Here is a 72,089-nt window from a genome sequence, read left to right on the forward strand (position 1 = left end):
AAAAAACAACTTGCTCACTCCCTACATTTGACTGATTAGTAATAATTGAGCCAAATCATTCAGAGTTCCATGAGATTGCAATAATATCCCCTTGATCTTCTTTTATACGCCAAACCTTTATACATGATGATAATTACAGTATAATTATCATCTCCCCTGCCTGTGCAGGAGCTGCTGCTTCTCTGCTTGTCTCCAGAGTGCACTCCGAGCTTCCTTGCAGAAGTAAACAGGTTGTTTTGCAAATGCAGATCAGGCTATTCATTGTGCTTTGAACTTTACTGCTCTTCTAAATGTGTTTGTGTCATCATGCACAAATGTATAGCAATGTGTTTTTGTTATTGTATCCCAGTACAATGCATACAGCGACAGTCTGAGCCTTTTGTGTTAAAACTGTGTCAAATCCTATCAAAAGCTTGGAAAGAATGGCAGTGTTTACAGCCACCAGCTTGCTGCTAGAGGCCAGTCATGTTTCTGTTATAATGTTGTAAATATACAAAGACATGGAACATTTAACCTACTGCAGTGAAAATTAAACTCGGTCTGTTATAATAAATGATTAATTTGACAGTTTTCATTGATAACAACCCATTTCTAAATGGAACAAGTAGAAAGTGTCCTGAAGGAATTATACAGACCCACATGCACACACACCATAGCACCAGCTTCTCTCAAGCTCACTTCGTGTGCATTTCGCAGCCAAATCATTATCATCACTGTGTCAGGAACACCTGCAAAAAGGTTAATAGTGAAAACTGTGGAGCGAAGCAACAGCATTACCACTTAATCCACCCTTCCCCACTGATGCTGTTTGTGCCGGAGGCAGCGCTGAAAGGGGGAGAGGAAGAGGTGAAGAGGGTTAGAAATTGATGGAGTGAAAGAGAAAGGGGAGGGAGTAAAAGAGAGAATGGAGGTGAAGCTTTGAGTGACTCACCCTGTGTAAGTACGTATCCAACAGCTCCATAAAGTGGTGGGCCACCTCCACACTAATGAGCTCACTGCACAGTCATAAGCACTTACGTTCACGCTCGGCCTCCACTGAACATTTCCACTGCACAAAACAGAGAGAAAGCGAGAGAGTGAGGGAAATCTAATTGCATGTACAGATACGAGCACTTATGTGGTCCCACCCCTCAATGCATGGCAGAATCTACACACAAGGTGAGAAATGTTAATAAGAAACTTATCTAAGTAATTAAATGCTGATAAGTCTCTGCCGAGGAACATCACCAGTGCATTATTTATTTGAGGCTTACATGGATTCTACTGAAGCAGATAAACTCATTTATCTCTCAGTGGTCTTTGTACCTCTACAGGGTGGCCCATATTGCTGACATGGTGTGCCAGCCATGGGGTGACACCCGAGCTGGCCTTCGCTTACTCTTTACAGCGAACCTGCTTGTGAGCCATTCAGGCTCATCCATTATTGAACGGTCAAGGTTTCCGTTTCGTGGAAAGCGAGAACACAGAAAAACAAACAGCAGGTGCTACCACCCAGACAGGCAGTGGTCGGTGGAATGGCCGGCAGCTTGGAGGGTGCCCAGGCAGCCTGCATGGGGTGAGTAGACAGGTCTAAATGTGTGTTTTAATGGCAGGCATTTTGGACAAAGCAAGGGTTCTAGGTGTCTTGGCTGTTTTGTAAGGCAAGCCTCTTTAAATGCAATTCAAAGCTGGATTCACTGATGACGTCTCATTGGGAGGAAAAGTCTTAACTATTAGATACTACAGAACTGACTTGCATGGTGAACCACACTGCTGATACAAGATTACTTGACTAGAAAAAGCCTTTTTTTAAGAATGTAAATGGATATGATCAGGAGATTACATACTACTAAGTCTGATGTGTACTTCCTGCTTTCTCTCTAAAATGCACACACAAAGTGAGATACAGACAGACAGTTTGCCAACCTCCCAGGCTACTGAGGAGTATCCCACACAGCAGGATAAGCAGAATCAGGTCAGGACACAAAGAACCATGCTGTTAGAGAATAAAAATGTCTTACCATAAATGCAATCTTTGCTGTAGGACATCTTTATCTGCAACAGTTCCTACATTTTTACATTCACGTGAATCACACTTTGTATTCTTTTCTATTTTTGTCATGCCATTAACCAGAGCTGCAATGTGGGGGACTTCCTAACACATGTAGAAACTAACCTACAGGAACAGCTTCAGGCAGAGCATGACCAGTCTGAATATGGAGAACAGCTACAACCAGGTGAACAACCACAGGAACAGCCTAAGCTAGAAGAGATACAGTACCCAAATGTAGTAAGAGCCTATGAATGCATGTCTATAAACACAGAGTGTATATATCTACCTATTATCGTACTATCACAAAAGTGTGGGCTGTTTAATGTTTTCTTTTTATTATGTCCTATGAACTTCATTAATCTGAGAAGATCATAAACATACATATAGCAGTAATGAAACTTTCAAATGCTACTATCAGCACTGTTTTGATTCTCACACTGCCATGAATGTGAACGTACATTCCAGATTATTTGGAAGCAGGGTGTTGTATTCATGCTGAAATTATTCTTTAGGAATCTCCTTGGAGCTCTGTTGGTACTGCATGAAATCCCTTCCTATGGAGGAGCTGAGTTTACCCCAGGTACTGTGGCACTTTATGTCTGGTAGAGCTCATTACAATAGATAACTGACCTGTTTTTTCTGTCCATTTTGGAACTGCTTTATCATTCAAGATTGGGTTCCAGTGTCCTACCTTGACTTCAGTATCTTGTTTCAACCATTTTAGCCCGCTGTAAATTATGTACCTGAAGTTGCAATACAAAATACCAAGTGTCACTTCTGCATATGTCCCCTAGATGGTGCTGTCTTCCTAATATTCTGTTGCAGCTCCAGCTAGAAAATGAGGCTTCAACATTACCCTATAGTGGTGAGCGAATGAGCTACCAGAAGGACCCAAGGCCTCACTTTGGAGTGGCACGCTCCTCACACTCCATACCTTTCCCCCTATGGGACAGCGAAGGTCCCAAAGAGATGAAAAGGGAGGCATATGAGGAGGATACAGAATCGTTTACCAGTTGCCCACATTGCCATCTGGGGCTTCGACTTGATACACTACGCTGGCATGAGGTAAAAAAACACATGCGCTCCTCATGAAATTTCACAAAGCCTTGTAAAATCAGAGAGTGAGGGAAGGGTAACTGCACCGATGTGGCCTACATTAACAACATGAACAAACCATTTTGTAAACGTATTATCCATTCACTTAATTTCTCTCTTATCCCTTTCTTCACAGGAAAAATGTCTGTTATTTGAAGGCCAGAAAGAGGATGCGTAAAATTAAATGTCAAGCGGAGAGGGGTCAGGTTTATGATTTGCTTAATTGTTAGATCAGAAGCAAACCTGTCTGAGGCATGTAATTTGGGTACACATAAGCATTTATTAATATTATTATTTTTTTTACTTTAAAACTGTCTGCTCTTGTATTGCTTCTGCAAACTTGAGCTGGGTAGCTTTGTTAGACAGTACTAGTGCCTTGATTTGTAAAATGAATTACAACCAATAATTTACTATTGATTTATCTAAATGAATGCTGTATCTTGGTGGTCAGTCTGAACCTTTGAATAAAATCATTTTGTCTTTTTTGTACAGTATGTTGTTTCCTGTCTGTTTAATGAAAAGATTTTGACACGGTTAGGAAGATAGACCAAATCGTTAATACTCTGTAATTTACTACATTTTAATATACTATGCTTTACCTGAGCACTGTATTGTAAATCTTAATAGGATATGAAAACTTTCAATACAACATGCAATGTTGATGTGATCAAAGTCAGTCGATCACTTTATGTGTGAATCAGGGATGATACTTCTTTTATTATTTCATATTCTGTAACATTAACATATTTTAATGTAATAAATGCTCTGTCATTACTGTTTACAGTTTAAAGTGTATTTACAACATCGCAACTAATATATGATATAACATACAATATGTTTAACTTATAGTTCATTATTGTAACCACTAGTGCATTTTTGCCTGGTGTTTATACCAGTGAATCTGTGCTTTGAGATTTATTGGGCGTACATTTTTAAATAAACTATTTTTAAATCCACCCCCCCTCCCCAACAACATTCAAAGATAAGCTGCCCTGTCATAGGAAGAGCTCATTGTGCGCACCTCTAAATTCAAAACTTCTATCTTATGTCTACCTCAACTAACTGGAATATGAAAACTAGGGGACCTTGAAGCCAAGGTTAAAATGAAGATCTAATCATAAGGTGTGAGTTATACACAAAAGCTACCCGCTGAACCCAGGTGACCCTGTAAAATAGAGAATTCTGGCCCTGGTGTGGAGGGCATCTCTGAAGAGCACCTAATCAGTAGAACTGACTGACTGACTGAGACTGATGAGGTGGATTTGAAGAGGGATGAAGAGATTGAGAACAAGAAAAAAGAATGGAAAGAGAGGAAAGGCAAGAACCAGAGTAGACCAGATCAGAAGTACAGCCATAGGGGTTGAGCCTATCTTTCTGATGTGTGTTTGAGATAGGTGTTCATATGGTACCTGGCAAAGAGCCTGACTTGCCAAGTCTTGCTGATGTACCACCACTACTTTGCAAAGCAGGACTAGAATGCCAAACCTACTTTCGGCAACTTCTTGCCACAGTACATGTGTCAGCAGGAGATGGGCAGGCAGATGCATTCTCATACTATACTCAACAGTGGCAAACTGTGACTACAAGTGCTAGGCGATCAATGTGGGCATAGCTGTCACTTCTATGAGAAAAAAAAAACCCTCACAGATCATATTAAAGGAGCGGTGTGTAACCTCTAGCTGTGAGGTTCTAGATTGCAACCAACTGAATCTCCTGTCCCTTTCCAAAAGTGTACGGTGGCCATCATGTTTTTTTTGACTGTATTTCAATTTGCCAAATAATAGGTGTGATTAATTTCTTGTCAAAATGTGGGTTTTTAAACTTCTCACTACACAAAAAGTGTTAGCCGGCACAATTTATCCTACCAGGTATATGAATATCATTAGTACAGTGTTTTAATCTGCTTTTGATTTTAATTCAGTAAAGACTCAGATTAATAAAACTAATTACAATAAGGTGTTTTAACCTATCCAAATATCCTGACTATTCTTTAAATGTAGGTAACATTTTCTGACATTCGCCACCTGAAGAAGCTGAACGTCAGCACCAGAAAGTAACTAATGCACCATTTAAGGTGAAAGAGAAAAATTCAAAACAAAGAACAAAAAGCTGCCAAATAGGATGCTGATTTCAGCCTTGTACTATTTTTGATAAGATTGAGTCATGAAAATATCCTACCTCATGTTTTATATACGAATATCTTCCAGCCAGTGCTTTTGCACCATCAAATTCAATCTGCCACTTCAATGTAAAACACAAAATGTGAAAGGCACTCACCAGAACCAGCGCTTGGTTTGTCCGTTCTGGGATACTGTAGCAACATGCACAGGTATGCATACGATCCTACATAGATTGCAAAGTCTCACTCTAAACGAATGAAAAAGGCCATTATGCACTAATGAAAATTGCTTTGTATACTGTATTCTATTTCTGCTAATAGATCCTCCTAAATCTCATACACTGCTCCTTTTAAGGCTAATTTCTAGCATCCCTATTGGATTTGAAATCTAACTGGATAATTTTCCACAGGTGTCTTTTTTTCTAACCATATCTTAATGTTACAAGAATGCTACTACAATGTGCTTAAATGCAACAAGCAATGATTCTCTGAAATAAAACTACAGAGAACTGTATTTTTTAGGTTCTAGAAATTATTCAGCCCTGGAAGGCTCTGAAAGTTCCACTCTGATACTTTACCTCCAAATACACATCTTGAGAAGAAACTGATTCTGGAGCTGAACAACTGTCACGAGCATCTAGATGATGAGTAATATGAGCTGGGGCTGATGTGTGAATGCCTGGTTCACTTGAAAGCCTGGGCTTTTCTTGACATCTGCTTTATGGATCAGTTTAATAACTTAATTTTGCCCATACTCAACTCAACATAGCCCATAGTCCAGTACTCACAGTAGTAGGACATTTTTTAAGCCAATAAACAATTTAAAGCAAGAGACTAGGCTAAAGTAACCAGGATAGAGTACAGCTCACACAGTAGGATTAGTTTTAATGTAGTGTTGCAGCTAAGCCTTCCAAACAATGAAAGAACACCATATCGCCCTTGTATAAATTAAAATTTTTACTTTTTGCACAGATTCTTTAAAAATACACTACAAACATAATATAAATAAAACATGCATGTATAAACACATAAAATATGAATGTATATATTTTATCATGCTGATATTTGCTCTTAATTTGTGGTCAAAAAGGCCACTGTTTTAACTAATTATATTTATTTTAATGCATGTTCTTATTTATTTATACATATTTTATGTCTTTTTTTGGAAACATTGTCTGGTTCAAACAACATAAACCAGTATTAAATTGTAATTGTTTATTGTTTGCCTTATTTTATAAGAATTTTCTAGCAATGGTTACAACTTGACCTTCAGCCTATTACAACTAACCAGAGGTGGACGAAGCTCACAAATCATGTACTTGAGTTAAAGTAGAGATACCCAAGGTAAAATATTACTCCAGTAAAAGTCCTTACTCTAGACCTCCACTTGAGTAAAAGTACAAAAGGTTTTGCCTTCAAATGTACTTAAGTATCAAAAGTAAAAGTACTAAAAGAGTCATCATTTTTATAACAAGACTCGCTTCATGAACTCATTTTAGGTGAAAATCCTCCAGCGTCTCTCTTGGTAAACCAGTCTTTTAATAGAACGTCATTAATTAGTGACGCTGACGTCTATTAAAATGATCATAAGCACAAAACACTGAAGGTAAACAGTTTCCATCAGGTAGAACCGAGTGGCTCTGAAATCTTTTACACACAAGCAAAGTTTCAGTTTAAGATTAGAAATTAGTTACAAGTTGAATAAAAACTGGCTTTAAACTCAGGATCACAAAGAGGTTTTCCTTTACTGTATTGATCTGTAGGCCTCTGTTCATAAACATAAACTAACCGAAACTAATTTACTATAAAATGAAAGTGTTTGTATCCATCCATCCATCCATCCATCCATCCATCCATTTTCTAAGCCGCTTCTCCGTCATGGTCGCGGGGGGATGATGGAGCCTATCCCAGCAGTCTTTGGGCGGAAGGCAGGATACACCCTGGACAGGTCGCCAGTCCATCGCAGGGCAGACAGACAGACACAGACTGTCACTCACACACTCACACCTAGGGGCAATGTAGCATGTCCAATTTGCCTGACTGCATGTCTTTGGACTGTGGGAGGAAACCGGAGTGTTTGTATGAATTCAGAAAAAAGAAACATGCCAGTCACGACTGCATATGTGTACATGTTTCTATACTGTGGTCTATTTACACAAAGTTAGGTTAGTTCATCATTTAGGGAGGTATGTTCTCCCAAATTTTTACGCTGCTGCACTGACGTTGAACCGTGTGCTTGCACTGGGTTGGTATGACCAACAGGTCAAAACAAGCTCAGAACAAAGTGACCGCTGGGCCCTGATTGGTGCTATTGCTTTGAACTTCTTTTGTTTTGACATGTTACGTTTTTATACACACAAAAACCAAAAGGAACGACAGATTTCTCAAAATGTAGCGGAGTAAAAAGATATTTGACTTTGAAATGTAGTGGAGTAAAGTACAGATACACGAAAAAACTACTTAAGTACAGTAAGGAATTACATTTACTTACAGTTACTGTCCACCACTGCAACTAATCCTGCTTGTGGAGTAAATTCCGACATTTGCATTTGAACTACTTCAATCCAGCTGGGCTCATATTCACAAAGCTTCTCGTATTAAGAGTGTTGAATTAGGATCTGTTTCTGTCAGTAAAGTCATAAATACGAGAGTACTCTGATTTTAAATCAGCCCTCCTACTCTGAGAAACCTCAAAATATGGGCCTGTTTAGTTGTTTATGACAGCATAGTTTGTTTGTTTTATTCCAGGATGATTTGGCCTGATTGAGAACGTATTCCAAAATTTTCCTGGGCCAGGATAGGATCTACACTGTAAAAAAAAAAAAACACATAGAAAAAGCTAAGGCACAATATGTACAGAGACTTCACTGAGGCAGAGCTAGTTGCCGTGCCATCGTTTATCCAATTTTATGACTCAGTGACAACCAACAAGGCCGACATTTAAGCATGAGTCAGAAAGGATGTCAAAATAAATTGTAAATCCATCCATCCCTTGTCGATCAATCACTGCCTGTCATGTTACTTGTACCTGTGCCTCAGTGTGAGAGCTCTTGAAGCTCAAGAACCAAAAATAACAGAATTTTATCCACAGGAAGCAAGATCTATCTAATCAGAATTACTTATTGCAAAAATGGCACAGTACTTTGAAATAAAAGTAGGTGTCATTTAATTATTTCTATTTCTAGAAGTGTAGGTCACTGAAATAAACAGAGATTCTGTAAGAAGTGCAGATCATCTATCTGTTTGTGTTCACATGTGATCATATACATTTTATGAAATAAGCCTTTCATTTCCTGAGTATTATCTGAGGGATGTTTTGCCTTCACACCTTCACAGCCACCACAGAGACTTGTTAATATCATCAATGACATCATGAGCACAATTTACTGAAGCACTGTTTGGTCAAACCAGGGCTTACTCGAGGAGAGGTTTGAAAGTTGTTAAACATACACACTAACATGTGTGATAGATATATATCATTATTAATTAATATTCTATACATTTTGTTTATTCAAATATTACCAATTTTTCTCAGCAAATAAACACAAACTACCCAAATAAATAGATTTTGAAAATGTGTCTTGGGTGCCTAAGACTTTCGCACAGTACTGTAGATGTAAATTCGGAGACACTGGCTCACCTGTAATTCATTTTCTAGTCCTTCATCAGTGGTAACAGCACACTGTTGGCTGGACATTTTTGGTTGGTGGACAATTCTCAGCCCAGCAGCTGAGCTGTTTAAAAAAACTCCAGCAGCACCGCTGCCTCTGATCCACTCGTACCAGCACAACACACACTAACGCTTAACCACATCAGTATCACTGCAGTGCTGAGACTGAACCACCACCCAAATAATACCTGCTCTGTGGTCATGACCACTGAAGAACAGGGTAAATGGGGCTTAACAAAGTATGCAGAGAAACAGATGGACTACAGTCTGTAATTGTAAAACTACAAAGTGCATCTATATAGTTAAGAGGACTTCACAGTACTTACCGTACTTACTTACCGTGACATTATATGAGCTTTTCTTGCTATTACACCATTTTTTCAAACAGCCAAACGAAAACAACTACCATCAGGGTTAACTTACGTATTACATACTACGACAGCTAAGCTAACTATGGCTAGCGTTAGCTAAATTATCCTGGTTGGTTAAACTGTCAAAGAGTGGTCTAACATTAGCTAACGTTATGTCAACACAGATAAACTTTTGCTATCAAAATGCCATCATAAGAACAAAACATTATTGGTCTCTCATCTATGAGGACAAAACCTAAAGCGGCTTCAGTTGTAGCGGTTTATGTTTAACAGGAGAAATGACAGTTAGATTTAGCTCCCATGGATTCCGTTAAATTTGGAATTTTAAAGTGTCCTGACAGCAGGTGAACTGGATTGGGCACAGGTACCAACCTGGATTCACGTAAACATTAATCAAGGTCAAAACATTTGGTAGACTAAATACATTTAAAGTGAATCTTAGTCTGAAAGGCAACAACAAAATTTTAATATACCCAGTCATTTGGTTTGGTATATATAGAGTTATAAACATATATTAGAGTAAGGCTTAAAAGAACGACATAGTCAGTCGACAAAGACAGTATATACTTAAAAGTCATTGCTTCCCAAATTTGTTTGTATTATTTTCGTGAATATAGATGCTCTATATTCTGTACAATCCTATTTTAATTCTCATGATGTTGACCAATCCTATGCTTCGTAGCAAACATCGTGCCAGCGCAGGACCTGCAGCTATGCTCCATGCCATTGGCGGAGAGAGGCTCTTAATATTAAGTAGGTGGACTATATGAATAAATTAACCAAACCATACGTCTGAACCAATGGCTGAGCCGGTCTCGTGACACTTATTTTAATATTCATGAGCGCCACACCACCACGCCATAGAGTGGTCGGTCAGTGATTGTGTTGGCTCTGCCTCATTGGACAGGCAAAGATCGGTGAGAGAACGCGTGTTAATTTATTTGGTTGCGGTTAGAACTTGCTCGAAAATGTCGTCTTTGTACAAGCCGTTCTCTGTTTCGGATGGGCCGTGTAAAGATGCGATTTTGAGACAGGGATGCAAATCGCAGCAGCATCCTGCAGCGCTGACCTCGATTCCGCCGTCAGGTCTAGCAAGCAGCGCTGGTGGAGTCGTGGCGAACAGGTTCGCACCAATTCACCATATCTGTGCGGGAAAGAGGAGTTTAGCGGCTGCCGCTGTAGGTGGGAGAAAGGTCACTCACCCGGGAAAGGCTATTCTCGCAGGTAAATGCTCACGGTGCAGACAGGCTCTGCTAGCCGAACTACAGTTACTTCTGTGGTTGACCGCACAACAACATTGGCGCCTGTGAGACGCAGCACTGGGTCAAATGTCTGTTTTCACGTTGAGCAGCGGTGGCAAGGGTGTCATTGTAGTCAATTTAGTACTCTTTTCACACACTCCAGTACATTTTTTTGCGTATGGTAAGATTTAGGGACTGAAAGCCTAAAGCTAACGACATTAGCGAGCTGGCTAACTGTTGACGGTGACCTGCCCTGCATTGCCTTAGCTAGCAACCGTTAGCCTTCTGTCATCATCATCATCATCATCACCAGTGCTGTCATGGCGGGACATCCCATCTATGGCAGATGACAATGACGTTGTGAAAAACAAACAGCAACAACAAAAACATTGTTATACCTTCCCTAAAAGTGAACCAAACCTTTTCAAATCTCATAGATCATAAACCTGAGTCCTAGCTAAGAGTAAAAGGCAAGAATTACACAGATGGTCCAGTGCTGACTCAGATAAGAGTGAGTTTAAAAAGATATTCACATAATTGCCTGGTAATGAAATGTAGGTACTTCACAGTGACAAAAACAGGTGTGCATTTAAGTTGGCCTTTTTGCTTTGCTGTGTTTGTTAATTATAATCTTTGCTCTCTGTATAGGTGGTATTGCAGGAGGTATTGAGATCTGCATTACCTTCCCAACCGAGTATGTGAAGACCCAGCTGCAGCTGGATGAGCGGGCCAACCCCCCTCGATACCGAGGGATAGGTGAGGAGAATCCCAGCCTAGTTTGTTTCAGTACCTCAGTCAAAGCTCCAGTCATAACATGCCACATTTTTAAAAGCCCCATTCAAGATTTGCTTAAACCAGATCCAGATCACAGTAGGACTAAATTTGATTTTATTTAGTGAACAGTTGCTACACCTACAGCCCTGGGGTGATTGCTGACTGGGGCTTTAAAATCTGTCAGCCAGATGTTCAAAATAAGGATTGTAAACTGTGAATGTGTGCTTAGGGGACTGTGTGAGACTGACTGTTCAGGATCATGGACTGAGAGGGCTGTATAGGGGCCTAAGCTCACTGCTTTATGGCTCCATCCCCAAGTCTGCAGTTCGGTAAGAGTTTGAAATGCTTCCCAAAATTAGGAACGAGCAACTCAACACTTACTTGCGGAGCACCTTTTTTTCTCATCCCTCCTATGTGGTCATTATACACCAGGTTTGGCACATTCGAGGTCCTGAGCAACCCAATGCGAGATGATACTGGTCGCCTTGATAACACTCGTAGTTTGCTGTGTGGGCTGGGGGCAGGCATCACTGAAGCAGTTCTAGTGGTCTGTCCAATGGAAACGCTAAAGGTTAGACAAATTTGGTTATTGCATGAATAACTTGAGAGATAATGTTCACAAATCTCCGCAATATGACATTTTTGTACCAAGAGCAAATTACATGCTTGTTGAAATATGCTCAAACATTCTGGGGAAAATAAGATGAGAATAAACAAAAAAGAAACTTATTTTGACCTTGCTCCAGGTGAAGTTAATCCACGATCAGTGCTCTCTTCAACCACGTTACAGAGGCTTCTTCCACGGTGTGCGTGAAATCATCCGAGATCAAGGTACTTTCACAAAGTGTAATTTAGCGGAGTTAAAAAGCTGTTACTGAGTTGGGAGTTAACTTGCCACCAATATTGTCAGAGATATTCTCTGCTTCAATAATGCATAGTGTTAAAAATAAAGTGGCTTCATAATTATTAATAAATATTTAATTATATATCATTATAAATAAATATTATTATTAATAATAATAATAAAGAGTCCTGGATATATGCCTCTGTGGTAACGTAGTTAAATCTCACACTTTAACATTCAGAATTCAAAGAGAAACCTTTTTTTGTAAACAAAATCCTGCGTGACAGTTGGCACCCATCGAGATGAACAAAATTTAACCAATTATATTTCATTTTTTAAACTTCTACTTAGTGTTCATGAACTCAGCCGTCCATGGCTTCTTCTTTCACTAGGATAAAAATATCAGGTGACTCAAAGGCCAGATTCCCTTAGTCATTCATCAACAGGAGGAAGATTAGATAATACACAAATGAAACAAGACAAAAGTGTGATGACCTTCATGAATCAGGAGTGACTACAGAAATAGCTACACACCTGAAAATGCCCATATCCACTGTAAAGGCAGTAGGTAAGAAGTTTAGTGAGGAGGACGGCTCAGGCGGCAAACATTTTTCTACAAGGATCACAGTTGGTGACTTGCAGAAGAAGATAACATTTTAAGGTCACCAAATCTCCATTTAGATGTCAACAAAGTATTTAGGACACATGCAAACATAAAATAAACACATGGAGTTTTCTACCTGCTACCGCAGCTAGGTTCTATGACAAATACAGTAATTAAATACTCATTAAAACTGTGCTGGGATAGCTAGCTAATGTCATATCTCCTGTATTGGCAGGGGTTCGGGGGACATACCAGGGGCTTACTGCTACAGTGCTGAAACAGGGGACTAATCAAGCTATACGCTTTTATGTCATGAACCTTCTACGCAATTGGTACAAAGGTAAGAAGAAAGGGACTCACTGGACTAATAATGGATTGTAAAATTTATGCAGAACAAATAGCAACTCATAATGTTCTTGGCTTTCTCTCTAGGTGATGACCCCAGGCGTGACATGCATCCATTAGTCACAGCCATGTTTGGTGCAACTGCAGGTGCAGCAAGCGTGTTTGGGAACACGCCTTTGGATGTAGTGAAGACCAGAATGCAGGTACATCTCTCGACCGTTAACATTTTTTAAAGCTATTGCTTTGTCATTATGTAAATTGTTGGTGATTCTTTCCTGTTGTAGGGTTTGGAAGCCCATCGTTACAAGAACACTCTAGACTGTGCTTTCCAGATACTAAAGAACGAGGGCCCTCAAGCGTATGCCTCATCTTAGTACTCATACCTGTTTACATCTTTTTAACACCAATAAATGACCCATTTCAGCCATCTAACCTGGCTTTCTCCATGCTACAGGTTCTACAAAGGTACGGTCCCACGGCTAGGCCGGGTGTGTCTGGATGTAGCCATTGTCTTTGTCCTGTACGAGGAGGTTGTGAAGCTTCTGAACCAAGTGTGGAGGACTGACTGAAGAGGGTTAACAGCTAGCTCTATAGAGAAACAGTGGACTATACAGACACAGTTGGCTGTGTCACTCAAATGGAGAGAATCTTACCCTGACCCCTGGCTGAGAGCATTGGATTATACCGCCATCTGTATCTGCACGCTTTATACAGCAGAGTGAGAGCATGAGAGGGAGGAAAGAAAACAAAGCTCATATGTGGTGTTTTAATGCACAATGTATTGCTGAAGTTTCTGCCTAGCATACCGACGTATCATACAGTTGCACTTTTTCACTTAATTAAAACCATGCAAGTGTCTTCACCACCATGCTCTTACTCGTTTGAATGCACTTATGTGGCAAAACCAAAAGATTAGAACAAAGCTACACAGTTCCCTTGCTCCCACTATGTGTATTCACATGGCTTACATTTTTCTATTTGTTGCACTGAAATCTATTTAAGGTGTGGAAAATGGTTTATATGCGTATATGATGGTTTTGTACGATCTCAGTGTTTCCATGTCATTTATGTTCAAGTTTGTGTGTGAGCTTGTTTTTATTTTGCTGTTGATGGATAAATAATACTAGCAGTTCATTCATAGTGAGCCAAATGTTTGTCCTTTCCTCAAATGAAAGACAGAAAAATGCAAAACAATAAAATATAAAAGATATCAAAATACATACTGTCTTATTGGCATTAATGATAAGCAGCCTATGTTCTGCAGTCTTCTACTAAATCTCTAAGGATATCCTGTAAGGACAATCTGCCCAGCCCCAGTCCTGACACATAACATGTAAAAAAAAAGAGAAGGGCATAACTCGAGTTTCACCTCACCTTCTTCACCTTTTATCAGCATAGACAAATCATCAATGTTGGAATACAGTAGCCCCAAAAAGTATTCTGACACTTCAAACACATCACTGTTAATGGTTCCTTCAGTTAATTTTCCAAATGACAAAATTATATTTTAGTCCATGAAAAAGACACTTCTAGCCCAATATCAACATGAAGGTAGACTGTGTGGTGAAAGCTTGGAGAAGAATTCCAACCAGATTGCAGCATGGGTACTGTAAAATAGGCGAAAATGGCAAGGTCTGGGGCTGTTTTTTTCCTTACAGTGCTGTTGGTGAGCAACCTCTTAACACAATTAACTAAATAGTCTTTTAAGTATGGAACAAATGTCCAAAAACATTTTGAGGTCACTGTCACTGACCAAAAATCTAACACATAGGTTATTTTTAATTTTTTTTTCCGTAACTGGATTTGACCGTTTATAGACAAACTGAACAAGTCCGGCTATTTTTTGTCTACATAGATTTATGGGGAAAATCTGATTTTCTGGTTAACCAAGGGCAAAACAACTACAACTGTTTTTATGAGTCAGAAATAGCCAGAGTGCTTAATGACCACTACAGCCTAGTGTCAGCTTCTATTTTTACACCTTCCAAAGAGTGGAGTTACAACATGGAAGTCATTAAATTCACTTTACGAGCTTCTCAGTTTGCTAGTCTCTATGAATGGAGGGAATCTCTCAAGGGTAGAACAGACTGCACAAAACCTGTTTCGTTGTTTGGGATTAAATAATTACAAGCAGCGTGTGTGGGGCGGGGGGGAGGGATTACAGAGATTGGACCAAGTCTGCTGGGTGCTTATTTAAATGAGTTAGCACTGCACAATTTCATTAAGAAAAGCCAAAAAGACGTCATGAAAGATCTTGTGCTTCTCCCTCTCTCTCTGGGCTACTGTGGCACAAGTCATGTGCGTAAGCATTGCATATGTCCTCCCAGGTCACGCAGTGCATGTGAGGGCACTGGGTGATTAGGTTAAAGCTTCTCAGAGCAACACAGCTGTCCGTCATCCTGAGGGGTGGGCCACTGGATGAAGAAGGCTGGGGCAGTGAGGCACCTGATTGGCTGATAATTGTGTAGTGGAAAGACAAAGACCGTCAACTACCTCCTCCATCTGCAGGGAGAAAGAAGAATAGACATACCAGGTGTTCAAACCAGGTGGTTTAACATTCCTTTGAGTATGTGCATATGCATGTAAAAGGTTGAAAACACAACAGTAGGTAAAATAATCACTCACATCCGTAGACACTTGTCTTTCCCGCCACTTGCCACTCTCTGACCATCAGGACTCCAGTCTACTGCGAAAACCTGCCACCACACATCATACTTAGTATAGTCTTAAATGTAGCCAGCAAAGTTTAAATTTTGTTTAACAACTGCCCATTTTCTTCTTTTGTATTTTATAAACTAAGGTCAAATCTAAAATAAGCCTGACCACAGGCAAGGCAAATACTTAATCAACATCTCAATAGGAACTCTGGTTCAAAGTTGACTTCACTATGAGAAAAATTAAAGTTTTCAAAAATCAGTTTTCGTGTGCTGCTGTAGACAGATATATTCTAAAGCCAACAGATTTTGCCATATGGACATTTTTCCTTGTTATAACTTCAAACAACGCTTTATGAAGGCTAACACTTGTGTATTGAAATGACAAGCCTGGCAAACTCACCCCACATACAACCAGCAGATGTTGTCAAATGTGCTACTCTAGTTGCTTTTGCAGTAGAAGCCAACAGTCTGACATTGGTATTAGAAGAAATATATTTTTCGGAAGGCTTATGAAAAGGTGGATGGATCAACTTGCTAGATACAACTTCCAAACACGCTAATGTCCTGCAGTGTAATTGCATTACGCTGAAGCCTAATCCTGACAGCCGTGCAGTCATCACACTGCTTATCCCAACACTTCCATCACTAGACAATATCATGGTATCAACCAGAATACTGGATTCACATAATGGATGCAATGTTTATGATACAAACTGGACCATTTGTACCACTGCTTACTACAGGCATGTTTGCCAAATCAACATTATTTAACTAATGCCAAGTAAAAATGAAACAGCTGAAATATACAAAGGCGAAAAAAAACACAGCAAACTGTGCTGAAATAAAATCAGACACCTGAGATGCACAAAGATGAAGAAAAACAATATAGCAGACTTAACCTAAAAGCCTAAACCTAATCAAAGGCAAAAACGTATTGCCAAGGTGGGCGTTTCAACATTTGTAGTAAAACCGATGATGGCAGAAAACTGACAATGCTTTTTTCGGATTTGGACGGAAAGGACATATTCTATGGGATTGAATCTCACTTTCAAACGTCCACATTTATATCTCTGAACTGCAACTGGAGTTTGAAATTCAAAAACTGGCACACTGATAAATGAACTGAGCTGAGAAAAGAAGGTGGAGCTTGGCCAACAGCACAACAATCTGATTGGCAATAAAACAGTGGCAACAGTCACAAAAAACAAATCAAATTGCATTATCTTAAAAAACATCATCTCAATAAACAATCTGTTCTCACTTGGGCAGGCCTGTGATCAATCTGGCAGGCTCAGCCTATCCAGGCCAAACCGTCGCTATGCCCCTGCAGTCTGAGTAGCTTGTGCAGGTACAGAATAGTGTTGAAGCTTAGTAGGAGACTTCTGCCTTGCTCAAACATTTTTTAAAACCATATTTTCACCCCCCCTTCATTTTCAAAATACACCAGCAGCTCTTTCAGAAATCTCTCCATCCATACGAGAACGATTTGTAAACACAACCTCAAAATGCTCAGGACGTCTCTAACGCCATCCTGCTTTGGTTTGTTTTGTTGGCTTGTGGTAGAAGCATGTGATGAAAATCCTTTGACATGATTAATGCATACTGCATAACTGTTCTTTTGTGTAAACAAGTACTGACTAACCAATTATCCACTAAGCTGGAAGGCAAAAAAAAAAAAAAAAAAAAAGCAATTTGATTTCACCAGGATCTTGCAGCCTCTTTTTCAGTGTGAGGCTCAAACAACAGTGATATTTGGAGAAACAAACAAACAAAAAACATACAGAACAAAAAGGTATTGGGCTTGGACTATATTTGTTTAACACAGCGTGCAGCAAAAGCAGCAATTAGAGGAGAAAGCCAACGTAGACCTCTACGTAGACCAACGTAGAGTTCCTAATATGGCTAAGACACCAACTACAGAATGAGTATGATTTGAGAGGTTTTTATGTGATGTGCTTTCCTGAACCCCTACCTCATCAGCATGGCCAGGCAGATCCACATTTAGTTTGCTTGTTTTCACATCCCAAACCTTCAGGGTGCTGTCGCTGCTTCCACTAACTAACAGGCGGCTATCCGCAGACCAAGCCACTTGGTACACGGCCCCCACATGGCCACGAAGTGAAGTCAGGTACCTGCAAGCAGGATATGGCAGAACATGAATTTCCAATTTTCTGTTAAACAGAATAATGACAAATCTGAAATACACTAGAAAGAAATTTCCGTTTCACAAAAAGCCACGATCACATTATGGACTCACTGAACATGAACAGAACTTCAGTGCCCTCTGCTGCATTTCACTGGGAATGCATGCATATAAATGTCCCATCAATTTATAAGGCAAACTTTCTTTGATGCTATGCACATCTTAGTGTTTCACACCACAACTTAGGAAGAGCTTGTTAATTATGTGTGGTAGGACATGGAAAACAAGATGCAGAGAGGTGGAATACCAGGAATATATCTGCATTATCCATGATATGTTGCACAAAAGATACATGCTTACAAGAACTGGAAAAGCACCAACACACTTTAAACATTTCATGTGTAAATAAAGCAATGATGAGATAATATAGTCAGGGTTACTTATGTACAACTGTGATTGTAAATTCCAGAAGAACTGGCTATTAACAAAACATGACAAGGGCTGGCCAGGATGATTCAAATACTTGAGTATTTGCTCCACTATGCTCATAAGCAATCTTTTAAGCCACATAAATTAGGCTAAAATCTACAATAACTAATCAGTAAAGGACTTTCGTTAAGGTAACTATAGTTAATGTTAAGGTTATTGTTAATATATCAAAGCTGATTTCATTTACACTGTGTGCACAATTATTAGGCAAGTCTTATTTTTGAGGATTATTTTTATTAATGACCAACTACAGTGCTCTCAGTTAATCCAAAAATGTTAATAAACCTCAAACATGAATGTTTAAGAAAGTAAAAGTGAAGTTTTGGCTTTCTTAGGAGAATATCTGTATGTGCACATTTATTGGGCAACTACAATGGTGCAGAATTATTACGCAGCTAAATGAAAAACACATTTTCCCATCTCACTTTATTTTCATCTGTTCAAGTGAGAATTATAAACAACTCAAAGCTTTCCCATGAACATTTCTGAGAAAAAAAAAATTAGTGACCAATATAGCCACCCTTCTTTTCAATAACAGTGATGAGCTTTCCATTCATGGAGTTTGTCAGTTTCTTGATCTGTTGACGATCAACTTTTTGTGCAGCAGCAACCACAGCCTCCCAGACACTGTTCAGAGAGGTGTACTGTTTTCCTTCACTGTAAATCTCCCATTTAAGAATTGCCCACAAGTTCTCAGTTGGGTTCAGGTCAGGTGAGGAAGGGGGCCATATCATAAGTTTTTCATCTTTAATGCCTTTACTGGCGAGCCATGCAGAGGAGTACTTGGATGCATGTGATGGAGCATGTCCTGCATAAAAATCATTCTTTTGGAAAGATGCAGATTCTTCCTGTACCACTGCTTAAAGAAAGTGTCTTCTAAAAACTGCCCGTAGGCTTGGGAGTTGATTTTGAGCCCATCTTCAACCCGAAAAGGTCCAACCAGCTCATCTTTAATAATACCAGCCCATACCAGTACCCCACCTCCACCTTACTGGCGTCTGACTTGAAGTGGAGCTCTGTCCCGTTACTGATCCAGCCATGGGCCCATCAATCTGGTCCATCAAGAGTCACTCTCACTTAATCAGTCCATAAAACCTTTGAAAAATCTGTCTTCAGATTCTTCTTGGACCAGTCTAGACAGTTCAGCTTATGTGTCTTGTTCAGTGGTGGTCGGGTTTCAGCCTTCCTTACCTTGGCCATGTCTCTGAGCGCTGAACATCTTGTACTTGATACTCCAGCTAGGTTGCAGTTCTGGAATAGGACAGAACTGGAAGATAATGGGCTCCTGGTAGCTTCACGCTTGATTCTTCTCGAATCCTTGACAGTTATTTTGCATCTTTTTTTCTCAGCATGTTTCTTGCGACCCTGTTGACTATTTGCAACAAAACGTTTGATGGTTCTGTGATCACGCCCCAATATCTTAGCAATTTCAAGAGTTCTGCATCCCTCTGAGAGACTTTTGGTCATTTTTAACTTTTCAGATTCAGTTCAATCTCTTTTTTGGACCATTTTGCCTAAAGAAAAAAGCTGCCTAATAATTATGCACACCTTGATATAGGGTGTTGACCTCCTTAGGCCACACCCTCCCTCATTACACAGATACACATCACCTGCTATGCTTAAATCCATTAAGCATTCAAATTTATCCAGCTTGGAGTTAGAAAATATGCCTAAAAATGATAATATGGTCAAAATACTCACTTGCCTAATAATTGTGCACACGGTGTATATGCATACTTTTAACTGTAGAATCAAATGTATGTGAAATGATGGTTAATTAAAGAAAGTAAATTTGTTATTTTGTTTTTTTACTTTTTGCATAAAATCCCTGCATGCCTTACTTGCCAGTCTTGCCATCCCAGATTTTGATAGACTTGTCAAAAGAAGCACTGGCAACTAGTCGCGTGTCAGGGGAGAAGAGCACCTCGTTGACCAGTGCCTGGTGTCCAGTCAGGCGGGCAACAGGCTTTTTCTCCTCTGCTGGGTTCCACAGAAACAGTGTGAAGTCATCAGAACCTGACACCAACCGCTCAGCACCCTCACCCTGTGGATCAGACGGAATGCTCACACAAACCGAAGTTTTCACAAATAAGATAATAAAAAAAAATTATATATTTTACACATACACACATATAATATATACACACACACACACACACAGGCCACTTTATAAGGTACACCTTGCTAGTAAAAGGTTGGACCCCCTTTTGCCCTCAGAACTGCCTTAATTCTTCATGACATACTTTCAACACGGTGTTTGAAACATTCCTCAGAGATTTTGGTTGGTTATTTGAGTTACTGTTGCCTTTCTATCATCTCGAACCAGTCTGCCTATTCTCCTCTGACCTCTCACATCAACAAGGCATTCTCGTCCACACAACTGCTCACTGGATATTTTCTCCTTTTTGGACCGTTCTCTGTAAACCCTACAGATGGTTGTGTGTGAAAATCCCAGTAGATCAGCAGTTTCTGAAATACTCAGACCAGCCCGTCTGGCACCAACAACCACGCCACGTTCAAAGTCACTTAAAGCCCCTTTCTTCCCCGTTCTGATGCTCGGTCTGCACTTCAGCAAGTTGTCTTGACCTCCTCTACATGCCAAAATGCATTGAGTTGCGGCCATGTGATTGGCTGATTAGCTATTTGTGTTAACAAGCAATTGAACAATAATAAAATTGAACCTAATAAAGTGGCAGGCGTGTGTGTGTGTGTGTGTGTATATATATATAAAAATATAAAACACATTTTCCACTTACTCTGACTTTGTTATATCGTTTCAAAGCTCTCTCTTTGATCTCCTCCACTGTGGGATACAAATAAAACAACATGAATTCAAGGATACTTTTAGATTTACATGAATTCTTAATCTACTGGCATAATACAGAGAGTGTACAATCGTGGAAAAGTCTCAACACCCCTGATTAAATGACGTTTTTGAAAATAAGTTAATGTATGCTACAGGAAACAAACTTCCAGACATTTTAATGCACAACTACTGTCTGAATGAATAAATGGATGAATGAGTAAATTATGTTACACTCAGCAAATGCACAGAAAGCCGTTACTAAATTAACTTAGCAGAAAAATAATTGTGTTCTCTGTAAAGGATGTGTCAACTTATTTTCACTTAGACCATAAACAAAACATGTAATCAAACTAATGCATATGACTGCACATGAATGTAATGGGTCACTTACATGATCCGGTAAGGTCCTGAGGGTTGATGGTAGCGGTGGCTGGCTCAAAGGCTCCTGTGCGAAGGACGTAGTCAGTACTGAGAGCCAAAGTGTTGACCCAGTGAGCATGACCCTGCAAAGTCCGACACTGAACCCCCTAAATCAAGAATTGAGAAAATTATACTTTTGTCCAACATTTTTTTAAAGAACATTATTTTTGATTTTGTGGCATAAATAAAAAGAAATGTCATGTTGCATTGTAATTTTCTATGGCTGGTCTGAACAGGGAATACTTGATATTTCAGAGTACTTAGCTACTTGTTCTCACCCTTAAAAATAACAACATTAAAAGTGTTTTAATTCACTCTTTCGATTGCATTTTAATCAGTGTTTCAGTTTACATTGGGTGCAGTTTACAGAGGTATTTCATAAGAGGTAGACAAAATCAGAACCGCAACAATTCAAGTATTCAAATATTCAGGCCAACCCCTGTTCCCTATACTTTACAGACATATTTCATAGGAGGTAGATAAAATCAGAACTGCAACAATTTGTCAGCACATTTGAAAAGTTTTTGAATATGTCAATCATGGGAATGTGACATGGTTAAATTATGGAAGGGGGTCATATGACATCTTATTTTTTGCAACATAAAAGTAGATATTACTTTTTGCAGATTTTGAACTTTAAGTGATGTCAGTGCTATTACAGTGGCAAAGTGAAGAACCTGCATAAGGCATGGTTCCATTAGTTGATTCATAAATAACAGTCAACAGATTAATTACAGAAATAACTATCAGCTGCAGCTCTAAACAAAAACACCCACACAAACTTGAGCCCTTTTGCCTTACATCTTTTGCCCTCCAGACTTTAATGGTCCTGTCCTGGGAGGATGTATACAAGAGGCCATCCCCTCCCCACTTAACACAGGTGACTGACTGTGTGTGACCTGTCAGGATCTTATCGCAGCGGCCCAGCACTGTGTCCCATATCCGAATGGAGCAATCTTTAGAAGAACTGGCCAGATACCTGCACTCAGGGTTCCTTTGATAGAGAGAAAGTAGATATGATTCAGTGCAATCCTTGATAAAGCAGCATAGGAATAGGCACATGATTATTCAAGCTAACAGATGAAAGAAAAAACATGCAAGTAATGTTTGATTCCAGCTGCAAAGTGACATATTTGCATGCCTTAATTAAGTGCTGCATGAGGATGCCATCATATTCTTGTAAATCTACAACAGACACATTAAGTGTGACTTTATAGAAAGGCAAAACTTACAGGTGAAGTGGCTCCCAACAAAGCCAAGTGATCCATTTGGTATGTCCAGTCAGACTCTTCACTATTTGCTGTCCAGTGACAGGATCCCAAAGGAGAATCTATATAGAGGACATGCACAAGTTAGTAGGTATGGACAATATCAACTCACATCATATCATAGTATTGCCCACTATTCCACAGTTCAGATGGTAACAACATTAATATTATTAACTATATTACATTATGTTTTACAGGCCCCACAAAGTTAATAAAAATGACTATTACTAAAACTAAATACCATTAGATATGCAAAGGTGTGCAAAGGTAGTTTGCAAATTAACAAAAAGCATTTTTCCCCCTTATTGCATGGAACCAGTACTTTTTCTCTGCTATTGTTTGTTTTTACCTCCCCACTAATCCTCAATTCCATTTTGCACTCTGACTGTGAAGTGCAGTTATTTAACTGGGCTGTAAAATCATTTCATGATTTGTTATATGTAATAAAGGTAGGCAGTTCACTATTCCACTTTTTCAAAGTTTACTGCTCTTTCCTGCTGATTGGACAGGTTTTAATGAACTTTCTCGCCTTGTACAATAGTTAATGTCAAATTTGCTTTGTCCAAAAAGCGCAAACAACAGTAAAATTAAATTTTTTAAAATTAGGTTTTTCTAATGGCATACTGCAAGTGTCAGGTGTCAAACAACAGACTCACTTTATGAATGTAGTCCTCAGCATCACGGTTGCTGGTTCTGTTCTAAAATACATTTTTTGTCTAGCTCCTACATTTATTTAAGCTGTTCATGCTCATGGTTAGTGTCATGGGGACAGGGATGTTTGTGGTTTAGAGATTATCACAGTGCCTAAAACATGGCGAAATCCATATAATGAGCCAATGTCATACTGGTACAACTTTTCAGACTGTTATTTCCTTGCATACCAGTATGTATCTCTCACCCCTATTTTATAGTATAACAGACGGAATACTTGTGAATACTGACCTGACTGTTCTTGCACCCTGATGCTAACTTTTTTCCATCTGGAGACCAGGCTATAGACAGAACCCAGTTGGTGTGTCCTTAAGGAAATGAGACATAGTATTCTCTCAGTGCCAAAGCTTCAGTGAAGCATGCATTTTGTATTTGATTGTACTCAGGATCGGTACAGTTTGTAGTGTTGCTGACCTCTAGCAGTGTGATGAGGAGTCTCTGTAGTGAGGTCCCAAAATCTCACGGTCGTATCTCCAGAACCACTAGCCAGGTATCTAAGCCACAAGAAGTTACACAGTAAAACAAAATCATTTAAAAATGCATGAAACAACATAGCAAACACCTGTTTCAGGCCCCTTTAAGCACAGAGGGGCATAAATGAGAAATTACAGCATCCAGCATTTTGTTATACCACTTATATATAGTTTCATTTAATTTTACTGTGCATTATAGTTCCAAATAACATTTATTTCAAATGTGAAAAGTGACACTGTCAAATATTTGTTGAGACAGGCCCCTGTTCTGCATTGATGCAACAACTTCCATCTTGGCAGAATGGAATGTCAAACCGAAACTCAAATGTTACACAGCAACACAAGTACAATCACTAAAATTTCTTGTTAGACTGAACAAAGTTTTTACCAACCATGCAACAAATGGCTGCTCTACTCACTTCCCAGTGGGACTGAAGGCTACTGAGATGACTGCCTCAGTGTGTCCCTGCAGAGAGCTGGTGCAGCGGGCCACTGCCCTCACCCGGAATACGGCCTGCGGCTGGTACACCACCGGCAGCACTTGTTCTGTCTCTAAACCCAACGTCTTCACACAGGCTCCAAGAGAGGACACCACCTCTGCATCACGCACAAAGAACAACAATGGGACTTGCTCCTCCTAAATCAAAGCAGAGAGCGAGAGAGTGAGAGAGTGTAACAAAATCTGAAAACTTATGTAAAAAGGGAAACCTGCAATGGACTAAAGGTCAGAGACATAACAGTTAACCAGCTAAGCCGCAAATAACCAACTATCCAGCAGAGTGAGCAGGGTGGAAAGTGCTAGGGTCAAGAACCAAATGAATCAAAGGTTGGAATGGCCACTGACGCGAGAGCAAAACAACAGGACATTGGCATCTAAATGTGCTGCTGCAGCAACAGCACCACCAAATAACACTAGCTGAAAATAGAAAAACAGTGGTCATATCAAAACTCTTGATGATTAAGACAATACTGTCTCAATGTCACAAATTCTTAGAAACTAAATGGTATGTTGAACTGTACTTAAGATGGCCTGAGACATGAATCAACAAGGCAAAAAAAGCATTTTAATTTCATGTTGTTTTTAACATTAAAAAGCGAGTAAAGGAGTGTTTTAACGGAATCTCTTTTGTTACTGTGTATCTAATGAGGCATCCTGCGGTTTCACAGGTATTTGTGGTGACTTCACCTTTTGCAGTAGTGCATTGCAGACCAGCTGCAGTTTATCTGGGGTTATGTCCAACGGCACATCAAAGGGGGATCCAAGGGCCTCACCCCCCTCATCCTGAAACTGGATCAACAAGCGTTCCACGTCCCCGCTCATTTCCTCACGACGACTGTCAGAACAAATGAAATGACAGAAGCTTGATAAACAGACGAAAATCTCTCATGTACATAAACGTAACGACAAGAAATAAGCTAAAGTAAACAACAGATGGCCGTGCCTTTTCAACAAACGTTTCTAGCTAACCAGATAACGCACTCTTAAAAAGATGGGTCTTCAGGGTTCTTTAGTAAAGACAGTGGTTCTGTTCAGAACCCTGAGCTCCAGCTATACAGAACCACTTCACGCTTAAATTCTTTGATCCTCGTATGGTGAAGTGATTCTTTAGAGTGATGGAGAACGTGTTGCAGTTATATGTTCTACACAGAAAACGGCTTGACATCGGAACATCACTACAAGAGGCCTCGTGATTTCTGGCTGCGTTTATTATGTAAGTACATTTACATTTATGGCATTTGGCTGACGCTCTTATCCAGAGCGACTTACAATTTGATCATTTTTACATAGGTAGGCCAAGGCGGTGTTAGGAGTCTTGCCCAAGGACTCTTATTGGTATAGCGTAGGGTGTTTGCCCAGGTGGGGATTGAACCCCCAGTCTACGATGTAGAAGGCAGAGGTGTTAACCACTACAATATCCCAACCGTAAGTACACCGCAGTTACTCTCTAATGTCCTGTAATACTACAGCACGAACATTAAGCGAAAAAAGTGTGTTATTGACAAAATAAAGGCAAATAAAAGAACCAGCTTTTCCTTACAGAGGCGAGTTTATGTTCCACACGTGCGGTATCTGCTTCGGGGGGCGCAGGGAAGATGACGTGACTTTTGGTCATGGCTTCGCGTCACTCATAGGCGACGGTTTTAAAGTGCACTGTTTTGAAGTAGCTGCTAAGACCTGACACCACACGGCAAACTGAACCAAAATGGGTGGCAAAAATAAGCAAAGAACGAAGGGGAATGTTCGGGTAAGGTACCAAAAGACGTATTGAGCTGCGAGGGGTGTTAGAGTGACTGTGGTAGTTGAGTTAGGTTAGTTAACCGAGGCTGCTCACTAGCTGATGCTGGCTAACCTAACCTAGCTCGCTGAGGTGTTTGTGACAGCCGGTAACACAAATCACTGTGTTTGTACAGTATTTCATAGAGTAGCTGCATATTACATAGTCGGGCGTGTGTTATAAAGACTTGTGAGTATGTAAAAATCATTACGAATCAGGGCAAATTAAATACAAAGTCGGCTGGATGCCCGTGAAGTTTTGACGAGCCACTTTCAAGTCAAGGCTACGTCACACTTTGGGCAGCAGATATGAGATCCTGAAGGAGGAATGCATTCCTGAAGATCAGCATTTCTTTATCTCAGGAGATAAATAATAAAGCTAGTTTCATAATTGCGTTAATGAAGATCAGATTGTTTCTCTTAAGGTTCTTTAGGAGAAAAGAGGAAATTGACATGTGTTTCGTTTAAGACATTCTGGAGGTAAATAAGAATAGAATGAGTTCTCCTTTTGCACTGATAGACTGCTGAAGTATTCCTGAGGTGTAAAGAGAGCTGCCTAAGTAAACGGTCTTAGACTTTATCCTCTAACACAAAATAGTTAAGCCACCTGTGAGGCATTGTTTAGATCAAAGTGAAAGATTTCAGGGGTTGTTTTTCAGGAGCCAGATTTTTACAGATTTAAGAATAGTCTCGCACTGATTTCAAACAAAATTTAAGCATGTCTTGGAGAAGTAAATATGATTAAGACAATGTATTATTTAGAATATTTCATCTTGGATCACAAAGACTTTTTTCTTCTACATATCTTGTTTCCTATTTTTAGCCATCCAGCAGCGGCAGAGCAGCCGATTTATTGGCCCGTGAAAGCGGGGTCATTCCTGGGTTCGTTGGATTTGGGATTTCGACCTCAAATGAGCCAGGATACGTGCCTGCTGTCCATGGTGCAGAAGAAATAGACCATCTGGTAGATGCTGATTTTCGTTTGGTTTTGAGGAAGTTGTCCAAGAGAGATGCAGTCACAAAACTGAAGGTGAGCTTTCTTGCTTTTGTTGTGATTGCAGACATTTTTTAGGTTGACACACAATGATTCTGTAACTGACTGCAAGTACACTACATGTCCAGAAGTGTCCAGGCATTCTTTGTAATAAGTGAATTTGTTTGCTTTAAGGTGCACTCATTGCTGACACAGGTGCACACATAGCTTGTTTAATCTCCATATAACATTGCTTTGTGAATAAAACAGAGAAGCTCTGGAGCAGCGCACCTGAGCCTAGATCATCGTGCTCAGTGTCTTCCCTTGGGTTTCGCTATCTCTCCTGTAATGGAATCCTGCTTGCCTATGCATGTAATTGATAGAAATTTGTTGGTAAAAATCCCAGGCAGGTACTAGGATGGTGTGAAGCTTTTGTGGGGTGACCTGTGCCAACCTAAAGTTAGTTAGTAGAGCTAATTAACTAATGTCACTGGTGTGAACAATGGGACAAACTACAGTTCTGAACATTTTGTAGGCACCTTAAACTAAATTAAATTAATTTATTTATCATATCAGCATTCAGACGAGAAACTGTATATTCTAAAAGGTTGAAACCTGTGAAAATGATTTGTTCTTGCAGGCAGTACAGGAATTTGGAGCTATGTGTCAGGAGCGTGAATCAGACATAGTGAAAGGTGTTCTTCCCTACTGGCCACGGATATACTGCAAAATATCACTGGTAAGACTTGGATACTCGATTCCGCTTTTATTCTTTTGGCTGGCTTTACACAGTGGACCTTTCACACAGTTATAGTTGCCTGAAATTTACATGAAACATGAAATTGCACTAGAATTGCATAATGTAAGGTATCCAGTAACTCCTTTTAAACTCAGCTGCAACTGCTGCAGGTGTCTCAGCCTCATGGAACAAGTTTCACAAAACAAAAGATTTTGGCTTGATGGTCAAGAAAATGAAAGTGAAGACTGGGTGTCATAAACCAGCTGTTTTTAAGAAGAATATTCTTCTTAAAACCCAGTTTTCACAAAGAATCCGGCATTCATTAATATTTTTGTATTTGAAATTTGTTCTGGGGTAAGAACAGAATCTATGCACACTGAAAAGCACGAAGGTGTGAACAGTTCTGCTGTTTAAGAACACATCATGAAGCTTAGTAGACTTTTTCTTAAGACCTTTCTCCAAAAAAAAAACAATGAAAAAAAGTCTTTTAGAGAATTGAAAAAGAGACACTTCTTACTGACTTCATGCAAGGCGGGTAGTTTTTCATTTTGTCAGTTAACTGAGGAGTGACAAGAATGAGTTTCTCAAAGCATTTTTTCTGACCAGCTGGATTAACATCCAGCTAATAGGAAAAGCTGCTCTTTTCTCTCTTTTCAGTAGACACTCTTTTACCATCACAAGTTATTCAAAGACGATAATGCTTAAATGTTGATGTGTAGATCATTTATATGTCAGAGATATATCACAAGTTTATATAGCGAGAATGATGCGACAGAAACTGTGTATGATGTGTGCAACTTTTTGTTTTTGAATTGCTTCATATAACTGTGAAATTGCATGGAAATTAGGTTGTAACTAGTTGTATGAAGGTATCACCATGTAAAGACAGCCTGAGGTTTTATTCTTAAGATATTCTTACTCTGTCTTAAGTTTAAGTGTTGCACAGTTACAAGGTCTATCTTTTACATTCATGTTGTATTAGGATCATGACCGCCGAGTTCGAGAGGCCACACAGCAGGCATTTGAGCAGCTCATTCTGAAAGTCAAGCGAAACCTTGCACCTTACCTGAAAGGTATAATGGGCCACTGGATCATAGCTCAGTGTGACACATATTCCCCTGCTGCCTCTGCTGCTAGCGTCGCCTTCCAGACTGCCTTCCCCCTCAACAAACAGCCGGAGGCTCTCAGTTTCTGCAAAGATGAAGTGCTGAATGTAAGTCTACAGCCCTCCTTTGTTTATCATTTATCAACTAGGAAATTTTAGCTTGCGATTGTTATCAAAAATGCAATAAACAGTGCAATTCTCTGTTGTTTATTGTATGCAACTGTTAAAGGAGCAGGCTGTTCTTGTCTGATAAACTGTCTTGCTTTCTAGTTAGAATTTTAGTTTTGCAAGACCTATAATGTGTCTAAATAAATACATTTTCAGCTTTCTTTTATCGACACATATTTGCCTCAATCTAACTGATGAAAACTGATGCAACAAAAAAATTGACATGTATAAAGCTTATGACATAATTATTATGGAAGATGATTGGTCAGTTAGGATTATGGTGAACAGTTCAAATAATTACGATAAGAGCGTTATGTAATAATTGTGAAGGCAAAGCAGCATGTAGGGCATGTACTCACAGAGCATCACTCCCACTAGGCTATAACAAATGCAACTTGCATTTTTCAGGTGCTCCAAGACAATCTGCTGAAGGAAACAGCCGACACCCTCAGTGACCCACAGTAAGTAGTAGTTTAGTAGTAGGTATATCTGCTCCTGATTGTGTTGATATGCTGTTCACCACAGAACACACACAATGCACTATATGCCTGTAATGATATGTGTGTGTCATAAATGCTCAGGAGCATTCCAGAGGAGGAGCGAGAGGCAAAATACATGCGTCTGCTGACCAGCTCCCTGCTGGCACTAAAGAGATTGCTAGTAATGATTCCTCAGACAGACCGTGAGGCTCTAGGCGAACATCTTGCTCATGTTCTCTCACAGGGGAAGTTCTGGAAGTACAGCAAACACAAAACTCCACAGGTGAGAGAGAAGTCAGCATTACAATAACCAACCCTCATACATGGCTTAATTTTAAGGCATGCATGATCGAGTCTATAAGTAACCGAGTAATTGAATAAAAAATTTAAATGGCCAAAACAACAGATTAAACAATAACAAACTCTTCCAAGCCTTGGAAAAAATAGATACTACTGGAAAAAGAACTACATTGGTAAAGACCTCATTGGAAAACACTGTGTGGCAAAAAAATGCATATAAATGATTGTGTCCATTAGGTTGCTTTTCTTACTGTAAGAGACACAGGAAAAATAATTTTAAAAATAAAATGTCTAAACATCTTTCAGATTGACAACCAATGTAGTGATGCTTATAATAAATCATTAAATGAAGTTACAAAACTCTGTTTTTTGCAAGTGACCTAGCATCATATAGGCCAATGGTGCGTGTGTGTGTGTGTATAAATATGTATGTACACACACGCACCATTGGCCTATATGATGCTAGGTGTTTGTGTTATTCATTGAATAATTGGGGCAGTTGCATTGGCTAGTCCTTGGCTTAATCCCATAGTTAATCCCATAATGAAACAGACTATTTTCAGTTGTTATCTCTGTAAGTTGTGCTCTCTGCTGTAGGTCCGAGGGGCGTTCTTCGAGGTGGTTGCTGCTCTGTGTGAGCTCGCTCCTCAGCTCGTTGAGGCCGAAGCAGCACGAGCTTGTTCTGCTGTACTCCTCAGTATTGACGACGCTGACCCTGTGGTCCTGCCGCCACTGTGGGAGGCTGTTCTGCACATTCTCTCCAGCATAGAGGTCAGGCCCTTTATTCACGACTCCATGTGACTGAGATTTCACCATTGAAAGCTGCATTCAGTAACTTAAAAAGTCATAGCTCCAACTGTGAGTGACACCTGTAATGTCTACCACTTAGAAAGTTGCAGCTGATCAGCAGTGTTTGGTTGAATATACAGAGAATATAATGATCAGTCTGTAGTTCTCTTCAAGATACTTCTGCCATGGATAAAACATGTCTGTAACTACACCTTTTTTTTCCTTTTTTTTTGCTTTCTGTAAAGTCCAGATGATTCCTAGTGTTTTAGTCTTTTCAAACTTTAGTTTTAGGAGAATTCTAGTGATTTCCAGGAATGTCAGAATAATTAATCTAATAAAATCTAAACAAAGTCATTCAAAGTGGTTTGATGCGAAGTGGTTAACCGTAAAGAAACTCAGATTCTTTTACAGTGGTGGTGACTGGATCCTGGAGTTGTGATGTCTATATTTGTGTTGTAGACATTTTGTTTATTATCTAAAACAATCAGTGAACCTACATGTGCCTTCTCCTTTTTATATGTAATGTCGATAATGATAAAATAGTAATACATCTGAAAAATAAGGTTCCTCTGGGGATAATATTGCCTTACAATGCCCTGAATGTACCTCTCTGCCATGAATGCATTTTGAAAAAATATGTTGTAGGCCAAAACTTTGTCAGACTATTGTAAAATAGTGTATCAGGCAGTGTATTCATAACCTTTTCGTATAATAGCTTTCTGTGAGGGGAGCTTTTAGAGCCGTTAAATGCTTGAGATGTTTGGTTCCCTTTACCACCACTGAACAGTACATTTCACATCCAACCTCTCTGACTGTCTTTGTTTACATCTTCACTCTTTAATTAGGCAGCATTTTTGAAAAGATAAACACCTGTGGACACAGACTTTTTGTTTTTTCAAAAAAATTTGTATAATTTTATAACAGTTGCATGTAGTTTGATGGAGTAGAGTCACATGGCAACAAAGTAAAAAAGGAAGAGTTCAATCTTACAAAATGTGATGCTGCTTAACACAATTATTTGTATGTGATTATATGTATATATGAATACGGAGTTGCTCATCATACATTTATCCAATGTTCTGTAGGACTGTTGGACTCATGTAAATGCGAGGAAAGGTGTGCTACCCAAGCTTTGGGTACTACTGAAAGAGGGAGGACATGGCCTGGCCACTGCACTGCACCCCAACATGCTCCCCTTTATCAGCAAACTTCCAGCAGAGGTCACTGAGCCCAAACTTGACTTCTGTAGATCATTCTTTACATCCATCATACAAGGGTAATAGACTTGCAGCACACAAAAATTATTTGAGCTTCTGCATTTACTTAATAATGTGGACTCTTCCACTGTTGAGGTCTATAAATTTGAGTAGCTGAAATACAGTTTTTTAATATTTACATATTTAAACTGAAATACCCAAACATCACACATTTATGAATATAATTCTAGTAGAGATTTATGTCTAATGTTGTGTAATTAGAGTATGTTCTTGTCACTGACTTATGTTTGCTCCAGACTGTCCAGTGAGCGTGCCGTAGCCAGCCCCTCAGAGTGTGCAGCCATTGTTTTTGCCACCATGGAGTGCTTGCGTTTCCTTCTACTACAGAACGCAGGAGAGGAGCCAGAACAGCGGGCCATGCAGACTGTACTCATTTCAGAGCAGGTGACTGGATATAAGTCTGTATACTTCAGAGCAATCATGCTGTTCTGGAATTTTTGCCTTTCATTGTGTTCTGGGTGCAGTTATGTGGAGCTTGTCCAACAAATATAAAAAGTAGACCTTAGGGGAAAAGATAAAATACAAGAAAAATGTAAGATTCTGGGCCTCTATGGGATAACAGCCCTGAAGGTAAATTAATCCTTCTCTTCTTGTTACATCTACTTTCACAGCTCCTGCCTTTGATAGACAAATCTCTAGGAAACCCTGCTTTGCAGAGTGGGCCTCTGTTCCTTCAGATTACCGAAATGCTGGTGTCATGGGAGAAGCGTACGACTGGGAATGATGCCAAGACCTTCCAGAGACTGCTGGTAGATTTCTGGGACGGCCTGGGCAGCCTTTGTGTGGGGTATGTGGATCAAGAGCAGACAGAGCAGGTGGCTCTGGAAGGCGTGGCCTCTCTGCTGCAGATCATGCAGAACCCTTGTAAACAGGTCAAGCGGAAGAAGTCTGTGAAGATCTGCTTCTCGGACCAGGAAGCAAAAGGGCAAGGGGAAGATCCTCCAAGCGGAACTCCACCAACAGAGCTTTCTGAAAGCCAAGGGAAGCAGGACTCTTCCCTGAGGAGCAGCCACCTGCTGGAACTGGTGTGCCAGCTGGCTGAATTGAACATGGTGTATGTGTGTGAGCGCAACTCAGAGAGGCACCTACACTTTCTGGCTCTGCTGCTGCGTGCCTTCCCAAAGCCACAGGTGTTCCAGGTGCTACTAAAGTCAGAAGATGGGAAGCCTGAACAGGGACTGGAAGCAGAGCTCGGTGCGCTGACTGAAAACCCAGCTGTACGCTTTCTCCTGCAGAGAGTGGTGATGTGGCTCCGCCAGGATGACAGACAGGGCACTGACTTTCTGGTGGACATGGTGTTCAGCGCTTTACATTGCTGTAACTCCAAAGGGGAGCAGACTCTTGTTCTCAACCACCTCACTGTAAGCTTTGTAGTTATTTAGTTCTCTCTTCCAATAAAGCTATCAGTATTTTTCAACTTCCATCATTAGCGATAATTAGCCTATATTTATTTCTAGATGCTCATTTAAGAAAACAAAAAAGCCTAATCTTGTCTTTCCTCAAAAAACTGAAAAGGTGAGGGTAACTGTCCTAACGTTCCTACTGGTTTGTCCTGTTACAAGTGAATGGCTAGACTCATCTACTGAGTGCAAGGCATCCGCCTATTGCATAGACATAGAATAGTTCAACTCATTGCTGTTATTCCGGGCCAGAATGGCATAATAAGTACCTCAAAACATGCACTATCCATGTTGAAAACCCGTGTTATCCATGTTTTCATAACTATTATAATCTTTTATTGCCAAGGCTTATCATTCAGTTCTTTGATTGTTCAGAATGCATTTTTTTTGCTGAGGCATCTCTCTCTCATTCTCTTTCTCTCTCTCACTATAGATGAGCTTGAAATGGGGTGTTATTTTGCAAATTATCCAAAAGGTAAGTTGGGTGGGTGGATTGCTAGTATTCTTTTATCATAGAAAATGTACAGCAATGCTTACTCTCTCATTTTTGTTAACTGGCTTTGTGTCTGATTGTCAGGCGTGTGCTGATGCTGGCTACTTGGAAGCTTGCAGAGGCTGGTTAAAAGGTTCAGTGCTAGGTGAGCGCTTGGTAGGGCTGGCTGGTGAGCTGTGTGCCTTCGGGCTTAAAGGATCGCCCTCTCTCTCCTCCCCACTCATGAGCCAAAACAGCCATAGCTGGCCACTCATCAGCCTGGCCCTCTCTCAGCAAAGCAATAATGGTAAACAACACCACATGCACAAACACACACTGAGTAATCAGTTTTTTCTGCTGCTTCTGTATGACATAAAGGGATTCTAGATCAGGGTTTCTCAATTCTCCAAACCCTCTAGTGATCTGTAGCCCTACGTTCGGTAACAGAACTTTAAGAAATAAAATAATTTAAGTGAGAAACAAGCCAAAGTATTAATTTAGTGTAAAATTTAAATATCAAATCAATTTAAAAACCTCATAATTTTGAGTCCATGCAGCCACAGGCATGTGATACAGATGATTAGGTAGTCAGAGATAAAGTTCCTCAGGGTGCTTTCGCAACCACATTGTTTGGTGTGGACCTATCAAATTTTTCTTTAGTTTGATCTGTTTTTACTGTTTGTGTGAACACTTTACCCGTGCTCAGGTTAGCAACAAACAATTGGACCATTCTCTAGCAAAACCACAGGTCTCTGTTCACTTCCAAATGAATCCTGGATCAGTTCACTGCTGGTGGGAACACTTTTATAATGATTTGCACCAAACAAGAGAATTCATCTTTAGGTTATGCTTTTCTTCTTCTTGCTGCCTGTCAGTGCTGTACTGTCCTCATATTCTGTATTTTTTAACAGTGGACTCTTGATAGACTTTGGTATTGTTCCTGCAGCATGAGCTGCGGCTGAAAACAGCCGAGAAATAAAATAGTGAGAGTACGCATTTTGGGACCTGAAAACACAAATGTATTTCTGGTCAAGCATCAGAAACCTGATTGGTAAATTCAATATTATAAGCCAGTCATAAAGAAGCAGATATGGGGGTGACTGCAGGTTCTAAAGCAGACAGTTGTTTCCATAATATCACAGTCCAAGAGTGCCCTAAAAACTAGCTACTTCATAGCCAAACATTTCTTATTTTTCTGTTTTTTAACATCACTACAATTTTTAAGGTTTCATTATAAGGGTTCTGTGATTGAAGTGGATAATATGATCTTTACCAGGCTCTAATCCTGAGAATTTTAATGTAAGAACTTAATAAAAAGAAAATGACACTTTATTCAAAATGTTTTATAAACAGGTGGGCCTTAAAGTGGAAAAGGTTGAAAAACTCCTGTTCTATATCACCAGTATTACTCCACATGATGATATGTTCACTGTGATAAAAAAAATATACACATGTTGTGAAGTATATGTTGTGTTCATTTTTCATTAAATATTTTTTAAAGTACATTTACTAATGTACTGTGGTGGATCACAGTTTCTACGAAATTTTGGAACGTGGAAATGTAGATTTGGAACAATGTATATTCGTGAAGACATTGTTTATTTGAAGATATGATTGACCAATGTAGGCATAGCGCTACATGCCAAGCTTGCACTGTAGCACTACTTTGCTACAAGCTTACATTTCTAACAAAGAAGGCATGGTTAGGTATGAAATCATGTCCTAGATGATCTGGGTGATTTGGCTGTTGATAAGAAGCAAAGTGTACCATTCTGCCAAATATGTGAGTGATGCAGTTGGAATATAATAGAGCAGACTGTGGTACTAGATTATTGTGTAAAAATAACATTTTTACTAAATACTGAATCTAAGAGGCACCAGTCAAAATGTTGGGCATGCCTGGATTGAAAGCATGTTCATAATCTTACAGGCATTGTAATCCATAGGCTTATGCACATATGCTATTGAATTACCAATGCTGCAGTGGAACTACTTTCACAAAGTTCAGCATTTATCAGCAGAAGAGCTGACATTTGTAGGTTCTGTTCTTATCTTTTTGATGCACCTTTCATCATACAGTAAAATGATCGGTCACTCTGACTATTAAAAGACAATCACAAAGCAGATATACAGATATGGCCACCAAAGAAAGATAGTGAAAATGCACAACAAAGGAATCAAGTTTAAAAGGAAATATCTAGTATGTAAAAAAAAAAAAAATAGATTCCATTCCCTACCAATATTTTTGTTGAAGTAAAAGTGCTATAAATGGAAAATATTCAGAAAAGTACCACTTCATTAAAATTTGACTTACATATACATAACAGACTAAATGAAAATTGTTAATACCCACCTTTTGGTTATTACAGTTTCACTGTTATTCTAAATTAAACAGTATGTTAATATGCTAAAGTCTGGTGAATTTGTCCTGCACCTTAGATATTTTTGTATATACAAACTTCACTTTGAGGAGTCAAATATAGTTGCAGCTCCTGCCACCTTTTACTTCATTGTCCCTTTTGCTCTCCTCCAGAGTCTCTGATTGGTAAGGTGTATGTGGAGCAGATCATCGAGCGGCTACATGCGACACTGACCGAGGCAAAGGGCATGTCAGATGCTGGGAACATGGAGCCTCTCGTCTCCTTCATCTGCGACGTGGCCTCCAACTTTTTCTCATCTGTAAAAGGCTGTTTATTGCTGGCAGCGGCGGAAGAGCTGGTGCTCACCATTTTCCAGCTCTGTGCTCTGGACCAGACCCTCACACACCTCTCAGGTGTGTATGGGCTCCATTTGAGTACCTAAATACATCACAAAAAATTCACATCTTTGAATATATTTTATTAATTATACAGATCTAGTACATTCAGTGATGTTTTCCATGCTACACAGCAGATGTGGACATGTGGATAATAGCTGAACTTTTCAAATTAAAGCAAGAGTAAAAGCTAAAAGTAACGTGAAAACTATTTTTCTTGAATATTCTTGGAACATTTTCAAGATGTGAAGTTTTCATTTTTAAACATCAATAGATTTCCTGTTTATTAGCTTTTTTAATACTTATGCTTTCTGTTTGTGCAATGGATGGTATGTAGGGTAATGACAATGTTAACACTGTTTGACTTATGTATGTGCATATGTTTTTGTCCTGTGTGCCAGATGCTCTGCTGCAGAAGATGAAACTTGCCTACACTGCTGGAGTGCATTCATTAGTCACACAGTTAGGGGCAGGGGTCACGAAGGGGACCTTCCTCTACAGTGCTGCAGTCTGGGTTAAAACCCTGCTTCTCACTTCTACTCTCAATGCAAAAAGGTGCCAAATACACCAATATTTTCTCTTCTGGTAATTAGTTAGCATTACATCCTTGCAGAGTAGAGCTTAATGGTTGCTGTCCTAAGACATCTCTGGCTACATCTCTAGAACCAGTTCAGAACCAGTTCAATGAACAAAAAGGAAAAATGGACATACATTTTTGTTAGATTACATTTTGTTAGATTACATTTTGTTACATTATTGTACAAAAAATACAACTGAAAACAATCTTCCTTAACTGTTCTGGAACAGAAACATTAATTTGATTCAAATGTCTGTTACCATTTAATAACTTTATTTATTTTGTTCCATGTAGCCCAGTATCTTATTATTTATGTTTTAGCAAACTCCCAGATCTTGCATGTACATACAAGTACTTGATTATAAGTAGTCAATTGCTTGGAATGTCCTCTGTTCTTTTGTGCTCTCAGATGATTTTGCTTGCATTATGTGTCAGGATGCAAGAAACCACTTAGCCAGCTAGCATGTGAATGCATTTTTAAACAGGGAATTTGCTAACTCTCTTGACAGCATGTAACATCACATCTGATAACATCTAGTCATATTTTATGGGCTATTTCCTGGCTGTTTGTTGGAGCAATTTACCGAGTCACAAATGGTTAACTTCAATAGCTTGTGTGTGTACAGACTTTTCAATACTACCACAACTGCTGGGTCTGATGACTTTCAAGGTCTATTTTTATTGTATTTTTGGCGTACATACAGCCTATGTAAAAGGAATGAAATTCACCATTTTTTAATTTTGTGCCAACTGATTTATGAATGTTATGTTGATTTGGAATGCAAGAACGCAAACATCAAAATATTAGTTCTGTTCAAAGCCCTGTTTTTAGCCCTGCAAAAACAATATCTTTTTTTTTCCTCTTCAACTTTATGACTTTAACATTTGGCAGATTTTAAAGGAGTGGTTCAGAGAAAAAATCAAATTTACCCAATTTTCCACTTGCCCTAGACATATTCAACTGGCTGAAACATGTTTGGAGTCCATATTTTACTTCTTTAGTTTAGGACTGGAAAAGTGAAGCTAACATTGCTAATAAACAGAAGAACTCAATAGTCATTGAAATGGCTGAATTGTTTTTGGAAAGAAAAAAAAAACACTTTTGTGTTCCAGGTTGACTTGTGGTTCAGGGCACAGTATGACTTACTGTGAACCGTACAAAAGAGCAAAACTGCAGGCAGCTGCTTCAGGTATATTCACAAACCACATAGGACTAAGAGTGCTGATCCAAGATCAGAACTAATATTCATTTGTGACAATGAATGTCATAAATATGGAAGAATCTGATCTAGATCAGTCCTGCTTTGTGAATATCAGCCCTAGTGTTTTGCTTATCTTAGGTTGTATTGTGCTCTAAACCACACTGGCAAGTCTGTATAACCTTAACCGAGACCTGAATCCAGTTTGGATGGTTTTTGGTGTTCATTTGAACAGAAAGGATTTGGGCTATTTGGGTGAATGAGTGTTGTAGCTTCAATTCTAAAGAATTAAAATTTGGACACCAAATATGCCTTGGCTAATTTACATTTGGGGTAAGTGCAAAACTGGATAAATTGAATTTCTGTATGATTTTGATGTGCTTTACGTGCTTTAGAGTATTAGATTTAGGCACTGGGACAAGGGCTGTCTTTAGCATGGTCACAGTGTACTATATAGGAAAAAGATTTTGTCTTCTGTGTTGTGGTACTGGCTCTTATAGTTCATTGTGAAGAAGGTGAAGAATGATACTCTATATGTTGTCTACAGTCTGCAGGTTCTGGTCCAGGCAGTGCAGAGCTTGGCCGAAACCCTGTCCTCAGCCCAGCAGAGCGAGTGCCTGTTGTCACAGTTCATTTGCTGTCTCACCCCAACACATGAGGAGTGGGTCTGCCTCAGAAAGGCCCTGCCTCCTCAGGTACGCATCATATGCTTACTGCTGTCTATCTCATGTGATTTGTAGCCGTTCACAAATTCTTGTAACAGCCTGTTTTTTTGACACTTGCGTAATGCATGCTTAGTTCTTATGACCAGAATTCTTTGTCCAGCCAGAGAACAAACTCTAGACTGATGACCGTAACAATATGTTAATTTAATGTACTATTATATGATGTTATGTAATGGAGTAATGAACCAGGCTGGTTTGTTTGTTATTGATTTGAGCACAATCTGACTTTTTATTATTTCTCTTCTGTGAAAAGCTCTGATTTAGACATTTTATGACTCATATTTTTTAAATGCATTCTGGGCATTTTACAGCTCCTGCAGCTCAAATGGTTCTAAGTATCTAAATGTTTTATGAAGATGAGACCAAAAAATGTTTTTTTTTTTTTCCCTGCTGATATGTTGCATCTGAAATGTAGTGGGTAAAGCGTCCCCTGCTGTGTGGGCGTCTCAGAGTGACTGAGGAGATCCCTGGCGTGGAATTGTGGAAGGTGAAGGACATGAGCAGACTCCCTGCACATCTGTGTGCCAGTGCTGTGCTGGGAAAAATCATTTTCATTGCAGTACCAGCTGATACCCAGCAGGAGGAGACAGACACCTCAGAACTTCCTGATCTCAGACACACGGGTGAGGCACACAGCGCTGATGCATTGTATGCTCAATATAAAATAACTCTTGTAAGTTAATGAATAAGCTAATGAATGTAACAGTTTTAATGAATGAGGAGATGCATATAAATGAGAATTTGCTAATGAAAGCAGATACAAATGAAAATGTAAAATGTAATTGTCTAATAACGACAGATTCCCAGTAGAGTCTGGCTCTTTTCTGTACATGCTGCTGTGATGGTTTTATTTAGACAAAAAAAAAATCTTTGACGAATCCGTCTTAAAGGGGAATATTTCTGATTTTTATTCCATGGATCTTTTTATTTGGTGCTGGCTGTAGATTAGAAAATTACTGACTCAGATTTCATTCGAGTGGTGGTGATAGGAACCAGGAGTCATGATGTCTGCAATGCAAATGTAGCCATTTACTTTACTGTCCAAAACCACGAGTGAACCTACCCATGCTTTCTATGTTATATGTAATGTTGATAATGGTAAAATAGGTGTATTTCTGAAACAATAACTTTTTTGGGCCTGTTTTGTCTTACAACCTCCTATGTACCTCTGTGCCATTAATGTGTTTTGAAGAATATATTTTAGGCAAAAATTCAATCTCAAAAATATAGTAGCTTTCTGTGAAGGAGCTTTTAGGAGTGTTAAACTCTTCACACGTCTAATTTACACCTCTACTGCTGTGAACAACTTGGTAAGTCTAGAATGGTGCGTTCTTCTTTAAATTCATTCATGGTGGAGAAGTATGTGCAGGATGTTGTAAGGCAAAATAGCACCCAGAGAAAATTAGTTTTTACAAAGATTTGTCATCAACACTACATGTACAGCATATAGGTTAATTTAAGATAAAATGTGCTGTTATAGACATGGTAACTGTCACTGCCACTGTAAAATAAATAAATTTTAAAAATTCCAAATGTTTCTTAACATTGCATTTTTTTCACAGGAATTATCTGTTTGTCATTGCACACCTTTGTGTTTTAATTATGCAGAAATTTTGAAAATGAATAACCCTTATTAATACTGCTCATATTTACTGAAGATCCTGGATATGTAAACTGAATGTGTGTGTGTGTGTGTGTGTGTGTGTGTGTGTGTGTGTGTAGTTGCAGAAATTCTTTATGCTCTGCAGTGGTGTGAAGAGATGGAGCATTGCCCTGCCATGCTGGCTGAATATTACAAAATGCTCCAAGACTGGAACATAGCTGAGAAAACCCATAGCAACAGTTCAGCCAAAGCTGGCATTCTGGAAACATTGTTCACAAGGTGAACCCATTCATCTATGCCCAAATTCTAATCTTTTCCAATTCCACAGCATTGACTATTTTCTAATTAGTTTGTCCTTAATTACTAATATCCATGTTTAGATGCATGTATGCATGACCTCCCTTGATTGCAAATGTCTTAAATTTGTTTTTAATGAGCGTAATTAATCTGAGATCTCGGGTTTGTTTAAATCCCAGGTCGCGAGAAGAGGGTGCCCTCTGGTCACTGACTTTGGCAAGCTATATCCAGAATACCAAACCAGATGCCAGCATAATTAAGAGTCACTGTGGTAACATGGAGAGGTAAGAGAAGTACTGAAGTTTCGAACAAGTACACTTCATTTAATAAAAGGCTTCTTTGTGTGCTCTCCAACTGCAGTTCCTGAAGAATTCTAACCAAAGTTGAAGGCTAATTTATAGCTAAACTGACCAACATATTGTGAACGCACACTTTTAAATATACACTATATTGTCAAAAGTATTCACTCGTCTGCTTTCACATGCATATGAACTTGAGTGACATCCCATTCTTAATCCATAGGGTTTAATAAGATGTCGTCCCACCCTTTGCAGCAATAACAGCTTCAACTCTTCTGGGAAGGCTTTCCTCGAGGTTTAGGAGTGTGTTTATGAGAATTTTTGACCATTCTTCCAGAAGCGCATTTGTGAGGTCAGACACTGATGTTGGAGGAGAAGGCCTGGCTTACAGTCTCCGATCTAATTAATCCCAAACATGTTCTGTCGGGTTGAGGTCAGGATTCTGTGTAGGCCAGTCAAGTTCTTCGACAACAAACTCGCTCATCCATGTCTTTATGGACCTTGCTTTGTGCACTGGTGTGCAGTCATGTTGGAACAGGAACGGGCCATCCCCAAACTGTTCCCACAAAGTTGGGAGCATGAAATTGTCCAAAATCTTTTGGTCTGCCAAAGCATTAAGAGTTCCTTTCACTGGAACTAAGGGGCAGAGCCCAGCTCCTGAAAAACAACCCCACACCATGATCCCCCCTCCACCAAACTTTACACTTAGCACAATGCAGTCAGACAATTGCTGTTCTCCTGGCAACGGCCAAACCCAAAGTCATCCATCAGATTGTCAGACGGAATAGCGTGAGTCGTCACTCCAGAGAACACGTCTCCACTGCTTTAGAGTCCAGTGGCTGCGCTTTACACCACTGCGTTCAACGCTTTGCATTGTGCTTGATGATGTAAGGCTTGGATGCACCTGTTCGGCCATGGAAACCCATTCCATGAAGGTCTCTATGCTGTTCTTGAGCTAGTCTGAAGGCTACATAAAGTTTGGAGGTCTGTAGCGATTGACAGTGCAGAAAGTTGCCGACCTCTGCGTGTGCTGTGTGCTTCAGCATCCACTGATCCTGCTTCCACTTTGTTATAATATCACTAACAGTTCACTGTGGAAATTTCACTGGACTTGTTGCACAGGTGGCGTCCTATCACGATACCACGCTGGAATTCACTGACCTCCTGAGAGCGACCCGTTCTTTCTCTAATGTTTGTAGAAGCAGTCTGCATGCCTAGGTGCTTGGTTTTATAACTGTGGTTTTGTAACTGTGGACACAGAAATGATTGGAACACCTGAATTCAATGATTTGGATGGGTGAGTGAATACTTTTGAAAATACAGTGTATCTATGTATGTGTGTGTATGTAGAGCATAAATATGAAGCATAAATATAGATGAGGTGGTAGGTAGCTCAGCAGCAGTGTACTTGCTGAACTCTCAGGTAGAGCAGCTCATCAGCATCAGCCAGATGTCTGTCTCTCAGGATGTGCTAATGTTAAAGCCATTAACATGCCTCAGCAGTGCCTGCTCAAACAAACCGCATGGCATGAACAATAACAGCCTCAAAATGCAGTGGTACCGTTAATGTTGATGTTCTTTCTTTGCTGTGTGTGTGTGTGTGTGTGTGTGTGTGTGCATCAGTTTCTATCCTCTCTCAGAACAGAGTGTGTGCACTATTCAAGTGCTGTGTTCGTCTCTGACTGCTGCAGAAAGAGAAGGACTCATTGCTCTGTCCATTGCTGAACTACTCAACTGGCAGGAGAAAGAGCAAGACTGTGCCCACAGTAGGAGTTACACACACAGTCTCACTCTCACAGTCTCTCTTACACACATACATAAAAAAGTCTAAAATTTATACTAAAATGTTTTATGTTCTGGAAGTTTTATGGTCTCTGTGTGCTCATATCACAACTTTGATTAGTTGAAGATTTCATGTTGTCCACACAGCAGTCTAGCTGAGTTGCAGTTAAGAGAGGAGGTTTGTGTGTTTTTTAGGTGTGTGGGCGTGCCTAGCTGTGCTGCACTGTTGTCTGCAGGCTGAGACTCCTGTGGAGGAGGAGATTCTGCTGGCTGTCATGGCCACCTTACTGGAGTGGCGCAACAGCAGAGAGGAGTGGTTCCTTTTTAACAGGTAAGTTGCTGCGTTTACTTGTCCTCCTGTCTTCCATGACCCAGAAACCGATTTCATGATGCCATCTTACTGGCTGTCAGAATACTGAGGGAGACGAGAGAAGCCACTTCAAGTGAAGGACCTACGAATATTTACTACCAGAGTGGGTTAGACAGATATAGAGGAGTCCAACTATACTTTAAATTGTGTGTTTTGTTTGTTTATATATTCTCTGTGTTGTGTATTGTGTACCAATTATAAAAAGAAAAAAAAAAAACCCATGTAAATCAGTTGGCTCTGTGTAGCAGCTGTGATTCGATACAGGAGCATGGGAGGCATGCTTTCAAGGTAACGTTGTAATAGACTCATTAACAGTCAACATCAAATTTATCTTTGTTGAAATGAATCAGCTATCCCCTTTCCCCAGGTTCTGTACTTCCTCCTGCTCCTTTCCTCTGATCAATTCCTCTGTTTTCTTCCTGGGTGGGAGAGGACCAGTAGGAAGGAAAGATTATATGTTTTAGTAGTTACTGATTTTTAAAGTAAGGCACTCTGATTTTGAAGTATTCATATTATGTTCTTAAAATGTATTCAAGCTCAGGGATTTATAAAGTTGTATTGGATGCCCCTTGTGAGATTGCATGTTTTATATATATATATATATATAATGCTCACAAAAATAAAGGGAACACTTAAAAAACTCAATATAACTCCAAGTAAATCACACTTCTGTGAAATCAAACTGTCCACTTAGGAAACAACAGTGATTGACAATCAATTTCACAGCTGTTGTGCAAATGGAATAGACAACATGTGGAAATTATTGGCAATTAGCAAGACACACTCAATAAAGGAGTGGAGTGGTTCTGCAGGTTCACAGGAGTGGTTCACAGACCACTTCTCAGTACCTTTCTGCTTTCTGGCTGATGTTTTGGTCACTTTTGAATGTTGGTGGTGCTTTCACACTCGTGGTAGCATGAGATGGACTCTACAACCCACACAAGTGGCTCAGGTTGTGCAGCTCATCCAGGATGGCACATCAATGCGAGCTGTGGCAAGAAGGTTTGCTGTGTCTGTCCAGAGGCTGGAGGCGCTACCAGGAGACAGGCCAGTACACCAGGAGACGTGGAGGAGGCCGTAGGAAGGCAACAACCCAGCAGCAGGACCGCTACCTCCGCCTTTGTGCAAGGAGGAACAGGAGGAGCACTGCCAGAGCCCTGCAAAATGACCTCCAGCAGGCCACAAATGTGCATATGTCTGTGTTACGACCCCATCGTTAAGCCTAGGGGAAAAGGGGTCAGTAACATATGGTTTCGATGTGATGTTTGTAGCATGAAACAGGAAGGAACAAGACACAACACGTTCAGCGTGTTTTGTGCTGTTTATTTCACACCGCACCGGGGACGAGTGAGTGAGACCCTCCCCTCATAACAACAGCCACCAATATTTATAATATTTACAATATTTATATCTGTCAAAAGAAAAACTAAATGGACTTCTGGACCCGGACGGCGGCAAAGGAAAGAAATAATCAAAACCAACGAAAAATAAAACTACCCTAGTTCGTTGCGTCAGTTACCTAGTGAAAAACAAAACACTGACTACACTAGTCTCCCCAACACAAAACCGAAATACACGGGTTGGCGCCCGCCCCTTACCTAGGGTGTCTATACATTGGGCCGCTACGTGACGTAATATGTATGAGCGCGCCCCTCTACCCTGTCCAGAACCCCAAGAAAACACAGCAGCAGCGAGAGAGAGAGAGAGTGAGAGTTGTAATAAAGGAAAACCAACAGACTATCAGTGCCAGGGACTTAAACTTGCACTAGGCCACATCAATAACCCAACACACACACACACACAACACAGTCCCGTGAAAACAACGGAGCAGCAAAGGAAAGCACGGAACCAGCTTAGAGCCCAGGGGTAACGCCAGCTTCCTCATGAGCTTCACCGGTCTTCTTTTAAAATCCAAGTCCCTCCTCCAGGGCCTGAACTCTGGATGATGATTGGCCGCAGTGGGGGACGGGTCCTCTAACGATGACTGACACTGCAGCCAACCTGTAATGGAGATAGGGAACAAACGAGGGAGGGGACATACCGGCGAGCAAGCACGAAAGGGAGAGAGAGAATAGAAAAGAGAAAGAAAATAACACCAGCCAGAATAGCCCCCCCCCCTTCCAGGCCCGACACGTAACAGTCTGCACAAACGGTTAGAAACCGACTCCATGAGGATGGTATGAGGGCCCGACATCCACACATGTGGGTTGTGCTCACAGCCCAACACCGTGCAGGACGCTTGGCATTTGCCAGAGAACACCAGGATTTGCAAATTCGCCACTGGCGCCCTGTCCTCTTCACAGATGAAAGCAGGTTCACACTGAGCACGTGACAGAGTCTGGAGACGCCGTGGAGAGCAATCTGCTGCCTGCAACATCCTTCAGCATGAACGGCCACACAGCCCTCCATGTGCTCGCCAGAGGTAGCCTGACTGCCATTAGGTACCGAGATGAGATCCTCAGACCCCTTGTGAGACCATATGCTGGTGCAGTTGGCCCTGGGTTCCTCCTAATGCAGGACAATGCTAGACCTCATGTGGCTGGAGTGTGTCAGCAGTTCCTGCAAGATGAAGGCATTGAAGCTATGGACTGGCCCGCCCATTCCCCAGACCTGAATCCGATTGAGCACATCTGGGACATCATGTCTCGCTCGATCCACCAACGCCACGTTGCACCACACACTGTCCAGGAGTTGGCAGATGCTTTAGTCGAGGTGTAGGAGGAGATCCTTCAGGACACCATCCGCCTCCTCATCAGGAGCATGCCCAGGCGTTGTAGGAAGGTCATACAGGCACATGGAGGCCACACACAATACTGAGCCTCATTTTGACTTGTTTTAAGGACATCACATCAAAGTTGGATCAGCCTATAGTGTGTTTTTCCACTTTAATTTTGTGTGTGACTCCAAATCCAGGCCTCCATTGGTTAAATAAATTTGATATCTATTGATGATTTTTCTGTGATTTTGTTGTCAGCACATTCAACTTTGTACAGAATAAAGTATTCAATGAGAATATTTAATTCATTCAGTGTGTGTGTGTGTGTGTGTGTGTGTGTGTATGAGACACATAGAGAGAGATAATTGCATGGTGAAGCAGTGCCACCTGTTTAAAGCTCCAAGCCTGTGATTGTCTGTCTCCCTGTCTATCCATCCTTAGTGACCTGGGGAAAGCATCTGCTGCGGAGCTTGCTCTGCCTGTGGAGATGATGTGTTTCCTGTGCTGGCTGGTGGACCATTCTCCTACAGTTCTTGGCAGCACTCATTGGGACTTCCTCCTCTGCTCCATGCTGGCCTGGCTGGAGGTGAGCTGTACTTTGTTAGTAATATGAGATGAAGTTTCATTGCAAAATGCATAATACCATTTTTAAAGATTGGGTGTTGATTTTACACAAGTAACATCAGTGCTATAGTATCATTTAAAACCACTTATAGCTTAGGATGTTTTCTTTTCAAAAACTCATTATGCCAACAATTTCTTCAAATAAATAAACAAACTCTTCAAATATTTACAGGGTCATGGTATTTCTGAAATTCAGCTTTAAGAGAACTGAAGCAGTACTTGGGCTATGCTGTATCTAAGTGTTGTTTCTGTTTTTGTCTGAATGTGTGTCTCATCTGTACAAAGACTGCCAGTGAGAGCAGTGGGGCCTTCTGGAATCCCTGGGTACAGCAGTTTGTGTGTGCTAACTGTGAGCTGATTGTGAGACTCACTGACTTCTTCATAGCACTGCCTGCTGGTGTGGCAGAGCAGCTGCCATCTGAGCTCAGCTCAGAGTGGCAGGAGTTTTTTGTGGAGGGAATCCACAATCTGCTGCTGCCTCTGCTAGTGAAGATTCCTGGTGGGTTGTGCTTTATTCATAATACCTTTGTTTCCTACCCTTTGTGTCATATTTTCTACTGTTCACTTTGGTCACATAGACCTTACTGAAAAAATAATGCTTTGTATGTTTTTGTCCTACTTAGCCTCAGATATACCACTGATAAAAAAAAAAATACTTTAAACTTACTATAAAAATAAGATGCAGAGTCTGTTCAAAGCAAAGTTTTCATAACTAAACATTAAAATTTCAATGTAAAGCTCTTTGTTAATGAGTCATTGTCCACAGTTGAGTTCCCTGAGCCAGATGAGCCGCTGTTTCCGATGGCCGTGGTGGTTGCGGTGGGCAACGCCCTCTCCTACATCCCCATCCAGTTACTTACACAGAATAAACTTCCAGCCCGGTTTGTGGCAGACCAGAACAGCAGCCTGCCTGATGCCCTTCAGACTCTGCTGAACACTCTCGGCCCACTGCTGCTGTTCAAGGCCCGACCACTGCAGCTAGCTGTCTATCACATGCTGCACAAGTAAGACAAGCTTATTGTCATGTGCCTGGGGTGATGGGAGTTTCAACCCAGAACAATAATGTTCAGACAACAGTGGGAGGAGATGTACTTCATGTTTGTTGGGTGTTGTTGATTTAAATATATTATTCATATTTTCTCAGGATTATGCCTCTACTACCAGAAAGTGATCGTGAAAGTGCCACTGCCAAATCTGAAGATGAAGATGAGGAAGAGCCTTGCCTGTGAGTCTGTTTTTGTATCTGTGATGCAGTGATTTATCAAAGGGAGTTCATCAATATTTTTACCCACAGTTGCAAGCAAGCTGCAGTGTTTGGAAAAAAAAAGACTGTGTATCTTTTTGATGAATTTTAGTTGCTTGTGATTTTTGAAAGATTTGATTCTTATAAATGTAAAATTTCAAGGAAATCTTAGTGCACTTTGTGAATTTATACAGCTGAAAATAAAGCATTAATCGTGGGTGCAAGGAGCAGCTGATCAACAGCAATCAGAAAAAAAACTAAAGACTTTAAAAGTAAAACTTGCTTGTATCATGCTGTAGGTCCCCTCCAGCAGCGATAATGACTATTCTCACAGCCACAGAGGAGTTACTAGAGAATATTCTGGGTGGCGTGCAGGTGGGTGGGTTTGCTGTGGTGCAGCCCCTCAGCATGGAACACTGTTGCATCCTGGGATACCTGCTGGCCTGGAAACTCCTCCTCACCTTCTTTAAAGCTGCACCTTCTCAGGTATGGCATCTATCAGGCCCGACACCAGCCTGAACTCTGTGCTGTTTAACTTTATGTATGTATGCCAGTCACCTACCTAAGTGTTACAATCCTAGTAGCACAGCCTGCAGACAGTGCTGTATTTGACAGAACTGGCTTTACATTGTTATGCATAGATTTAACAGTGAAGCATACTCCCCCAAATCTCTAGTTTTGTTTCAGAAATACATTTTTTTTTCTACGCTACTATTTGGTAAACATTTTGATGCTTAAGACTTACTGTATGCTGATGTGTGAAAATGATAATCATTTTATTAACAGCATGCTGATGCTATCTTTCTGTAGACAAGTAAAATTGTAATTGTAAAGCTAATTTGACTTGAATAGACAGACATTCCTATTAGCATATGGTAAATGTGCAGGTGGAGACAACATAATCAACAAGATAACTCTTAGTTGAATATTTTCAAATTATTCAAACCAGTTGTCATTGGGTGTTCGGATGACGTTTTAAACTTTTTTTTGGCCACTGTATAATTTTTTTTGTACAATCCCAATTTCAATGAAGTTGGGACATTGTGTAAAACATAAATAAAAACAGAATACAATGATTTGCAACCTTTTCAACCTATATTCAATTGAATACACTACAAAGACAAGGCGTCAAATTCAAAATGAGTGAATATTTGCAAAAAACAAAATTTATCCGTTTGAACATTAAATATCTTGTCTTTGTAGTGTATTCAATTGAATATAGTTTGAAAAGGATTTGCAAATCATCATATTCTGTTTTACACACCGTCCCAACTTCATTGGAATTGGGGTTGTATTAAGTATTGTGTATTGAGTATCCTAATGCTTTAGTCCTACATTTTTGAAAATATTGGTATCGTTATCAAAGGCAAAATTCTTGAGAACTTTAATAGACACAAGTATACGTCTGCCTGTTCAGATTCAAGATTCAAGAGTTTTATTGTCATATGCACAGCAGAACAGGGAGTTATACTGTACATTGAAATTCTTACTTTGCTGTTCCTCCATTCACCAAATATAATCTTAATATAATCCATCCATCCATCCATCCATCATCTTCCGCTTCTCCGGGGTTCGGGTCGCGGGGGCAGCATCCTGAGCAATGAGGCCCAGACCTCCCTTTCCCCAGCCACTTCCACTAGCTCCCTGGGAGGGATTCCGAGGCGCTCCCAGGCCAGCTGGGCGATATAGTCGCGCCAGCATGTCCTGGGTCTTCCCCGGGGTCTCCTCCCCGGTGGACTTGCCTGTGACACCTCCCAAGGGAGGCGTCCAGGAGGCATCCTAACCAGATGCCCGAACCACCTCAACTGGCTCCTCTCGACATGGAGAAGCAGCGGCTCTACTTTGAGTCCCTCCCGGATGACTGAACTTCTCAACCTATCTCTAAGGGAGAGTCCAGCCACCCTGCGGAGGAAACTCATTTCGGCGCTTGTATTCGCGATCTCGTTCTTTCGGTCATTACCCAAAGCTCATGACCATGGGTGAGGGTGGGAACGTAGATCGACCAGTAAATCGAGAGCCTTGCCTTATGGCTCAGCTCTTTCATCTTAATATAATCTTGAGAATAAAAAAAGAAAATATAAGAATATTCTAAAAACAGTGGTTAAAAAGTAAAAGTAAAAATGTACAGTATGTGCAAAGTTGAAAAAATATATATTACAAAGTTACTCGTGCATATGTGCAAATATGTAGAGCAGCTGTTCATAAAGCGCATCAAGTAATAGATGTAAATGTATGTAATAGATAAATGTAGATGTATAGATGTAAATGTAAATGTATTCAGGACGTCATGTTCATGTTTATTTATTATCTCGTATTGGTATTTTGGTTGTTGCAGCTGCGTGTCCAGTACTCCTTGCATTTACGGAAGACCCGTGCTCTGCATAAACTGCTGCTACATCTTTTCCGGCTCATGCCAGAAAACCCGGCACTGCCTGGGCAGCCCACAGAAATGGCCAGCAAAGACCCTAAAAGCTTCTTTACTGAGAATCTGTCCCTCTCTCTGCACCGTGAGTACAAGCACTGCTGTCATACAGTTCACTTTAGTTCACTTCAATTTTAGTGCAGTTCATTTATCGCAAAGGGAGTAACACATTAAATGTAGCGTCATCAGATACAATATGTTCCACAGCCGCAAGTCATTTTAAGGCGTACTTGCCAAGCCACTGAGGCTCATTACATATGTGCCTACATATGTTTTTCTTTTGTAACAGAAACGGAAGGTTTGCAGTGTGAGGTTCCCCACCTGGCCTGCTCTGTGTACTATGGAGCTTTGAAAGACCTGCCTGCAATGGTTCGCTTATGGTGGAACAGTCAGGAGAAGCGCGTGTTCAGCATTGTGGATAAGTTCACCAGCAAATATGTCAGCAGTGTGCTGTCATTGCAGGAGATCACCTCAGTGCAGTCCAGCACGCAGACCTTCGAGAATATGACGGTGAGCTGCCAAAAGCCCTTTTTCATATTGTGCAGCAAACTTTGTCTGGCAACTTGTGTTAAACTCTGGGTAGTGGTGCCAAGGCTTGTTCAGAATTGCAGACAAAGGAGTATTAAATAAAACATAACTCTGGCAGCAGAACTGATTCTTTTTTTTTTTTTTCCTCTTCTCAGTCTCCACACTCAGAGTCTGTTTAGTCAGTCAACTCATGGTAGAACTGGGTGCATTAATCCCTTAACACAGGTCTTGATTTGTTTGTTAATAGCCTTGCATTTGAATTGGAGTATAAACAGTGTGTCACTGTTGTTTTAAAAAGCTCTCTGTGATTGCTTTCTCATAATTTTTGTTTTTCTGTATAGGGCTAATGTCTGTCTGTTTTCAGGTAAAAGCACGCTCTGCCACGCGAGAGGTGATTGCGACCTACTCGGTGGATGATATCTTTATCGAGCTGGTAATCCAGCTGCCTCAGAACTACCCTCTGGGCTCCATCTCTGTGGAGAGTGGCCGTAGGGTTGGAGTAGCTGTGCAACAGTGGCGCAACTGGATGCTCCAGCTTAGCACATACCTTACAAATCAGGTAGGACATGAAGTTATTCGGTTAAAAGCACTGTTTAAAAAGTACATAAAGTCTACCAAATAATGGCAATAAAATCCATCATGATCTACCTTGTGTAAAATGCATTTCACATTCCATTAGGTTTAGGCAGTATCCTACTACCAGTGTGTAGTACACTGTTTATTAAAAATGGTAGATTTTTTTTTTTTTTTTTTTTTTTTTTTTTTTTTTTTTTTTTTTTGTATCCCTTCTGTGTTACCAGGTGCACTATACACAGGGCAGGTTTGTGAACACAGACCAAGCCTAGGGACTGGCTAAAAATGAGTCTCAACTGAGAATTCCTATTGATAGAGTAATTTATCTTCAGCTTTACCCTCAGCTTCAACCTTCAAGCTGAGCTGCTGCCAGAAAAGTACACTCCTAAATGTTCTAAAGTGCACTTCTCTGCCTCACACAGCATGTAGGGCAAACCAAATTTGCTATCTCTTTCTAATATTATGGGGTGTTATTTTTCACTGCTCTGTTTTTATAGGAAATAACTAACTAACCTTACCGCCACAATTTCATATCTAGAAACTAATGAGACTTTTCGCTAACAATTTATTTGAAAGCTACCTACATTGGGACTTCATGGCACATGCTTAAGAGTTTAAAATAATGTAAATTATATTGTAAAGCAATATTCAGGTATTTATAAGTAGCATATAACTGTGATCGCAAGATGACATGAGATGGTTTAGAAAGTAAATGACATTACATCAATATAAGGGACTTTTAACTAAAGTGATGGACACTCGTTTCAATTATAAGACTGTTATGAAGCAGCAGTAGTGGAGGTACTAAGGCAGAGGTCGTTAACAACACCATGTGTCTGTCCTATATATTGAACTGGAGTTCAGGTACAAGAGTGCACTTTCTGTTAAGGAGGCCTGTGTGGCTGCAGTATGAACTGCTAACTCTGTTTTTCAGGTCTGTAGCCCCATAGGTTTCCTCTCAAAATAATATAACTCTATAATAACTTGGAGTACTTTTCTTCTCAAATATAGACAGAGGACTACAATGCTTTTGCATATCTTAAACCCCTGTGTAGGTAGCCTTCAAGTAAAGTGTGATCTCTTCAATATAACTAAATGAGTTTCATTGAACTGGTGGTAACAAACTGAGACCTTCTGATTTGAAGCATGTATTTTCAGCCTTACCACAAGGGCATGCAATAAAACTGTGTGTTGTGTGTAGAATGGCAGCATTATGGAGGGTCTGTCTCTGTGGAAGAATAATGTGGACAAGCGTTTTGAGGGAGTGGAGGACTGCATGATCTGCTTTTCAGTCATCCATGGATCCAACTATTCACTGCCTAAGAAAGCCTGTCGCACTTGCAAGAAGAAATTCCACTCAGCTTGCCTGGTGAGCATCACCTGTCCACTTTATTTTATCTTCAGTGGGCCCAGAATATTTGGTTTATGTAAAATCTCAGTATTTCCTGTTACATTTTTTTGAAAGTTCAGTTCACTGAACTTTATGGAGTGGTTTCAGAAGTTTGTCTATGTGAATTCTTCATCCATCCTGTTATTTCTTTTTTTTCCAGTACAAATGGTTCACATCAAGCAACAAGTCCACATGCCCGCTGTGCAGAGAGACCTTTTTCTAAACACGACTACCATCAACAGGTGACTAAGCTGTGGACAATGATGAGAGACAAAACAAATAAGACGAAGAGCAAATCTCAGTTTGTAAGTTTGTACATATAATTTTGACTGAAGTCCTGTCAGTCATCCAAACCCATCCAACTGTCTGACCGGGCATTGACTTTACCCGTCTATTTCACAATCAAGAACATATTCGATGGTCACTGTTTAAGCCATCTCGTCATCATTGAAGGATAAACATGCGAAAAGACAGTATTTCTTTTTTGAATCATGGCCTGGAAATGCTGCCTTGATCGCCTTCTCTAAACACTGTAAAGCAGTTGACCCTCTACAAGACCAGGAATCTGTTTGAGCAATGCAGAGAAACTAATGTGGGTTTTTTTAAAAATTTGAATCATGATTTATTTTTGTTTATGATGTCCTCAAAATTGACTTAAAGGGCCCATATCACACATTTTTCTTGTTTTTAGTATTTGGAGGTTATAATGTTAGTGGGGTTTTATGAATAATTAATTAATACACGACCTCTGTTTGTGCCTGAATTAAATAGACTGTTACTATGCCTTTAAGTTGATGTATTTCAGTGATCTCTGTTCTGACTGGCTGCCCTTTATTATGCCTACTTTAAGAAGTAATCCAGGCTGAAACATTCCTTACAACCTCAGCATGAATGGGTTGGGCTAAAATGGTATTGGCTGAATTGACAGATGTATGTAAATGCATTGATTTTCGTGCTTTTACAAAAACAATAAAATTAAAATGGGCTAGTTTCACAATTAGTTTTCATATGTGGATAGTACAGAGTGGGGAATGAATGCTATATTTTCAAACTTTACCATTTACTAGGTATTATTAATTGCGTATAATTGTGACCGATTTGAATTGTTAATTTTTTCTTCAATAAATTAGGGTCTAATACGTTTTCACCAAAAAGACCACCATATTTCTTTTTTTTTTTTCTCTTTTTTTTTCCTCTGGGTTGAGGTTAAATGTTGAGCATAGTGTGCCAGACTGCCAGTTAATTGTGGTTGTGTTGTCATGTACATAGTACTTTGTTTTGGTTCTGGCAGTTGCCAGGCTCCTTGTTATTAGGTTAAATTTCCAGACAGTGCTGTTGATAATGTAGGCTGTAATTAAGTTAGCTTGACAAAGCCAACTTACTGTTCTTTGTTTTATTAATTGATTTTTCTTTTGCACACTGTTTTCAAGCTAGAGGCACGAAAGCCTTGTAGAGTCTATACAGGAAAAATGCTTTTGGGACTGTTTGCATGTTCAGCTTTCATGCGGTGTTCATTCGGATACGTTTTCCCTTAGAAAATGACTGATGGAATGTTGAGAACATTCAAATCTAATCGCCACAAATGATGTCACAAAGCACATCGCTCGCACTGTCCCGTATAGAAGTTACATACAGGCGTGCGTACTAGTGCACACACACATTCACACACCTTAGCAACCAGCTAATCATAGCAATGGCCTAGCTACATGTTGGCAACCACCAGAGGTTCCATAGTAGTGGCCTAGCAAGACCTAACCACCTGGAATAACGCAACAGTGGCCTAGCTCCACCACAGTAACCACCTGTACGATAGCAATGGCCCAGCAGCACTTTAGCAACCACCAGAAATATCATAGCTGTGGCCAGCTACACTTTGGCAACTACTTTGGATAACATACCAATGGCCCATCAACACATAAGCAACCACCAGGGATACCGTAGCAACAGCTTAGAAATATCTTGGTAACCGTCTGGGGTTCCATAGCAATGGTTTTGCCATCCAACCTAAAATTTGTCCACAAACCTGACCCTTCTAGCTAAAATGGTGTCTCTTGCCATTTCAGAATTTGGATTTGGTGTACCAGTGAACCCTTATGTTTACATACAACATTAAACTCATTTTTAAAAAGCAGGGAAAAAGGCTGTTTCCCATGATATGGGCCCTTTAATGCCAAGGTGTTTATTTGTTTATCATAGCTATGATGACAGGATGAAAGGAATGAGAGGTGTCTTTTACCGCATCCACTCTGCTAAGTATCTTATACTGTCATTCATAAAGGGAACATTTTTTGTATTGTCAAACCTCCGCACAAGTTTTGAAAGAAATATGCCTGTGTGTCAGAACGTTGTTCTGATACACTGGGGACCAGTGCAGAACTGAGAATATTTGTTTATAATTTCTGTTCGCACATTCTTAAACTATGAGTCTGTAGTCACTTATGTAGATCAGTCATGTTTGCCAGTGTACAGTGTCCAAAACAAAGATGCAACAGAAATACAGATGCAAGTCTGAAATACAGATATTTTGCTTTTTATCTTCATACTTTGTGTTTCTCTTCTCTCTCATACATATATATATATATATATATATATATATATATATATATTTATATATATATATATATATATATATATATATATATATATATGGGACTTAAAACCACGTTTTACTGTTTTATTCTCTCACTGTGTGGGTTTATGATTCCGAAGTTCAGGAGGTTGCATGGCTCCTCACTCACAATCAGGCACCAAGGGACTCTTCACACCAGGGAACAGTGAAAGAAGAGAAGCATATGCGATCAAAGCACAGCTAAACAGCTAAAGCACTGCTCCACAGTAAATATTTGATAGAGCTCGTCATTGAGGAACATAGAGTGCTGGGATGGCTCATTCATGCTAAATATTTGGTTACATGCTAGGTGAATGGCTGTTTGTGTCAAGGGATGCTTGTAGAGCTGACCACAGGGATGTACAGTCGTGTGCAAAATTTGAGTTCCCCTGGTCAAATGACATGTCTTGTTGATTTTCTTAGATAAGTTAACACATCCTCTACATGGCAAAAAACTTAAATACTGGATTTTCAGCCATTAGTAATACCCAATTTCTATTTATTTGCTGAATTTAACAAATTGGGAAAATAAGATATACAGTATAGAATATGCATTAAAATATGCTGAAGTTTGTTCTCTGTAGAAAACCAAATATAATTTTTACTGGGGCACGCAAACTGTGTACTGTTAAGGATGTGTAATTATTATGGTGTCATGACTAGATTAGACTTTAATTAGACAGTAATAAAAGGTAATGTTGAGGAAAGTGTCTAAGGCTGTGGATAAGTTGATATCTCAGAGGAGATGTGCCAGCCTTTAATTAGTTATTACAATGTAATAAGTGCTATTTACATAGTTTTAAAACTGCAATAATCTTTAATTACATTACAACATAAATGTGTTAACTATATAATAATAGAAGTACAAACGTGTTTAAATACCTTGTAATAACAATGTAATAGGTGCTAATTATACACATCTTTATATTTGGCAAATAACCTAAGGCAAAAGTGCTCAGTCCTGGTCTTGGAGATCTACCACCCTGCAGAGTTTAGCTCCAAGCCTTAACTAACACACCTGATCCTGATCTGAGCATTAGAGCCTTGTGTGTTGGATCAGAATCTCCATGGTGGTAAAATGTCAGGACCAGGGTGTTTGTCATAGATAGAAAAGACATTTATGGTCACATTGCCACAGTTGCATGTAATTACAGTGATTGTACATGTTTAAGCAGCCTATCAACCACTGTATCAAGAACTAATCTCAGTAAGAGAAAAGCTTATTTCTCTTTTCATTCCCTCACATCATCTCTTGTTCTGTTCCAGGGACTATCTGCAGCTAGGCCTGTGTGACGGACAGAAGAGGTCCCGTGGAGCGCAGGCGACAGTTATTTAGAGTAGCATAAAGCTGAGAGTTAATACAGAGGCACTGAGAGTGGAGAGATTTAAAGCTCACAGAGAGATTTTTGCCTTCTTATCTATGATCAAAATCAATAGCGGTAAAGACTACAGTGAGCGTTGAGGAAACCGGATTGTCAGAAGTCAGGGAATGTATTACATAGAGGAAATGTATTCATCCTCCCTCCACCACAGCTATGGCATCGACTTCACAGTTAATGGTCTGTCGGAAGGGAAGTCAGCAGAAAGAAAAGAGGATGAAGAGACAGTTGTAGGTGAGTGAGAAGGAGGGAGAGAGAAAGAAGGAGAAGACACAGTGTCTGACATTTGTTGAGAAAGTTTTGAGTTCACCCAGACAGAGCTCTGTCATAACAAACTTTATTTCCTCTTGAGGCTTTTATCAAGTTTAATCTGCCTGGAATGCCAATAGCAATTTCCAACTTACTGGAAAAAGCCTAACCCAGTTGCCATTGGTTCTTGGAAAACTCCCAATTAAGCAAGCGCCACTGGCGCCAAATGGCTGTTACTGGGTTACCAGGATCTAGGTCTCTTTCATTATTGTTTGTCATTTGTATGTAGAATGGAAACTTTGTTTTTATTTATTGCTTTTTTTGGAAGTGTTTGGACAGTTGAACATGACAGATTTGGCAATTAGGCTGAACATAGTTATGAGAGTGCTTAAAACAGAGGTCAGTCTTAACAGTCGTTGTTTAGATATTGCATTTGTCACTCATCAACAGCATCCTGTCTCTTTTTCTGTGGTCTGTACCGAAGTAATGTGGAAGTACTGAAGTAATGAATTGTAAACCCTAGATGGCAGCATTTCATTGTATCTTTCTTCTCAGGTCAGTCTAGCTTCTTTAATATAGGAGCAGTGAGTGAGTCCACCATGTGGTTCAGTACAGTTTTATTGTTTTCAGTCAGTGTTGAATGATTAAAAAGAGGCTTTTATGTGTGTGTCCAGTGTTTCTGACTGTTCTTTGTGGATAAAATGGTATCTTTTATGCTGAATCAGGCTTTGGTTAAAGACTGACCCCAAGGTGGATAATGTTACCCTCCATTAGACTGTAGAATAGCTCACTTAAAATAAAAAGCTACAAAGGTCTGGTCTAAGTCACCCTCCTGCTCCTGTCTCTGGAAATTGTTCTAATCTTAATCCAATCAGCGTTCTCTTAACCATCTAGGTGTAAGCACAAGCAGGGCAGGAGCTGCATGTTCAATTTGCTGCCAAGAGGACTGTACGTAGGCCTAGTTAATATTCAGTCCATCCTGACCCATTTGAGACGTGCATGCTCTTCAGCATGTAGTCACGCTCTGGCTCCGCGCTGTAGGCTACTGTTCTGCTCTCTAAATAGCAGCGTGTCCGTGCTATTCCACCGACACAATGAAAACCAGGCCAGCTGTTCCTCCTCTTTTCAGCCCCTCTCTCGCACTCTCTCTCTGCTTCTCATTATCGCCATTAAAGTAGCCAATTTGCATGAGCACCGGTTCGGCTGACCCCTAGCAGCGCCAAAGCTCTGCTGTGTTGATGCTTTCATCTTCCACAATCTCACCTCCTGGTTACGTGTGGAAATGTCCTTGTTTGATGAGGAGGTCACCGCTCCTCTCCCTCGCAGTCTTCCTCATTGTTCGCCGGCTGATGGGAAGAGATTAGAATTTATCCAATCTCATCTGGAAGGCTGTTATTAGCCCTCAGACTGAGTTGGCTTGATGATCAGGGTTGCGAAAGCTTGACTCTGTTCTATGCATGCATGGCTTTCCCTTCATCATCTACATTTTTGCCTGCTCTGTTCTGATGTGCAGTGTTTCCCAGCACTACATAACCCATTCTTTTTGAGACAGTCAAAAAGCATCTGTCTAACCACGAGGAGAACGTTCGATGCAGCAAAAGAGCTTTCAGCGAGTTCTCGTCGCTATCAATATTAAACCTCGAATCTAATCAAAGCAATCTTTCCTTCCCGTTACATTGAGAAGTTTTCTGGCCATCGTGCCAGGGCTGCTGTGCCCAAAATGACAGACTTGAATGATGATGAGCATCATTATTATGACCGCCGCTTCTTCTCTATTCAAAATGTGCTCAAAAAACTCGCTATCGATCGCAATCCTCTGCCGTGCACCGTGTATTCAATTTTAGCCGTCACTGCGTTCTGCAGAACAGAGCGTCTCATCTTTCATTGCATAAATCTCATCTGCTATCTCTAGCAGCACATGGTGCCTGTCTCCTCCGGCAGGGCCGATTCGTTTTGCTGGAATCCGAACGAGTGGTGGAAGAGGAAGAGCATGGGGGATTGAAGGCAGGGACTGATGGGTTACAATCTCACTGAGCTCTTTAGGCCGACTCCTTAGCCACGCTCCCTAATGTCCCTCGGCTGTGAAGCTGGGATGTCTAAATTAAAAAGGAGAGGGCAAAGGAGAGCCCATTCTCCTTGCTTCATGTTGTTTACTCAGTGTGACTGGGCTAGTGGGACACAGACAAAGTACAAAAGGAGAGGCCCAAGGAGAGGCTTAGGCCAGTGATTCGTCTCAGCTTCTAAAGAGGAGCCATTAATAGCAGGCCTTCAGCTCTCGTTTGAACACTCGTTTGTGTCAAAGGAATATTATCAAACAGAGAGACTGCCACTGGCTACAGAAGAAAGGGTTTAACAGTGCGAGCAGTTCAACTCAGGCAGCCATGCTGCATCTTCCTGTATTTGGGTCCAGCTTATGGTATGTCTGACTGGACATGTCTTACAGGTTGGGTTAGCCTGCACCCATACAGATTAATGGGTATTTGACCTATTTTGATCAACTGCATAATTAAACTGTTAAGATGTAGACAAAGGCATAGTAGTTTGAAAGGCTCCATTCAAGAGTCATTATTGTTCACAATGGTGGTGGTGACATTTAATGCCTTTTAAAGGGTACCTCTAAAAGTTTTCTCTGTCAGCATCTGGGAACTGAGAAGACCAATTGCTGTAGGTTTGAAAGTGAAATGTTTTCCTATTCTTGCTTGATATAGGATTTCTGCTGCTTAACCATACAGGATCTCCTTTGTCTTATTTTTCTTTTCACAATGTGCTAAATGTTTTTAATGGGTGACAGGTCTGGACAGTTTAGCACCTGGAGTCTTTTACTGTGGAACCATTCTGTTTTATGTGTGCAGAATGTGGTTTCGCCATTTCTTGAAATCTTCTTACAGAGATTTCTTTGGATTCTCTGAATCATTTTTAACAATGTTATGTACTGTAGTTAATAAGAGTAAAGAACTTGCAGCTTTTATGTTAATAACCATTGTTCAGCTGTTGCACACATTGCCTGCAGTCTTTCATAGAGTGCTGAACCCCTCCACACAAAGACTCAGCCTCTCTGGAGAGCCAATACCCAATCATGTTACTGACCTGCTACCAATTAAGTTGTGAGATCTTTCACTTTTATTTATTTATTTATTTATTTATTTATTTTTTAGCACTACACAACTTTACCAGTCCTTTGGCCTCCCATCCCAACTTCATACATATATATATAAAATTACACACACACACTCACTCACTCACTCACTCACTCACTCACTCACACTCATTCACATTTCATTCTTTCGGTCATTACCCACAGCTCATGACCATAGGTGAGGGTCGGGATGTAGGCCGACCGGTAAACAGAGAGCTTTGCCTTATGGCTCAGATTCCTCTTCACCATTACAGTCCAGTGCATGGCCACATTACTGCTGCCGCCTGTCTCAGCCTGCGGCTGATCTCACAATCTCTCTTCCCATCACTCGTGAACAAGACCCCGAGATACTTAAACTCCTCCACCTGAGGCAAGTCCTTTCCCCTTACCTGGAGTGGGCATGCCCTCCTATTCCAGGCTAAGACCATGGACTCAGATTTGGAGGTGCTGATCTGCATACCAACCGCTTCACACTCAGCTACAATCCGTGCTGGAGGCATCCATGTGATTCAGCCAAAAGACCAACATTGTCTGCAAATAGCAGAGATGCCACCCTCCAGCCTCCACACATAATGCCCTCCTGACCTCGGCTACGCCTTGACACCCTGTTCATGAATATCACAAACAAGAAAGGAGACAGGGCACAACCCTGCCAGAGCCCAATGCTAACACTGAAAGGGTCCAACTTAATGCTGAGTATACAAACACAGCTTTCACTCTGGGAGTATGGAGATCGAGTGGCCCAGAGTAGTAGCCCAGGTACCCCATAGTCCCAGAGGACCTCCCCCAAGATATCTAGGGGAACACGGTCATAAGCCTTCTCCAAATCCACAAAACACATGTAGACGGGGATGGCAAACTCTCATGCCTCCTCAACAAAACTGCGAGAGGGTGAAAAGCTGGTCCATTGTTCCACGGCTGGGATGGAATCCGCATTGTTCCTCCTCAATCTGAGGTTCAACTATCAGTCGAAGTCTCTTTTCCAGCACCTTGGCATAGACTTTCCCAGGGAGGCTGAGCAGTGTGATACCCCGATAGTTGGCGTACACCCTCCAGTCCCATTTTTTAAAAATGGGGACCCCCACCCAAGGGTACTATTCCTGAGGTCCATGCAGTATTGCAGAGGCGCATCAGTAACAACAGCCCCACAATATCCAGAGCCTTAAGGGTCTCTGGATGAAGAGCTTGCCAACTACCTCAGTGACCTCCACCAGGGAAATGGAGCTTGACACGCCAGAGGCCTCTGGCCCTGACTCCTGTGAAGGAGGCATGTCTTCCAGATTAAGGAGTTCTTCAAAGTGCTCCTTCCACCAACTGACAATATCCTCATTTGAAGTCAGAGTTTCTCCACCCTTGCCAAATCCAGCTTGTGTGCAGCCACCCCGACCACTCCTGAGTCGCCAGACAGTTGTCCAGAACCTCCTTGAAGCTGACTAAAAGTCTTTTTCCATGGCATCACCAAACTTCTCCCACGCCCTGGATTTTGCTTCTGCCCCCGTTGCGGCTGCCACCTTTTTCACCTGTCGGTACCTATCTGCTGAGTCGGGAGTCCTTCGGGCCATCTAGTCCCTAAAGGCCTCTTTCTTCAGCTTGACGGCCTCCCTCACCACTGGTGTCCACCGGGGGTTCTTGGGTTACCACCCCGACGGGCACCCACAAGCTTTTGGCCACAGCTATGCCTGGCAGCTTCCACAATGAATTTTTTGAACAGGGTCCATTCAGACACCATGTCCCCTACCTCCCCCGGGACATGAGAAAATGAGGTGGGAGTTAAAATCATTCCCAACAGGGGCCTCCGACAGTCGTTCTCAGCACACCCTCACTATTCGCTTGGGCCTACCGGGTCTGACCATCAGTCTTCCTTGCCAACTGATCCAACTCACCACCCGATGGTGATCGGTTGACAGCTCAGCACCTCTCTTTACCTGAGTGTCCAGAACATATGGTCCGAAGTCAGATGAAACGGCAACAAAGTCGATCATTGACCTCTGACCCAAGGAGCTCTGGTACCATGTACACTTATGAACATCCTTGTGTTCGAACTTGGTGTTTGTTATGTACCATGCCTGGCACAGAAGCCCAATAACAATTCACCATTCGGGATCAGATCGGGCAGGCCATTCTTCCCAATCACGCCTCCCCAGGTCTCCCAGTCATTTCCAACATGAGCATTGAAATCCCCCAGTAGGACTATGGAGTCTGTAGGCGGGACCCTTTCTAGAACCTTGCCCACTCGCTCCAAGAAGGCCGAATACTCTGACCTGTTGTTTAGTGCATGAGCACACACAACAGTCATAGTTTTCCCATTGAGGTGACCCTCTCGTCCACCGGGACAAACTCTAACTGCACGGCCGCCAGCCGAAGTCTCGTGAGTAACCCCACTTCCACCCAGCACCTCTCACCCTGTGCAACCCTTGAGTAGGAGAGGGACCAACCCCTATCCAGGAGTTTGGTTCCGCAGCCAATAATGTGATTGGAGGTGAGCCCAACCCTATATCTAGTTGGTACCTCTGAACCTCCCGCACAAGCTCCGGCTCCTTCCCCCAGTGAGGTTACATTCCACATGCCAAGAGCCAGTTTCTGCTGCAAGGGCCTAGGCCACCAAGGGCCCCCCTGCAATCTCCCACTGCCTGTGCAGCACTGCATCGCTCCCCCATGCTGGACCTTGCGGGTGGTAGGCCCACATGGTCTCCCCACGTTGCCTCTTCGGGCTGAGCCTGACCATGTTACGTGGGCTGCCTGGCCACCAGGCGCTCACCGGGGGACACGACCCCCAGGCCTGGCTCCAGGAGTAGGTCCCAGTGACCCTCTCCCAGGCAGGGTACATGATTTTCTGTGCCTGTTTTTCATGCTGGGTTTTCGGATCTCAATGTATCGTTTTTTTTTTTTTCTATACAGGATTTCAATTTTCTCACTGTGTGAGGACTCGGTAGTTTTAAAGCAAAGCATTTATAATAATCCGTAATGCATTTACTTCCAGTATCTTTTATTAATAAATAATATGGAAGTGATCTAGAAGGCTCCCATTCACTACTCTTGTTTGAGACGCTGCTGCCCCTAATCTGCGATAAAATGCGGTGTTAGGGTGACATAAGATCCAGTGGTAATGGATGTCCACACAGCACGTTACAGCCATCCTGCCTGTTTAATTCAGTGATTTTATAACTTCGATTTTGGTCTCCTTGTAGAGTCAGGGGTCACTGTGTCTGTAAAATATCTTCGAGACTTAATGCTGAATCTTGGCTCCAAATTGTGCAGCATAGCTCAAAAGCCCTGGTTTTTAACAACTGAGAAATGGCGTGCAGACTGCAGATACATAGCAGTACATTAAATCCGCGATGTGAGAGTGCCAAACCCTAAAGTTACGAAGATGAAGTCGCTTTTCTTTCGATTTTCCTCATTCCTTAAATGGTGCAGCAGCTACATTCGGCGCCTCAGGCAGAATTTAAGATGAAACGGGAAAATTCTAACAAGAAGCTAGATGATAAGAAGTGACTTCAGCCTCGTAAAACAGCCGAACGATGAGAGACGTTTTATAATAACCTGCTCTACTTCTGAGGAAAAGTTTTCTGGTGGAGATGGGAGGAAAGTGGCTATAGCTGAAGCTTAAAGCAGAGCAAAGTAAGTGTGTTTTCATTCATAGGGTTTCTCTCTCTCTCTCTCTCTCTCTCTCTCTCTCTCTCTCTCTCTCTCTCTCTCTCTCTCTCTCTCAATCTATATATATTAGATTATATATAGAAAATGTAGATGCATCGCGATGTGAATGATTCTGAATCGATTCACAAATGTCAAAAATCGATTTTCGAAATTTTAATGTATACTGTAATGTTCATGGAACACAAAGGGCGGAACTTAGAAGTGAGTAAGTGCAGCGTCCAGGCAGTCTGTGGCGGCACATAACAAAAACACTACTGGGTGAGGTGAGAAATCTGACCAGCACACTGTGCATTAAAGCCAGGTTAGGTCAGGAATCACAACCCAAATCTTAAGAAGAGCCGTTTTGTCCTTTCAACAAAAATCAGACCACCTTGGGAGCCACAACCTTTAATGCCTAGTATGTCTCAGTGTGTGCTAATGTCCTTGTTTAGACTAAAAATTAAGAACAAAAACACAGACTTACTTTGCTCTGCTTTAACCTTTAGCTCAGCTATAGCTGCTTTCTTCCCATCTTTGCCAGAATACTTTTCCTCAGAAGTAGAGCAGCTTATTGTAAAATGTCTCTCATCGTTCGGCTGTTTTACGAGGCTGAAGTCGCTTCTTATTCTCCAGCTTCTTGTTCGAATTTTTCCATTTCATCTTAAATTCTGACTGAGGTGCTGAATGTAAATGCGGCACCATTTAAGGTGGAACAGGAAAATTCGAAAGAGAAGTGACTTCTGCTTCGCAACTTTTTAGTGTTTGACAGTCTCTCGTTGCAGATTTAACGTTCCAGGAAACCAACTGCGCTGCTTATAAATGCCAATAAGTCAAATGTTCATCTGAGCTAAATCTCTCTCTCTGCCTATTCGTTCACTACTAGTCAGGAGAGACTGCGTTGCTAAGTGACCTGCAGTCTTGTTGAGTAACAGAACCCTTGACTCTCTACAACATGATCAAATCCAGAGTTATAAAATCACTAAAGAAAACGCTCAGGACGGCTGTAACGTGCTGTGTGGACATCCATTATCACTGGATCTTATTTCACCGTCACAGCGCATTTCATCACAGATGAAGCAGTGAATGAGAGCCTTCCAGGTCACTTACCACACACACACACACACACATACATTTTCTAAGCCGCTTCTCCCTCAGGGTTGCGGGAATCGAATCGTGAGGACGGGTCTCTTGCCCTATCATATCCTGATCCAAAACATCAGTCAAAGTCTCAGTTTGATGATGTAAGCAAACTAATTATAATTTGCATTGTTCTTTTTCAACCACTGACCATTACTCAACCATTAGCTGGGTTTGAATCAGGGAATAAAATCGGGCCAGCTTGCTAGCTTTACAGTTGTGCTCAGGGATTGACCAGCTTGAGTCAGAGGTCGGAAAGTTGCCCACGAGCACTGATCTCGGCCTAACCTTTTCTAATTCTAACCACAGTCATTACCGGAGAAAACATTCCTCTGGTCAGGAATGAGCAGCCAAGGGCAAAGTCTACCAGCACCACACATTGTTCATTCAGAGCAGACGCATTATTTTGTATGGAAAGTGAAGCCTGTTTACCCCAGTATGCTAATGGGGTCATAGCCGGCAGGTCTAGAGATCAGAGCAGCTCAGTAAGGAGCCTGAGCCCGGGGCGACTGCCTCATGGGGGACCTAAGGGGCGAAAATGTCTTACATGACAGTAATGGCTGGAGACGGCTCTTGTAAGGTCCTATTTATGACACGTTGTCTGGCAGAAAGCTATTTGCTGTAGAGATTGCTGCATAAGTGTTGGGCCAAGTTGGGGCTAAGTGTCGTTTTATCCATTCCTTTTCTCTCTTTTTTTTTTCTTTTTAAACCCAAGCACAAAATTAAGAATTGTAACTGCAATCTTAGTGATGAGTTACTGTTTTATACCATTAAGCAAAGCCTAATTGCCAATTACTCTGATATATAATCCAAAATTCAAGAGTTCATTTAGTCGTGCTTTGGAGCATGGTGATTGAGCTTAAAATATTTTACGAATAACACGGAGTCTGTGGTGCCAGAATGGTGGGGCCTCTAACAGGGCCTCATGCTGTGCCTCAGAAAGTTTAGAAGAGTAGGACTTTTAACTTCAGCACTGTTGCTTCAGCATCGTTGGTGCTCTTAAGAAAACTAAAACAAGTGAGGCACTGAAAGGGAAGTTGTTTATGAGCTGCCAAGCACCACTGTAATGATTGGCTCTGGGTTTGTTGATTCATCTTTTTTATATATGTCTATCTTCAAGGGTGAAAAAAATGTAATAAGGCTTCACAGCTTTACGACTTAAAAGTGGATGTCTCACTTTCACATTCAAACAAGGTCACAGCTGTCAACGCGTGGCGAGGCCGTGCCGTGATATACCGCGGCCCGAAGAAAGCGCCATTTCTCATCATCCCATTGCGATGCTGGGCGTGTGAGCAGGGAGGAGGATCACGATGCCCACTGCAGAGTTAATATCCAGGGTGCTTGGAGCTCTGTCAGAGGCCGACTCGTTCCACTGATAAATGTCTGGCCCAAAACAGCCTTCAAGCTGCGGGAAATCCGTCTTTCTAAAAGTGTAACCTCCTCTCTACTCCCCTTTTTTGCTTAGCCCCCCAACCCTCCCCCACCCCCCATTCTGCCTTTACAGTCCTGAAAAGCATGCATTTCTAGCTTGTATAGGACTGCTATGGCAGAGCTGTCTTGCTTAGCTCATGTTTACAAATTAGCTTTTGGAAATGAAACAAGTTGAATGTGGCATTTGCTATGTACTGATGCATGCTTCTTGCTTATTTCCCTGGAAAAAATATTTACAATGAACAGAAAAACAAAAGCAATGCCTTCTTTTACAGGCCCTTAAGCAAAACCCTTTTAATGCACAATGTTTCCCATATAAAGAATAAATCCTTCTGTATTTGTTATTAACTGTCCTGTACATTAATACAATTTTAATTATTAATTATTATATGAATCAGTTACTACTGAAAACTACAGGAAACTTCAGGAAACATAACCATTTTATTTCATATTATGGGCACACTTTATTTGGATGGTCCCCTATAGATGCTGTACAGATATCTAAATCACTAACAAACCTTCTGATGTTCAGTTGACTATCAACAACAGTATGGTTATGGTTAGGGTTAGGAGTAGGTGTTGGTTTTGCCTTGAGGTTGAGGTTAGGGATAGGTTTAGGGTTAGGGACAGATTTAATAAAATCTGTCATACTAACAAGTTACAGTTAATAGATATTTAGCTGATTTATACTTTAAGACAGACTGAGCATTTATGAAGCATCTACAGTGGACCATCCAACTAACATTCAACTTCACGTCAAGTGGCAATTATAGTTGAATGTTACTTAAAGATATATTGAGCATTTACAAAGCATCTACAGTGGACCATCCAAATAAAGTGTTACCTGTATAATCTATTGAAAGAATACAATTTACACGTTTATTTTTACAAAAAGTATTTACAAAATATGCACAAAAAAAACCCTGCCCCTACCGTTTTATGTAGTGTATGAAGTTTCTTACTTGAGTTTTCATTTGAGTTTAGTGAAACTGTGCTTGTTCCATTGACCATGTATCCAGTACTAAAGGTTCCAGGTTTTCCTGTTTTTGATACTTGTTCATGAGTGACACCAACAGGACCTAATGGTAATTGAGGGTGTTCTCTGTCTTTGGTAAAATTCAAAGCTGACTACAATTTAGGAATTTTTTTACTCTTCCAGGCACATTTACATGAATAAAAAGTGCACCAGAATGTGAAGACTGGTGCTGATGTCTCGATATTTAGAATTATCACGTTGTCCAGAATTCATTCAGGTGACATTGCCCATACCCATAGTGTAACTCATTTCCTGCACACCTGAAAGATGAGCATGAATGCTGTTTTTGTTTTAGTGTAACTCCATTTTCAGTATTTTTCATCAGACTCTGACAACTCCAGAGTGAATTTGTAAGTCTGTTTAACTGCATTACACAGAGTTCTTGTACAATTTAATTATATACACTAAATATGCGGCTAATACAGCAATACAGTAATTCTCTAGTGGTAGCAATTTTATTAAACCCTGCTTTTGTCCTGTTTTGCCCTGTGCACCTTGTAACCAGGCAGCAATAACCAGTGGGGGTGAAATCAATGTTCATTAACACAATTTTACAGTATCGTGCCCCATAACAAACTACATGTACTTGCTTCCAGAGTTCCTCTCATACTCTGCTCAGCTGATGAGGACTCACATCCCTTTGGCATACACCTGAATGCGGAGGCTCAACAGTTGTTTCCTTGCCCTGGTATGCCTCTCTCCCTAGGCGCTAATTACTTTTAACCATGAGCCATTATGTCATGGCAGAGTGGACTCACCTGCAGGTGGCAGGAATCAAAGACTTTTCAGAAAAACAGTAATTAAAAGCCCAGGAAGCTGGCCTCTGGCTAGGAAAGAGAGAAGACTGGCTGAGGAGAAAGTAAAAAGGCATAGAAGTTCTAAAGTTAGCTAGAGGAGCATCGAGAACCAAGCCATTTGAAGGGAAAATTGTCCATAAAAGTCTCTTTTATCGTTGAAGTCAAGATATTACCTGTCCGAGTAATTTCGCCTGGCTCAGACTCAAATGGCTTGCGTTCTGGGGGAACACGACCTGAATGGAGATGAAGTGGAAACTCCAAGATTGATGGAGACAGGACAGGCACAAGCCCACGCTGAATGAAAATATGTCACTCACTGTGTTTATTGGGGGTAGTTATTGAAAAAGGGTGTCAAGCTCCCCGTTGGATTTACAGTCGATAGTGCAACATCCATCTCACTGCTGGAGGATTTTAGCGAAGCATCAGCTCAGTTATGTGAGCTCACTCTGTCTAGCCCATTATTTTCAGCCGCTCCAGGCCGCTCTGGCAAAACCCAAGCCATCTGATCACACCAACTTCATTGTGCCACCTTCAAGTCACAGTGGCTGGTAGACACAATTCTCTGAAAACATGGGCTGTCAGGCATCTCGCTCCTGTAATTCACAGCCCATATGGTTTAGAAATGGGAAAGAATTTGCTCCATGGAGTGAGAAAGTGTTGCCAAACAATTCTGCCTTTTTGGTGTTCATCAAAATCACCATCAGCAAATACTGTCCTCTAAAGAGTTTAACATTGTTACAGCTTAATGCTGATGCATAACCTGTAAAGCAGTGATCCACATATGCTCATCATGTCTGGTTCAACAGTTGTTTATTATTTTATTTATCACTAATGTTCAATAAAATCAAAAGGTAGCACTTTATTTTACATTACTGCCAGGGCCTAGCATTTAATAGGTGAATATCACTGCTGTTGGAACAAAAAATATATATATATTTTTTTTTTACAAGTAAAATTTGGTATATATTGGAAGTACAGAGTAATTAATGTGAGAAATGCCAGGCATGTCTAATTTTGATTAGTAAGTTACAAAATAGTGGTAAGTACTTCTAGACTGCTTCAGTAACTACATGCATCCCAGGCAGAGAACAGTAGGTTAGTACAGGTGACAATAGTGCTAAAGTTGTATGGTACAAACCACTGACTACTCTGTATGTACCCTTTTACTAGCACAGCACTTATAATCTGTATAACTTATAGTCCATATAACCTTGTATGTTTACCAGTTAAGTCGTCTGTAATGCCACACTAACAGGACTGTAATATAAACTCTATTTAGTAATTCAACAGTAACTACCTCTTCTGTTGTTTGTAGTATGCAGAGCTTAATCACACAAAGTTGTGCATATGGTCTAGGTTAAAAAAACAGGAGAATAGTAAATGCTAAGTGGTGTACATGTTTTAGTATGAGTTAAATTATGTGTAACAACTTCATATTCACTTGTTAAATTCTGAGTTTTTACACTACAGTAGAAAGTACAACTTTACATACCTGATAGTTTTCACAGTTTCTACCTGACTTGTGAGTTGTGAACTCTAAATCCCTTGTCAGTACCTATAAAGGAATTCCACCAATTTTAGAAAATATAGAAATCAAATATAGGAACAATTTCAGAAAATCTAGGAACTAGGGATTTTGATACCTGTGACACAAATATAGTCACTTTTATTTGTCATCCAAAATGAACAGAGAACCAACATGTGTCTTCTGAGTTTTATATGCTGATAGTGATAAAAATAAATCTGGAAAAAAAACATTTTCTCTGGGGACTATTTTGCCTTAAAATGCTCTGCATGTACTTCTCCACATATATTGTAAAAATCCACATTAGACCAAAAAACAACTTTCAAAACTATCCTGAAAAATGTCTGATACAAGAGCCAGAGGTCTCAGAGGCATTAATTGCATCAGATGTCTGCTTCCTGTTACCACTGATTTAAGCATTTCTATCTTGGGACGTTTTACTAGAGCAGAGCAAATTCACATCAAAACACACTGAATGACTTTGTTTACATCTTAACCATTAAACTATGCAGATTATTTTTAACATTTCTGGAACACAAACATTTTCTATTCTTAAAAAGATACATACCATATCATAAAAGTCCTACCAAGACAAATTATGGAACTAAAAACTTCACCACACCCATTTATGCATAATTTTCCTTTAGTTCCTTTAGATTCATGCTAATGTTGCTCATGATTGACTCTATTCACTGTTTGAGTGAAAAACCTGTGCCCTAGATGAAGCTTTAAACAGATAATAAATTATAAGTAAATAAATTAAACAGTTATTTACAGTACTTGTGTAATTAGATGTGCAAATACTTTTTTAAAGTTAGAACTACATATAATGTAAGAATTCTACACATAGGGCATTTCCTGGAACTGCATGTGCAAGCCAAGAACCATTTACAAATGTTTATTTACAAAAAAAAAGTAATATTGAAGACCTAAATTAATCATGTTTTAAATGTTGCCCCACTTTTGCATGAAATGGCATGCCCAAAGTAAAAGGAGCACTGTTCCTATATACGTTGGGCTACAGTCCTTTCATCTGGGTGTCAACTGAAAAGTAACACTCATGTTTTTTCCTCAAATGTCAAGAGGCTAGAGTGGAGAAGTTTATCTCTTACCGTGTTATCAAGACTACATGTTTTGGATTAGAAGGCTTTACATGTGAGGACCAACAGATGTTCTGGTGTTTGCCCATTCGTTGCCTATGCAAATAAGTCGTAACTGCTGTGAATAACGGACCATAAAATGATTTGCGGGAAACAAATCCTGAGATTTCAAGCTTTTGGACCAATATATCGCATCACCGTATTGCTGGACGATATAGTGCATAAAAATCACATATATAAAAACAGAAGTGAACACTGATGAAAGCGTGCTGGTACAGTGATCTAAGGTTTGCCAAATTAAAGAGGTTTGAATAATTAAGCACTATAGCCCATGCTGATCACTTTGCTCAGATGGGGTAGGCCTACTGCAAACAACTAGGATTACTTACATCTCAGCTGGTGGAAGATCCTTATTAGCTCCAAAACTTTGGAGCGAAAATATTAGGGATTCAAATGCAACAGGTGTTTTTCAAATCCAGATCTTTTGTTGCCTCTTAAAGTGATCACAATCAAGTTTTGAATAAAATATTAGGTGTGCATTTAAAAAAAGGCCTCATTTTGGACTTTGGACAAATTTAAATACTTTTGTAGGATTTATCGTGGCTCGATTGCATCTATGTGACGACAGCAGGATGTGAGTGTTGCTTAAGTGTGTGGCTATGTGTTGCACTAATCCTCAAAGTATCTGCAAGTTCCTGTGTGCCTCCCTCACTGCTGAGATGCTTGTGCTGTTGGGCAGTTTATAGCAGCTGCTTCCGAAGAGGGGGATTAAGTACAGAAACACATTCAGCTGCTGGTCACAGATAGCAGCCGCTGCTGTGTTTATGGAGCATATTTAACTATAGGCTCAGGGGCATTCAGAGCTCTTCTCACCAATACACCAGTGAAAACATGCCACATAGGCATACACTAT

The 72,089-nt window shown here is 40.5% G+C and overlaps 3 protein-coding genes across 4 annotated transcripts; 2 read left to right on the forward strand and 1 right to left on the reverse strand.

The window, feature by feature from the left end:
* The first annotated feature begins 10,132 nt into the window (after positions 1–10,132).
* On the forward strand, positions 10,133–14,311 carry slc25a1a (solute carrier family 25 member 1a). The gene is made up of 9 exons (XM_017692621.2): positions 10,133–10,511; positions 11,177–11,284; positions 11,532–11,631; positions 11,735–11,873; positions 12,049–12,133; positions 12,986–13,090; positions 13,183–13,298; positions 13,380–13,453; positions 13,550–14,311. Exons 1-9 carry the CDS (start codon positions 10,256–10,258, stop codon positions 13,662–13,664), a joined length of 1,098 nt encoding a protein of 365 aa, XP_017548110.1. The 5' UTR covers positions 10,133–10,255; the 3' UTR covers positions 13,665–14,311.
* On the reverse strand, positions 13,938–26,194 carry nle1 (notchless homolog 1 (Drosophila)). Its single transcript, XM_017692620.2, has 13 exons — positions 26,102–26,194; positions 25,249–25,396; positions 24,482–24,699; positions 24,004–24,083; positions 23,821–23,897; positions 22,843–22,940; positions 22,412–22,604; positions 21,582–21,717; positions 21,141–21,187; positions 20,226–20,428; positions 17,725–17,884; positions 15,721–15,791; positions 13,938–15,597 (listed from the first exon to the last, which is right to left on the reverse strand). The coding sequence occupies exons 2-13, from the start codon at positions 25,381–25,383 to the stop codon at positions 15,585–15,587; spliced, it is 1,431 nt and encodes a 476-aa protein (XP_017548109.2). The 5' UTR covers positions 25,384–25,396; positions 26,102–26,194; the 3' UTR covers positions 13,938–15,584.
* Positions 26,171–58,039, forward strand: ltn1 (listerin E3 ubiquitin protein ligase 1). 2 transcript variants are annotated; one of them, XM_037547030.1, is made up of 31 exons: positions 26,171–26,308; positions 27,161–27,367; positions 27,951–28,049; positions 29,032–29,262; positions 29,731–29,783; positions 29,904–30,084; positions 30,699–30,872; positions 31,976–32,166; positions 32,404–32,551; positions 32,779–33,528; positions 34,001–34,042; positions 34,145–34,346; positions 36,573–36,812; positions 37,196–37,349; positions 39,118–39,265; positions 39,711–39,918; positions 41,018–41,177; positions 41,375–41,479; positions 43,118–43,260; positions 43,472–43,607; positions 46,804–46,948; positions 47,272–47,485; positions 47,753–47,990; positions 48,131–48,211; positions 48,529–48,715; positions 50,565–50,736; positions 50,941–51,161; positions 51,544–51,738; positions 52,954–53,121; positions 53,303–53,384; positions 57,017–58,039. In XM_037547030.1, exons 1-30 carry the CDS (start codon positions 26,267–26,269, stop codon positions 53,363–53,365), a joined length of 5,298 nt encoding a protein of 1,765 aa, XP_037402927.1. In that variant the 5' UTR covers positions 26,171–26,266; the 3' UTR covers positions 53,366–53,384; positions 57,017–58,039. The 2 variants fall into 2 exon arrangements, with proteins under 2 accessions (XP_037402927.1, XP_017548108.1); XM_017692619.2 differs by lacking the exon at positions 57,017–58,039 and having other exon boundaries at positions 53,303–55,676.
* Positions 58,040–72,089: the final 14,050 nt, after the last annotated feature.

The sequence above is a fragment of the Pygocentrus nattereri genome, chromosome 18, assembly GCF_015220715.1.
Source record: "Pygocentrus nattereri isolate fPygNat1 chromosome 18, fPygNat1.pri, whole genome shotgun sequence".
NCBI classification, from domain to species: Eukaryota; Metazoa; Chordata; class Actinopteri; order Characiformes; family Serrasalmidae; genus Pygocentrus; species Pygocentrus nattereri.

Bases quoted from the DNA above. Each gene is read 5' to 3' on its own strand.
- slc25a1a (XM_017692621.2), top strand. From the start codon at position 10,256: ATGTCGTCTTTGTACAAGCCGTTCTCTGTTTCGGATGGGCCGTGTAAA. The intron at 12,134-12,985 runs GTACTTTCACAA...CTGTATTGGCAG, and splicing joins TGAAATCATCCGAGATCAAG to GGGTTCGGGGGACATACCAG. The intron at 13,454-13,549 runs GTATGCCTCATC...TCCATGCTACAG, and splicing joins AAGAACGAGGGCCCTCAAGC to GTTCTACAAAGGTACGGTCC.
- nle1 (XM_017692620.2), bottom strand. From the start codon at position 25,383: ATGAGCGGGGACGTGGAACGCTTGTTGATCCAGTTTCAGGATGAGGGG. The intron at 22,605-22,842 runs GTAAGTTTTGCC...TCTCTATCAAAG, and splicing joins TGTTGGGAGCCACTTCACCT to GAACCCTGAGTGCAGGTATC. The intron at 20,429-21,140 runs GTAAGTGGAAAA...TCTGATCCACAG, and splicing joins AACGATATAACAAAGTCAGA to GGTGAGGGTGCTGAGCGGTT.
- ltn1 (XM_037547030.1), top strand. From the start codon at position 26,267: ATGGGTGGCAAAAATAAGCAAAGAACGAAGGGGAATGTTCGG. The intron at 34,043-34,144 runs GTAAGTTGGGTG...TCTGATTGTCAG, and splicing joins TTTTGCAAATTATCCAAAAG to GCGTGTGCTGATGCTGGCTA. The intron at 39,266-39,710 runs GTACGCATCATA...TCTGAAATGTAG, and splicing joins GAAAGGCCCTGCCTCCTCAG to TGGGTAAAGCGTCCCCTGCT.